The sequence below is a fragment of the Saccopteryx leptura genome, chromosome 9 (assembly GCF_036850995.1).
Source record: "Saccopteryx leptura isolate mSacLep1 chromosome 9, mSacLep1_pri_phased_curated, whole genome shotgun sequence".
NCBI lineage: Eukaryota > Metazoa > Chordata > Mammalia > Chiroptera > Emballonuridae > Saccopteryx > Saccopteryx leptura.
In genome coordinates, this window is record NC_089511.1 from 47,179,575 (window position 1) to 47,251,663 (window position 72,089).

At 40.4% G+C, this 72,089-nt stretch overlaps 1 protein-coding gene across 2 annotated transcripts; it reads right to left on the reverse strand.

Annotated features, from left to right (window-relative positions):
* Positions 1 to 13,941: 13,941 nt before the first annotated feature.
* On the reverse strand, positions 13,942 to 48,423 carry LOC136381131 (cytochrome P450 2B11-like). Of its 2 annotated transcripts, none has more exons than XM_066349481.1 (9): positions 48,223 to 48,423; positions 37,159 to 37,321; positions 36,863 to 37,012; positions 35,191 to 35,351; positions 34,523 to 34,699; positions 33,866 to 34,007; positions 18,584 to 18,771; positions 18,253 to 18,394; positions 13,942 to 15,078 (listed from the first exon to the last, which is right to left on the reverse strand). In XM_066349481.1, exons 1-9 carry the CDS (start codon positions 48,391 to 48,393, stop codon positions 15,047 to 15,049), a joined length of 1,326 nt encoding a protein of 441 aa, XP_066205578.1. In that variant the 5' UTR covers positions 48,394 to 48,423; the 3' UTR covers positions 13,942 to 15,046. The 2 variants fall into 2 exon arrangements, with proteins under 2 accessions (XP_066205578.1, XP_066205577.1); XM_066349480.1 differs by having other exon boundaries at positions 13,942 to 15,149.
* Between the last annotated feature and the right edge of the window lie 23,666 nt (positions 48,424 to 72,089).

A 72,089-nucleotide genomic window follows, 5' to 3' on the forward strand; every position in this document is an offset into this window, starting at 1 on the left:
CCCCCTCCCCCAAACTCCCTCATCCTTCCCTCTGGGATTTCCTGTCCTGTTATATGTATCTATGTGTTATGTATATATAATTTCACTAATCCCTTCACCTTCTCTGATCCCATCTCCTCATTCCTTTTCCCTCATCACAGCTTTCCCTCAGCTCACTGTGACCGTAACTCTGCCTCTATTCCATTCCTAAGTGCACTTTGTTCATTAAATTCCACATATAAGTGAGATCATATGGTATTTGTCTTTCTCTACCTGACTTATTTCACTTAGCATAATAATCTTCAGGTCCATCCATGTCATAGCCAAAGGTAAGATTTCCTTCTTTTTCACGGCGACATAGTATTCCATTGTGTATATGTACCACCACATTTTTTTCTATTTCTTTTTTTTCTTCTTTTTTCTTGTGTACCCTGACTGAGAATCAAACCCAGGACTTCAACACACCAGCCCTACGCTCTACCACTGAGCAAAACAGGCCAGGGCTTGATTCCTGTTGGTTTATTTTAATCTTATTTTTATTAATTTTAATGCAGTGACATTGATAAATCAGGGTACATATGTTCAGAGAAAACATCTCCAGATTATTTTGACATTTGATTATGCTGCATACCCCTCACCCAAAGTGAAATTGTATTCCGTTACCGTCTATCTGATTTTCTTTGTGCCCCTCCCCTCCCCCTACCTCCTCTCTCTCCTTCCTCCCCTCCCCCACCCCCCCATGCCCGTTACCATCACACTCTTGTTCATGTCTCTCAGTCTCATTTTTATGTCCCATCTATGTATGGGTTCATTTAGTTCTTACTTTTTTCTGATTTACTTATTTCACTCTGTATAATGTTATCAAGGTCCATCCATGTTATTGTAAATGATCCGATGTCATCATTTCTTATGGTTCAGTAGTATTCCATAGTATATATGTACCAAAGCTTTTTAATCCACTCGTTCTCTGACGGACACTTGAGCTGTTTCCAGATCTTCGCTATTGTGAACAATGCTGCCACAAACATGGGGGTGCATTTCTCCTTTTGGAGTTCTATGGTATTCTTGGGGTATATTCCTAAAAGTCAGATAGCTGGGTAAAAAGGCAGTTCAATTTTCAATTTTTTGAGGAATCTCCATACTGTTTTCCACAGAGGCTGCACCAGTCTGCATTCCCACCAGCAGTGCAGGAGGGTTCCTTTTTCTCCACATCCTTGCCAGCACTATTCTGTGTTGTTTTGTTGATGAGCGCCATTCTGACTGGTGTAAGGTGATATCTCATTGTGGTTTTAATTTGCATTTCTCTAATGATTAGTGATGTTGAGCATTTTTTCATATGCCTATTGGCCATCTGTATGTCCTTTTTGGAGAAGTGTCTATTAATTTATTTTTCCCCATTTTTGATTGGATTGTTTGTCTTTCTAGTGTTGAGATTTACAAGTTCTTTATAAATTTTGGTTATTAACCCCTTATCAGATGTATTGTCAAATATGTTCTCCCATTGTGTAGTTTGTCTTTTTATTCTGTTCTTATTGTCTTTAGCTGTGCAAAAGCTTTTTAATTTGGTATAGTCCTATTTGTTTATCCTGTCTTTTATTTTACTTTGTCGTGGAGATAAATCAGCAAATATATTGCTCCGAGAGATGTCGGCGAGTTTACTGCTTATGTTTTCTTCTAAGATGCTTATGGTTTCACAGCTTACATTTAAGTCTTTTATTCATTTTGAGTTTATTTTTGTGAATGGTGTAAGTTGGTGGTCTAGTTTCATTTTTTTTCAGGTAGCTGTCCAATTTTCCCAACACCATTTATTAAAGAGGCTGTCTTTACTCCATTGTATGCTCTTACCTCCTTTGTCAAATATCAGTTGTTCATAGAGCTGTAGGTTTATTTCTGGGTTCTCTGTTCTATTCCATTGATCTATATGCCTGCTCTTATGCCAGTACCAGGATATTATGAGTACAATGGCCTTGTAGTATAACTTGATATCAGGAAGTGTGATACCTCCCACTTTATTCTTTTTTTTTTAGATTGCTGAGGCTATTAGTGTTCTTTTTTGGTTCCATATACATTTTTGGAATATGTGATCTATATCTTTGAAGTATGTCATTGGTATTTTAATTGGTATTGCATTGAATTTATAGATTGCTTTGGGTAATATAGAAATTTTAATGATGTTTATTCTTCCTAACCATGAGCACGATATATGCTTCCACTTGTTTGTATCTTCCTTGATTTCTTTTATCAATGTTTTATAATTTTCCGAGTACAAGTCTTTAGTCTCCTTGGTTAAATTTACTTCTAGGTACTTTATTTTTTTGGTTGTAATAGTGAAGGGCATGGTTTCCTTAATTTCTCTTTCTGACTGTTTATTGTTGGCGTATAAAAATGCCTCTGATTTCTGAGTATTAATTTTATATCCTGCCACTTTGCTGAATTGATTTATCAGGTCCAGTAGTTTTTTGACTGAGACTTTAGGGTTTTCTATATACAATATCATATCATCTGCAAATAATGATAGTTTTACTTCTTCTTTTCCAACTTAAATGCCTTTTATTTCTTCTTCTTGTCTGATTTCTGTGGCTAGGACTTCCAGGACTATGTTGAATAAGAGTGGTGAAAGGGGGCACCCTTGCCTTGTTCCTGATCTTAAGGGGATTGCTTTTAAATTTTGCCCATTGAGTATGATGTTGGCTGTGGGTTTGTCATAGATGGCTTTTATCATGTTGAGGTATGTTCCCTGTATTCCCACTTTGCTGAGAGTTTTGATCATGAATGGGTACTGGATTTTATCAAATGCTTTTTCTGCATCTATTGAAATTATTATGTGGTTTTTCTCTTTCCTTTTGTTTATGTGATGAATCGCATTGATTGATTTGCGAATATTGTACCAGCCTTGCCTCCCAAGAATAAATCCCACTTGATCATGGTGTATGATTTTTTTCATATATTGTTGGATCCAGTTTGCTAATATTTTGTTGAGGATTTTAGCATCTATATTCATCAGGGATATTGGCTTATAATTTTCTTTCTTTGTGTTGTCTTTGCCTGGTTTTGGAATCAGAATTATGCTCGCTTCATAAAAGGAGCTTGGAAGTCTTCCTTCCTCTTGAATTTTTTGAAATAGCTTGAGAAGGATAGGAGTTAGTTCTTCATTGAATATCTGGTAGAATTCACTTGTGAAGCCATCTGGCCTAGGACTTTTCTTTGTTGGGAGTTTTTTGATAACTGTTTCTATCTCATTTATTGTGTTTGGTCTGTTTAGATATTCTGATTCTTCCAGATTGATTTTTTGAGGATTATATGTTTCAAGGAATTTGTCCATTTCATCTAGGTTGTCTAGTTTTTTGGCATACAGTTCTTCATAGTATATATTTTCTTACAATATTTTGTATTTCTGTTGTGTCAGTTGTTATTTCTCCACTCTCATTTCTAATTTTATTTATTTGAGTCCTCTCTCTTTTTTTCTTGATGAGTCTAGTTAAAGGTTCATTGATCTTGTTTACCTTTTCAAAGAACCAGATCCTAGTTTTGTTGATCCTCTGTATTGTTTTTTTAGCCTCTATGTCATTTATTTCTGCTCTGAGCTTTATTATTTCCTTCCTCTACTACATTTGGGTTTTACTTGCTGTTCTTTTTCTAGTTCTTTTAGATACAGGGTTAGGTTGTTTATTTGAGCTTTTTCTAGCTTCTTAAAGTGTGTCTGTAGTGCTCTGAACTTGCCTCTCAGTACTGCTTTTGCTGTGTCTCATAAATTTTGAGTTGTTGTATGCTCATTGTCATTTGTTTCTAGGAATTTTTTATTTCTTTTTTTATATCATTCTTAATCCATTCATTATTTAACAACTTGCTATTTAGTTTCCATGTGTTTGAGAATTTTTGAGCTTTTCTTTTGTGGTTTATTTCTAGTTTCATACCAATGTGATTAGAGAAAATGTTGATATGATTTCAATCTTCTTAAATTTGTTGAGACCACTTTTGTGCCCTAACATGTGGTCTATCCTAGAGAATATACTATGAGCTCTTGAAAAGAATGTATATTCTGCTGCTTTAGGGTGAAAGGTTCTGAAGATATTTATTACATCGAGTTGATCTAGTGTGTCCTTTAAATCTGCTGGGTTTTTGTTAATTTTCTTTCTTGAGGATTTATCTAGTGATGTTAGTGGGGTATTGAAATCCCCTACTATTATAGTATTGCTGTTGATCTTGCCCTTTATATCCATCAAAGTTTGTTTTATATATTTAGGTACTCCTATATTAGGTGCATAGATATTTATAATAGTTATATCTTCCTGTTGGATTACTCCCTTTATCATTATGCAGTGGCCTTCTTTTTTTTTTTTTTTTCTTTCATTTTTTCGAAGCTGGAAATGGTGAGGCAGTCAGACAGACTCCCGCATGCGCCCGACCAAGATCCACCTGGCATGCCCACCAGGAGGCGATGCTCTGCCCCTCTGGGGCGTTGCTCTGTTGCATCCAGAGCCATTCTAGTGCCGGAGGCAGAGGTCACAGAGCCATCCTCAGCACCCGGGCCATCTTTGCTCCAATGGAGCCTTGGCTGCGGGAGGGGAAGAGAGAGACAGAGAGGAAGGAGAGGGATAGGGGTGGAGAAGCAGATGGGTGCTTCTCCTGTGTGCCCTGGCTGGGAATTGAACCCAGGACTCCTGCACGCCAGGCCAACACTTTACCATGTAGTGGCCTTCTTTATCTCTTACTATATTCTTTGTTTTAAAGTCCATTTTTTCTGATATAAGTATTGTTACCCCAGCTTTTTTTAAATTTTCATTTGCATAAAATGTTTTTTTCCATCCTTTTACCTTCAATCTATGTGCATCTTTTGTTTTAAGGTGTGTCTCTTGTAGACAGCATATGTACGGGTCCTGTTTTCTTATCCATGCAGCTACCCTGTGTCTTTTGATTGGATTATTTAATCCATTTACATTTAAGGTTATTATTGATCTGTAGTTGTTTATTGCCATTTTATTCTTTAAAGCTGTATTCCTCTTTTGCTATATTCTTTTCCCACTTTGATCTGTTTACAACAGGCCCCTTATCATTTCCTGCAGCATTGGTTTGGTTGTAATGAATTCCTTGAGGTTTTTTTTGTCTGGGAAGCTTTTTATTTCTCCTTCAATTTTAAATGATAGCCTTGCTGGGTAAAGTAGTCTTGGTTGTAGGTTCTTGTTCTGCATTACTTTGAATATTTCTTGCCATTCCCTTCTGGCCTCAAGTGTTTCTGTTGAGAAGTCTGATGTCATCCTTATGGGGGCTCCTTTGTAGGTGATAGCCTTTTTTTCTCTAGCAGCTTTTAATATTTTCTCTTTATCACTTAGCTTTGATATTTTAATTATGGTGTGTCTTGGTGTAGGTTTCTTTGGGTTTCTCTTTAATGGAGTTCTCTGTGCTTCTTGAACTTGTGAGAGTTTCTCCTGCATTAATTTAGGGAAGTTTTCAACTATGATGTGTTTGAACAAAGTTTCTATCCATTGTTCTTTCTCTTCTTCTTCAGGAACCCCTATGATGTGGATGTTATTGGATATTTGTCTTCATGTTGTCACAGAGCTCTCTGTTTCCTCAGACTTTTTGAGTCTCTTTTCTTTTTTCTTTCTGCTTTCTTGCCTTCATTCCAGTTGTCCTCCAACTCACTGATTCGATCCTCAGCTCTCTCCATCCTGTTTTTAATTCCTTCCATTGTGGTCTTCATTTCTGATATTGTATTTGTCATCTCCAACTGATTCTTTTTTAATATTTCAATATTCTTTTTTATACTTGCTATTTCTTTATTTAGGTGTTCATAATGACCATTCATTGTTGTTCGAAGATCCCTAAGCACCCTTACCATCATTATTTTGAACTCCGCATCCGGAAGTTTGGTTATTTCCATATCACTCAGCTCATCTCCTGAAGGTTTCTCTTGTGGTTTCATTTGGATTGCACTACTTTGTCTTCTCATTATGTCTGTGTGTTTGGCTGTTTTGTTTGTAGAGCTGGTTGAGTCTAGGCTTGGTGTTGTCTGCCTCTAATTTTCAATTGTGTTATTTCTAGGTCTTCTTGGGTTGGCATCAGCTATTATTTGTAATCCACTTTCAGATTTGGGCCTCTTTGAAGTCTTGATTTGTTTGTTTTCTTAACAGGTGATAGTCTTGTTTACTGATCTCAGCAGGGGGCTTCCTTGAAACTGTATCCAGGAATGCGGTGGATGTAACCTGAGACTCTGAAGGCCTCTTCTACCAGTTAATCTCTCTGGGGGCAGGGTGTTTTCTCAGCTTCAGTAGGGGGAGGTGTATCTCAGATCTCCATGGAGACCTGAGTTACTGCCCCTCCTCCCCACTTCTTGTTTTCAGCTGTGTTTTGTTGTGCTGATTGAAACTGGAGAGATGTCTAGAGATCTGTGATCCACAGCAATTTAGTCTTTTGTTTTGTGGAAGGATCAGTCCCTCCCCCAGCTATGGCCGCCTCCAGCACTGGATGATTCAGCTTTTTAGGTCATCCCCTGCATTCCTCTGCACCTCACCATCTGTTCCTCTCTCTCCCCTTTCCTCTTGGAAGACAAGCCAGTCCTTTAAACAAACCTCGCTCCCTGGTCGCCAGGCAAGTGGCTGTGAGCAGTATTTTCTGCTCTTTTCCCTGGAGTGAGAGTCCCTCTGGGCTCTCAGTCTCACTCACACACACACACCCCTGTTCCTGTAAGCAGGGGAGATTCAGGTGCTCCCTACCAGGTTTGTTGTGGCTTCTTCTTTGCTCCTGAGGAGCCACTGAGCCATTTCACCCGCAGGTGTTGTAAAGTACCAAAGGCTACAGAATTAATATTAATATTTTAGGAGGCTTGGAGAACATTTTATTAATTTGGATTAAGGTGTACAGAGAAATTGTGAGAATAGTCTCTGTACTGTGCGATTGGCATAACCAGGATGGCCCTTGGCATTGTATTGTAAATGCAAGGGAAGGAAAACATGGATTCCCAGACATTCCACCACACCTGTGGGGAAAGGAGTGAATGGCTAGCCAGGTGCAGGAAGAGAAAAGCCAAAATAAACCTTTTCTTATAGCAATGAGTCATTTGCGGGCATTTGTCCCCACCAAAACTACCTCTCTTATGTAAATGCGTGTGTGACTCTGGACAGAGAGATAGCAGATAAACACTAGATAATATAGGAATGCCTTTAATATGTAAAGAGACATCTTTCTACCATTGTGTTGGCTTGTAAATTTTGTTTTCTCCAAAATGATGTATGGTTTGCAAATTGAACGTGGTCCTATCATGTTAAAGGACATATGACTATAACCAATAGCGGTAAGGGGCTCCTAATTGCAATTTTTGCTTCTGAACTTCCCACTTACAAAACTATAAAAACTAAGTAGAACAAAGGGCTGGCGCGCTCTCCCTCAGATTTCTGTCGGAGCTGCCGCCGCTTGGCCAAGCTAAACAATAAAGCTTTGGTGTGTAAACTACGGACCTTATTTCTGTCTTTTATGTTTTGGGTCCCTCCGAATTTGGCTTAACACTCCTTGGTTTTTGAGAACTGTTTTTGTAGTCCAGAGTTGGTTTTTCACACTGATTGCTCCTAAATTGATTTGTATTCCAGTTTGGTGGTGAGAGCTGGGAGTCTGTGTGTCTGCCTACTCCACTGCCATCTTCAGGTCCCTGAAATATTCTTATGGTGAAATGTTGTCCCCTGGAAATGACTAAGGACAATCCTCAACTATTTATCTTGCAAAGATTCTGTTTTTCTTCACTCATCTCATGTTAATCAATGCAAACTTTTCTTTTTACTTATTTTATTTTTTCTCTGTTCTAGGTTAAGAATGTAGCAAAAGGATCAGCTATGGGGACAAACTGCATGAATTCAAATTCAAGCCTTATCATTTACTAGATGTATGTCTTTGGGGAAGCAACTTAACCTCTCTGTGCTATAGTTTGTCATCTGGGGCAGTTTTTATATTATCTATGTAGGTGCACAATTAACATTAGAAATTTTTTTGTTGTTATTGTTATCTTCTCTATCCTTGGGCATCTTTGTTCTCTTGCTGGCCCTTGCAGCTATCATTAGGAGGACAATATGAAAGATATTTAATAAACTTGATTGGTTGCCTAACCAGGCAGTGGCGCAGTGGATAGAGCACCAGACTGGGATGCAGAGGACCCAGGTTCAAGAACCCGAGGTCACCAGCTTGAGTGTGGGCTCATCTGGTTTGAGCAAAGCTCACCAGCTTGGACCCAAGGTTGCTGGCTTGAGAAAGGGGTTACTCAGTCTGCTGTAGCCCCATGGTCAAGGCACATATGAGAAAGCAATCAATGAATAACTAAAGTGCCACAACAAAAAACTGATGATTGATGCTTCTCATCTCTCTGTTTCTGTCTGTCTGTCTCTATCTATCCCTCTCTCTGACTCTCACTCTGTCTCTGTAAAAATAATAATAATAATAAAGTACTCTTTAAAAAAAATAAAAATAAACTTGATTGGTTAGTCAGGCCAATCAGAAACATCAGTATGCACCCAATCAGAATTGACATGGGCCTGAAACCAATTAAAACAGTAATGGGTCTAAAATCAATCAGAACACAAAGAGGTCTTAGACCAATCAGAATGGGAGGGGGTAGTACGGTTCTTCCAGTCCCCTGCTGGGCCAGACATGGACTTTTTAATAGTTGCAACCTCTTTTTTTTTTTTAATTATAATTTTATTTTTTTAATGGAGCGACATCAATAAATCAGGTTACATATATTCAAAGATCAACAAGTCCAGGTTATCTTGTCTTTCAATTATGTTGCATACCCATCACCCAAAGTCAGATTGTCCTCTGTCACCTTCTATCTAGTTCTCTTTGTGCCCCTCCCCCTCCCCCTTTCCCTCTCCCTTTCCCCCCTCCCCCCGTAACCACCACACTCTTATCAATGTCTCTTAGTTTCACTTTTATGTCCCACCTACGTATGGAATAATGCAGTTCCTGGTTTTTTCTGATTTACTTATTTCACTTCGTATAATGTTATCAAGATCCCACCATTTTGCTGTAAATGATCCGATGTCATCATTTCTTATGGCTGAGTAGTATTGCATAGTGTATATGTGCCACATCTTCTTTATCCAGTCGTCTATTGACGGGCTTTTTGGTTGTTTCCATGTCCTGGCCACTGTGAACAATGCTGCAATGAACATGGGGCTGCATGTGTCTTTACGTATCAATGTTTCTGAGTTTTTGGGGTATATACCCAGTAGAGGGATTGCTGGGTCATAAGGTAGTTCTATTTTCAGTTTTTTGAGGAACAACCATACTTTCTTCCATAATGGTTGTACTACTTTACATTCCCACCAACAGTGGATGAGGGTTCCTTTTTCTCCACAGCCTCTCCAACATTTGCTATTATCTGTCTTGTTAATAATAGCTAATCTAACAGGTGTGAGGTGGTATCTCATTGCAGTTTTGATTTGCATTTCTCTAATAACTAAAGAAGATGAGCATCTTTTCATATATCTGTTGCAACCTCTTAACAGGCATTCCAAAAGAGAGCCAGGGGCAGATGAGGAAGGAATGAGGAGAAGGGCATTCCAATGGTTTTCTTATCAACCTTAGGGAAATAATACAACTTTGTACTCAACATACTAGCTCAATGTCGGTATGTGTCCATCACTCTCTTTCCTACTGACACCCAATCCAGTAGAGTCCTTCCCTTGTCCATGTGGAGTAAGAAGGAATCAATGAAGTCCTTTGGGGCACCAGGTCCAGCATTTCCCAGTGTCTCTCAATGAGCTCAGTGACAAAATCTTCCACTTCTTGAATCAGACTAGACAAGAGAATGTGGGTGCTAGAAAAGTATTTCAAGATGTTGGAGAGGAATTAAAGCATCTACAGGGAAGTCGAAAAGACCCAGAACCTACTCTAGTCTCTGGGATGGTGCTGTGGTGTTGAGGTTGTGTACTGCACACACAACAACATCTGAAGGGCACCATTCACCCCCCTGGACTTGGGGAATGTGCCTTCCAACTGAGCAGACCCAAGTGCATACAGTTAGACCCTCTCTGGTACCTGAACAACTGTACCCTACCCCAATCATTTCAACAGCTGGCAAGATTTCTTCTCTCACAGTCCACCCTTATAGAAGGCCTGATTGCTACCCCCAGGCTGACTAATCACCTCACCTGGCGGGGAGCAGGGCGTGAAGTGTGTGCACAGAAAATTGACCTCTCATGCCTTCTTGCTTTGCTGTTCAGGACAGAAAGCATCTGATCTCTTGCCAAGGTCAATCCACCTTGATTCCTGGCCATCATGCAATCTTCGGCATCAGCTGGTTATAGAAAGAGCTGATAATGGTGAAGGTTTCATTCAGTAAATTTAGCAGCTGCATGAATCCAGGATCTTGGTAATTAAAGTGCTCTCCAAAGAAGATGGAACTGCTGTGAGTTTTTTACTACAACTTTGATTTGATGATAAGCACTCATACATGCATCAGTGTAAACAGTAAAGATTTTTATATTTATATAAAAACAAACAAACGATGATGCTGGTGATGATGGAGTTAAAGAGGAAGGTGGGATCCAGATAGGCCCCTGGGGATGAGAGATTTGTCTTGAGGTGTTTGTTCCCTGTATTGTCCTTTTGGGTGGCTCAGGCCTGGCTAGTTCCCACTTAGCTTGTGTGATTGGCATTATTTTTTCTCTTGGCCATCCTACCTGTCATGGCCTTTACATTTCAGCTTTTTTTTTTTTTTTTCAGAGTGGAAGGGAAGACTTTCCTCTGTGATTCTTCCTCATTTTTTTCTGTTCTTCTCACTTTCTTGATACACCTGTGTCTGTCTCTGGTCTTGTCTCTGACTCCTTCTTGAAGACTCAGCCCTTTCTCCATGCTCTTTCTTTTCAGTGTCCCCAGTGTACCTTTTCCTTGGCCTCACTGACACTCTGTGTTTCCCCTGACTCCATTTTTACCTTTAACCTTCTGTTTCTAAGACTTCTTGCAGTCTCTGATCCTAGATCAAACTTTGTCACCATACTCAGTTTTTCTCTTTTGCTTTTTCTTTCTCATACCTTTCTGATTCTCCCTCTCTTCTTCTCAGTCTCTGTCTTCCTAAATCTCTTTCTCTTTTTCTTATCTCTAAACCTATACCTGAATCTGTTTCTGTGTCTGAGCCTCTTTCCATTGACCATGTTCTCTCCTCCCTCTCTGTCCCCATCACATCCACCCCTGTCTGTCGCTCCATCCCTTGACCTGGCTCAGGGCTCACCCTTAGATTTCCACAGCTCCTCCACCAGCCACTGAACCTCCTCCTGGATTCACTTAAAAAATTATTTATTGATTTTACTGAGAAAGGGGAGTAGGAACGAGAAGTATTAACTCATAGTTGCTTCATTCACTTTAGTTGTTCATTGCTTACTTGTCATATGTGCCTTGACCAGGCAAGCCCAGAGCTTTGAACTGGCAACCTCAGCATTCCAGGTTGATGCTTTATCCACTGTGCCACCATAGGCCATGCTGGATTCACTTCTTGATGCTTCACTTCCCCTTCCCAAAGTCCCTCACGGTGGCCAATGAGAATCCTATAAGGGTCTTCCAAGACTTTCTACTGGCTAAATCTGCTCCTAATTGGGAGGGGGGGCATAGAGGGAAGTTTGGAGGATGCATGGGATGTCCCTTTGTCCTTACCCCAATCCAACCTTGCCTTTAACTCACCAATTCTATGAAAGATAGGGGTCAAAAATAGCAATGAAGCCCTGGCTGGCTCAGTGGTAGAGCCTAGCATGTGGAAGTCCTGGGTTTAATTCCCAGTCAGGGCACACAGGAGAAGTGACCATCTGCTTGTCCACCCCTCACCCCCCCTCTCTATTTTCCTCTCTTTCTCTCTTGATCTTCTCGTCCTGCAGCCATGGCTCAAATGGTTCAAGTGAGTTGGCTCTGGGTGCTGAGGATGGCTCCATGCCTCACCTCACATGCCAAAATAGCTCAATTGCCAAGCAACAGAGCAGCAGCGTCAGATGGGCAGAGCATTGTCTGGTAGGAAGCTTGCTGGGTGAATCTTGGTGGGGTTGCACACAGGATTCTGTCTCACTGCCTCCCACCTCTCAGTAAAATACACAAACAAGCAAACAAAAAATCGAACAAAAACCAATAGCAATTTGGCCCAGGCCAAAGAAAGTCTTAGCCCAATCTACCAGGGTCTCCCTCAGTGCATCATAGCCACGCAGGGTGATGACAGGCCAGGACTCAGATGGACCATGAAGACATCACTGTATTTCTCCCACAGCCGTGGGAGCACGGTCAAGGTCTCACTCCCTGACTCAAGAGAAGAGTCTCCACACTCACACCTGCATCACACTTCCAGTGCAGCCTAAACCTCACTGGCTGCAGCCCCATCAGGAATAAGGCACACTTGCACTCCATGGCTCCCTTCCTCCTACTCAGCCCTCACCCCAAGTGTCCTCCTCTTGGCTTTTCCAAGAACCCTCCCAACTTCTATTTTAAGAATTACTGAGGCTCCCCACATTCCAGCTCTAGTTCCTCCCAAAGCAGAAGTACCACAGCTCGAAGTCTCTAGTCTGTCAGAACTTCTTCCTCCAGTCTCCCTTTCCCACATTCCTACTCATAGGAATTTCAGAAGCTTCTCTGTGGGCATATTGGCCAGATTGTGGCTGATAGAAGGCAACCTTCAAGCTGGCCTGAGAAGTCCCATCCTAAAATTGATCTCCAGCTGCCTTGCTGTCTGTGAGCTTTTTCTGTCCCATATCCTGCTTTCCATCCCCTTTCTTCTTCTCACCTCACCTCCTGGAAGGACTTGAGAAAGTACTTGTGGTCTGTTTACAAAATGTTCCCCAGGAAGGGCAGAGGTTGGGGTGCAGGAGGGAGGCAGCTCAGGGAGTTATGGTGGTCCCATATTAGCAAAAAGCCAATGAGGATGATGAGGAACAGGTCGGCCCAGAATGCCATGGTCCTTGCTGTGCCTGCCTTCTATCCTGCTGTTTCTCTTAAGAGGTATACTACCCTGTTGTTGTTGTTTTTTCCTTTTGTGGTTAAGGGGAGAGGGTACTATAGAAATTCAACTTGGCAGAACTTCTTGTAACTACAATGGAGGCAACCGGGGACCCAAAATTGGCTAAGTGCTGCAGAGGCAAGGAAGTCTAACATTATGATTGTGTTTCAAAGCCACCTTTGCATAGGCCCCTGGCTGGCCCAAGGTATCTTAGTAAGCAAAGCCTTTGAATAAAGAGCACCTTCCTCAAGACAGGGTAGTGTGCTACCTGGTAGGGCAGATGAAGGCTGGCTTTATGGTTTTTGCACTACAAGTGAGGCTCTCAGCCATTGTCAGAGGGTGGCATTCCATGAGGGATCGAGAATAGCTGGCAGGCCAAATTGGGGCATCTTGTGCCCACTGGGGATAGGGATTTATTTGAGGCACAAGAACACAGTGAGATTGGAGAACATGTGATCTGATGGAGGAAACCTAGCTTCATGTTGGTAGTTTGCAGGATTTAGCCATTCATTTATCCATCCATCCATCCATCCATCCATCCACCCAGCCATTCATCCCTTCATTCATTTCTCAGAAAATACTTTGAACACCTGTCATGCCACACAGTGTTCCTGTGCTAAGAGAACAGTGATGAGCATGACAACAAGTTTGCCTTCATTGAACTGTCATTGAGGTGAAGTAGAAGTATTCACCTTCTGAAAAGATTCCTAGTGACCTGACAATAAATGGATCACACATAAAGTGGCATGGATCACTACCTGACCCAGAGATGTCAGGCTTTGGATGCTTATTTGAGTCTCAGTGAACTTGAAGGAGAATATCGGGGAATCTAAGGCACGAGTTTATAATCAATGACACAGATGAGGGGGTTGTGGGCTGAGCAGGCCCATTTCAAATTGAAAAGAAAAGATGAGACTGTAGGAAGACAATGCATAGCACAATCATGATGAACCTCAAAAATATCATGCTAAGTGAAAGAACCACTCACAAAGAGCCACGTATTTCTTATATTATTGTATATTAGTTTCAGGCATACAGCATAGTGTTTATATATATGTAATTTATGAGGTGATTCCCCCTATAAGTCTACTACCCAAATGACACCACATATAGTTATTACAATATTATTAAGTATATTTCCTATGCTATACTTTACATCCTCCAGACTATTGTAACCACCAATTTGTACTTTTTAATCCCTTCACCATTTTTACCCAGTCCCCCAAGCCTCCTCCCCTCTGGTAACCATCAGTTTGTTCTCTATATCTATGAGTCTGTTTCTGTTTTGTTTCTTGTATATCAGTATATGAAATATGCAGAGAAGGCAAATCCAGAGACACGAAAGGCACTAAATTATACTCGTGAAAATGGTTGATTTTTTTTATTCTCTCTGATTCACCTTAATTTTAAAATATATGAGTAGGTGAGAGGAGCTTTGGTAAAGAGTTTGAATTCTAGAGCCAAAAGAGACTGAGTGTGAATCTTGCTTCTCCACTTACTAGCCACATGACCTCAGACAACTGATGCCATTGCCCAGCCTCTGTCTATTCATTTGTACAATGAACATGATTACTGTACTCACCATGTGGAGCTATTGAGAGTAGGATTCAAGCGAGATCGTGTATAAACAGATTATGGAGCACAAGGAGTTGTTAAATGGAGGATATGGTTGTTCTAAGGAAAGGAGAAGTCACTCAGGGTGAGCAGTGGCCTGGGAGGCAGAACTGCAGAGAGATCTTAAGCTGAGTTTGCCCTTTCAGCCTCCAATTTCTCTATATATACCCTTCTGGAATTCTATTAACAGAGGAAAGGAAAACATGTCCTTGAGTCTTTAGAAGAGCTGAAGCACAGTGGAAGAAGACAAGACTGCAGAAAGAACTTTCTTATAGAGGTGGCAACTAAGGAGAAAGAAGAATACTGGGTTGTAGCTGATGTCTCAGATGCAGAACATGGACAGAGTCAGGGGACACTCCCTGCAGAGGTGGGAATACTTCATGGCTCTGGAATCCTTTGATTTTCTTCCTTCAGCCTCCTCAGCGGGACAGGAAGCGGATTTGGTACATCGGGGGCAGCTTGACTAATCCACTCTCATGGGGTGTAAGGTCAATGTCTTCAGGGTCCACAGGACTGGCCACAGAGAAATTCTGGAGGATAGTGGTGAAGAAGAGGAATAATTCCACACGGGCGATGCCTTCGCCAAGACAAATGCGCTTTCCTGTAGGTACAGAGGATCACCAGTGTAGATCCAGAGGGGATGCACATTCTTTGCCCAAAACCCAGACATCTGTGTCCATTGCAACTGGTTTGCATAAGATTAGACTTACGCCAGTAATTCAGGGTGGACTTTTAGGGGGTTCCCAAACCCTGAAACCAGGTGCAAATCTAATGCATATTTTTTCAGGACAGACTTTGGAGCTTCTGTTAGGTTTCCAAAGGCTTGGTTGGCCTCACCTCCTGTTCGATGGGGGAGAGGGGAGGCACACACCTCCCCATGTGTAGATGTGTGCATATTTCTGACATTTGGAGAGTTATGAACTTAATAAAGTTAATACTTGTAAAATTTTTCAGAAGAGTATTCGGTCTATACTAATGATGCTGTAGGTATAGTTGGTACTTTGTGTTTTTCTTGGGTGTGTGTAGTGGAGATTGTGGTGTGTCTCTGGCACTGCGTGTGATTGTCTATCTCTCGGTTGTCTTTTTTATTTTTTTCTTTTAAAGAGAGTAAGAGAGAGAGAGAGAGATTGATCTGTTTCTGTATGCACCCTGACTAGGGATCAAACCAGCAACTTTTGTGTATCAGTAGCGGGATGATGCTCTAACCAACTGAACCATCCAACCAGGGCTGGATTGTTTCCTTTTCTCTACTTATTTACTTTAAATTAAAGCTGGCATTCAATATTATTTAAGTTAATTTTAGGCATACAGCATAGTGGTTAAATATATATATAGTTTATGAAATGACCCCCCTAGAAGTCTATTACCCATTTAACACTATACAAATCTATTACAATATTATTGACTACATTCCCCATGTTGTACTTTACATCTTCAAGACTATTTTGTAGCTACCAACTTGTACTTCCTACTCCTTTTGCCTTTTTTAGGTATCACCCAAGCCTCCTCCCCTCTGGCAACCATCAATTTGTTCTCTGTTTCTGTTTTGTTTCTTATTTCTGCTTTAAGGAAAAAAACCGATATTGTGCATAAATTTGTGAATGGGAGTTATGTACATGAGATGCATCTATGGCTTCCATCAGATTCTCAGAGGTGTAAGGCGCCCTGCCAACAGGTTATAAAACACTGGCTTAGAGAGAAATGAGGGCAAAGGAGCCAGAAAGTTCACGCAGAGACACCGAGAGTCTCCTCCATTACTTACTTGGTTCCTAATCTGCAGGCTGACCACCTTGGAAAGGCCATTTCAAAGATGGGGTTTCAAGCATTTCTTAAACTTTTCAATTCATTAGACATTGCACCTCTGTGGAGGTAACTGGGGAAGGGTTCACATTTTTGCCACACCCAGAAGTCAGGAGACAGGAGCTAGAAATCCTTGGGACAGGTCTCTGGCATGGTTCTTCCCCTGGAATTGGCTCTTTGGCTCATCTCATTTGAGAAGAGCTAGTTATCTCCCTCCCACTCTGTCCTCCTCATCCCTGGGGCTGTACTTTGGACACCCTTTGGTAGACATTTAATTGTAATACCTTTTTGACGAGGTTTGTCCTTCGTTCTGCTTGTGGCTTTTTTTTTTTTTTTTTTTTTTTTTTTTTTTTTTTTTTTTTTTGCCTGTCTTTTTTTCTTTTTCCTGAATATACCGCCTCATGGGTACTGTTTCTCTGACTTTCTTCTAAAATTTCTCTTCTTTTTTTCTGTTATTTTTAGTCTTGTTTGATTCCCTGTCTCCATTTGGATTGGATTGTGTCTGCAGCTCTCTCCCTTTTATTATTCATCTCCCTCTGCAGATCCCTTTTCTCTTTCTCACTGTTTCTTCCTCTCTACTCATGTCACTTTCTTTCTTTCCTCTATCTCTTATTCTGTTTTTCTCCCTTTCTTCCTCCTTTCCTCTCCCCTCCTCCTCCTTCTATTGTCTCTTATTTACTCTCTATTTCTGCCACTATCAGCCTTGTATCTTTCTTTCTCTATACATCTCTTTGTTCCACTCTGTTTCTCACTCACTCTATCCTTAGCGATCTGTTTCTGTTGTTATTTCTCTTCGTCTCTACCTCTCTCTCCAAATTTAGGACAACTATTGAAGGCAGGAATTGACCCTCACCACACTACTCACATGTCCCCCAACTCTCACTTCAGATGAAATGAGAGAGGAAGCCATGCACTGGGCAGAGCCAGGGGCCCTGGGTCACTGAAGTTGCTGATGGAACTCAAGACTAGACAACTTGATTCTGGGGTCTTTCTTTATCCCTGAAAATGAGAACTCTGGGCTTGGGTTTTCTCTGGATGGAGCCAAAAAAGTAGACAGAGACAAGTAGACAGAGACAAGTCAAAGCATGTCTTGACTCTCCTCAGCTCCTCAGTGCCAACAGAATAAATCTAAACTCCACTCAGCTTTCAAGGCCTTCCAGCTGAGCTCTTCACCCTTGTCTCCTCTTGTAACCCATAGCTCAGGATCTTGGGGTTCCTCTTGCTCCTTTCATGTGTCATGCTGTCTTCTCCTCCACACTTTACCCTTGCTGTTCCCTCTGCCTGGAACACTCCAGTGACTAATTGATACTCACCCATGAGACCTTAGCATAGAAGCCAATATTTCAGGTAAGCTTCTCTTCACTGACACAATTTTCTACTTCCAATTTTGTGCTCCCAAAGCCCTCTTCCAAGCAGTTATCACAATTATGATAATAATTACCTTATGAGCACTTACTCTGTACCATGCAGTCTATGCACATTGCAGGCACTAATTCCTATGATTAGATATAATTTTGTGGCCATATGCTGAATGTCCATCTTTCCTGCTAGAATGTTTATTTTCTGAGGCAGGATCTCTGTCTTTATGTGACTTGTCAGACACATTATCTTCAGCCCCCAGTGAAGCACTGGGCTCAGAGTAGTGCTCAACAGATTTCTTATATTGAGGTATAGAGAAGTTAATATAATTTCCCAAACTCCAACATACCAAAATGTGCCATTGGGTTGTGATCTCACTTCTTAAACCCCACCTAGGGCTGTAGTAAATATAGGATGGTATAATGAAAGTAAAGCAACTGGCATGTACTAACTACTCAGTAACCAAAAACCTGTCCTTGATGTCTTAAGGAGGGGAATACACCTATACTCTGGTGTCTGAGGAAGTGAGTACAGATCCAACTTACCTATGGAGAAGGGGATAAAAGCTTCATTTTTCTTCAGTGCCCCATTGGCATCCAGAAAATGGTCAGGATTAAAGATGTCTGGTGTGTCAAAGTAGCATGGGTCAAAGAGAGCAGAATGCAGGATGGGAAATATTTCAGTGCCCTGAGGGATAATCACAAGATCAAAAATTGCCGTTCCCTTCCCTACCCCATCCTTAAAATACAAGATGAAAGAAAAGGCTCTGGTGATAAAAACAAACAAACAACAAAAACAACCCAAGAGGTCAAGTTTGGAGATTAAGAATACCCAGGATCCCCCACAGGAAATATGTGGTCACACAGTTTATCTCACCTTTGGGATGATGTACCCTCGGAATTGAGTGTCTTTGGTGACTATGTGGGGCAATCCTATGGGGAGGAGATCTGAGAATCTCTGAATCTCATGGATGACAGCTTCAGTGTATGGCATTTTGGCTCGATCATCGAGACTTGGAAAGCGATGTGAGCCAATCACCTGATCAATCTCTTTTTGGATTTTCTCTGCACAGAAGAGTGGATGGAACCAGTGAGCCTCATTTGAAGGGGCATTTTATCAGGGACACTGCTTTCTATGGGCCAATGAGCCAGGAAAACCCAATAGTAAAATGTTATATCATTGACTTTCCTCAGAACAACCAGATTGGGTATGCAGAGAAGATAGAAGAAACAAGAATTCTCATTCTTTGAAATCTAATGAATGTTATAGATTCTTTCCCCACAGGCACAGATACATGCACAAGCACATGAGCACATGCATGTGCATGAAAACACACACACACACACATCACAGTTTTGCGTAAAATTTCAGATTGAGAACTTGAGGCTATGAGCCTGTCAAAATTCCTTCTGTAAGATGAATGGAAAAATAAATATTTACTATATTTGTGTTACAAATAAGGTACCGTGCTAGGTCCTCAGGAATATAACTGTGAAATAGATCAATAGATTAATCAATGAAGAAATCAATAAATAAATGAATATATAAATCCATTCATAAATAAAAAGACCGATGAATAGAAAAACATTATTGGATGAATCTATTTACTTATCAATCAATAGATGAGTTAATAAATCATTAATAAATGACTCAGACAAATAAATAAACCTAATTGACCAATAAATCACAAAATAAGTGGATAGTGATTGGATTTAAGGAAGGAATATGTGAAAAAATAAATCAAGTTCTTTATAAATTTTGGTTATTAACCCCTTATCAGACATACTGTCAAATATGTTCTCCCATTGTGTAGTTTGTCCTTTTATTCTGTTCTTATTGTCTTTGGCCATGCAAAAGCTTTTTAATTTGATATAGTCCCATTTGTCTATCCTGTCTTTTATTTCACTTGCCCGTGGAGATAAATCAGCAAATATATCGCTGCAGGAGATGTCAGAGAGCTTACTGCCTATCTTTTCTTCTAAGATGCTTATGGTTTCACGCCTTACATTTAAGTCTTTTATCCATTTTGAGTTTATTTTTGTGAATGGTGTAAGTTGGTGGTCTAGTTTCATTTTTTTGCAGGTTGTTGTCCAATTTTGCCAACACCATTTGTTGAAGAGGCTGTCTTTACTACATTGTATTTCCTTACCTCCTTTGTCAAATATCAATTGTCCATAGAGCTGTGGGTTTATTTATGGGTTCTAAGTGAAATAAGTAAATTTGAAAAAAAACTAAGAACTATATGAACCAATGCATAGATGGGACATAAAAATGAGACTTAGAGACATGGACAAGAATGTGATGGTAACAGGGCATGGGGTGGAGGGGTGGGAAAGGGGCGAGGAAGGAGAGGGAGGGAGTGGGGGGAGGGGAGGGGCACAAAAAAACCAGATAGAAGGTGATGGAGGACAATTTGACTTTGAGTGAGGGGTATGCAGCATAATCAAAGGTCAAAATAATCTGGAGATGTTTTCTCAGAACATATGTACCCTGATTTATCAATGTCACTGCATTAAAATTAATAAAAATAAGATTTAAAAAATCAGTGGAGAAATAGGTACCTAAAATAATAAATGAATGATGGTTTGGTGACAGATGAATAATTAAAATGAGTCAGTGAGTAAATTATTACATTAATAAATAAAGTGATAGGAGGGTTACATATAAAGTGAAAGACTGACTGATAGAAAGATTAAGTAATAAGACCTAGTTTATTGAAGGATAGGTGGATGCATAAATAAATGAATGAATGAGCCAATAAATTCATGAAAAACAGTTCATTCAATTAACCAGTGTTTCAAATGATCAATAGGTGAATCAATTAATCCAAGTAAAGAATGGAAATGTATGTTCTTGGGTGAATCAGAGAAAAAAGAATCTAAGTACACAGAACAACAAATAAAGCCCAGAGGAAGTAGAAGGAAGGAAATACTAAAAACCAGAGCAGAAATAAATGACGTAAAGGGTAAAAATGAATACAAAAGATCAATGAAATCAAGAGCTTATTCTTTGTGAACTCATAAAACTCAACAACAAACAAACAAACAATCCAATAAAAAAATGGGAAGAGGACATGAACAGACACTTCTCCCAGGAAGAAATACAAATGGCCAACAGATATATGAAAAGATGCTCAGCTTCATTAGTAATTAGTGAAATGCAGATCAAGACTACAATGAGATACCACCTCACCCCTGTTAGATTAGCTATTATCAACAAGACGGATAATAACAAATGTTGGAGAGGCTGTGGAGAAAAAGGAACCCTCATATACTGTTGGTGGGAATGTCAAGTAGTACAACCACTATGGAGGAAAGTATGGTGGTTCCTCAAAAAACTGCAAATAGAACTACCTTATGACCCAGCAATCCCTCTACTGGGTATATACCCCAAAACCTCAGAATCATTGATACGTAAAGACACATGTAGCCCCATGTTCATAGCAGCACTGTTCACAGTGGCCAAGACATGGAAACAACCAAAAAGCCCTTCAATAGAAGATTGGATAAAGAAGATGTGGCACATATACGCTATGGAATACTACTCAGCCATAAGAAATGATGACATTAGATCATTTATAGCAAAATGGTGGGATCTTGATAACATTATACGGAGTGAAATAAGTAAATCAGAAAAAAACAAGAACTACATGATTCCATACATTGGTGGAACATAAAAACAAGACTAAGAGACATGGACAAGAGTGTGGTGGTTACCAGGGGTGGGGGGAGGGAGGACGCAGGAGGGAGGGAGGGAGAGATTTAGGGGGAGGGGGAGGGGCACAGAGAAAACTAGACAGAGGGTGACAGAGGACAATCTGACTCTGGGCGAGGGGTATGCAACATAATTTAATGAGAAGATAACCTAGACATGTTTTCTTTGAATATATGTACCCTGAATTATTAATGTCATCCCATTAACATTAATAAAAATTTATTAAAAAAAAAAGAGCTTATTCTTTGAAAAGGTAAACAAGATTGATGAACCTTTAACTAGACTCATCAACAAAAAAAGATAGAGTACTTAAATAAATAAAATTAGAAATGAAAGGGAAGAAGTAACAACTGACATCACAGAAATACAAAGGATTTTAAGAAAATACTATGAAGAACTATATTCCAATAAATGGGACAACCTGGGTGAAATAGAAAAATTCCTAAAATCATACAATCTTCCAAACCTGAATCTGTAAGGATCAGAAAACCTGAGCAGACTGATTACAGCAAATGAAATTGAAACAGTTATCAAAAAACTCCCAGCAAACAGAAGTCCTGGACTGGATGGCTTCATAGGCAAATTTTACCCAACATTCAAAGAAGAACTAACACCAATCCTTCTCAAGCTATTCCAATGTACTTTTACTGGTCAATGGCACCCTGTTAAATTTAATTTTCTAAATAAAAATTTTAAATATATATATTAATATTTAAAAAATAAGTCTATTCCAAAAATATTCAAGAGGAGGGAAGACTTCTAAGTTCAATATCTGAGACAGCATTATTCTAATTCCAAAACTAGATAAAAACACTACAAAAAAGGAACACTATAAGCTAATATCCCTGATAAACATAGATGCTAAAATTTTCAACAAAATATTAGCAAACCAGATCCAGCAATACATTCAAAAGATAATACATACTGATCAAGTGAGATTTATTCTGGGGAAGCAAAGCTGGTACAATAATCACAAATCAAATGAAGGATAAAAGTTACATGATCCTATCAATAGATGCAGAGAAAACATTTGATAAAATCTAGTACCCAAACTTTCAGCAAAGTAGGACTACAGAATGATATCTCAACACAATGAAGACCATATATGACAAACTGACAGCCAACATCATACTCAATGAGCAGAATTTAAAAGCAATTCCCTTAATTTCAAGAGCAAGACAAGAATGTCCTCTTTCACAAATCCTATTCAACATAGCAGTGGAAGTCCAAGCCACAGCAATTAGACAAGAAGAAAAGACATCCAAATTGGAAAAGAATAAGTAAAACTGTCATTATTTGCTGATACATGATACTGTACATAGAAAACCCTAAAGTCTCAGTCCAAAAACTGCTAGACCTGATGAGTAAATATGCAAAGTGACAGGCTATAAAATAAATATTCAGAAATCAGTAACATTTTTATACACCAATAATAAATTGTCAGAAAGAGAAATTAAGGAAACAATCCCATTCACTATTGCAACAACAACAACAAAATAAATAAAGTATCTGTGGATAATATTAAGCAAGGAGGTAAAAGACTTATACTAGGAAAATTATAAAGAATTGAAAAAAGAAATTTAAGAAAATGCAAACAAGTGGAAGCATATACCTGTTCATGGGTAAGAAGAATTAATATCATTAAAATTTCCAAACTACCTAAAGCAATCTATAGATTCAATGCAATTCTTATTAAAATACCAATGGTATACTTCACAGATCTAAAACAAATATCTTAAAAATTTATCTGGAACCAAAAAACAAAACAAAACAAAAAAACCCAACATGAATAGCCTCAGCAATCTTGAAAATGGAAAATGAAGAATAAAGTGGGAGGTATCACACTTCTTAATATCAAGCTATACTACAAGGCCATTATCATCAAAACAGCCTGGTACTGGCATAAGAACAGGCATACAGATCAATGCAACAGAACAGAGAACTCAGAAATAAACCTACGTCTTTATGGTCAATTGATATTTGACAAAGGAGGCAAAAGTATACAATGGAGTAAAGACATTTTTTTTAATTAATGTATATGGGAGACTGCATGCTGACAAAGTCCTTGCAGTTTAAGGCTTAAGCTAAAGGCTAAGCTCTTCTCCACACCTCCATGTTGGCTGTGAAGCTTAATGTTTCTACTCATCCCATCCCCCCACCTCATTTGCTTGATCAAGTTGCTAGAGGCAATTTATATGCCCTTCCTCTTATTCTTTGTTCAACTGTTGATTTTAGTTATGCATGGTGGGGGATTCCTGTTTCACCTTAAGAGGGTTCCTGCTTATGCCTCAGATATGTGACTTTGTGTCAGAGACTTCCTTGTTTGCGTACAGCTCTGCACTATATAATAAAGAAAACTGGGGGTTTTGCTCTGCTCTGGCTTGCCATCAGCTTACAGAGGCCTTCCAATCCCATCTTCTTTTCTCTGAGTTTATTTCTTCATTCCACACCATTCTCACTCAGGACCTGGACATTTACTAGCCTTGCTTGTTCACGGCAGGTGGCACTGAACAGGGACTTGGGTATGAGAAGACTAAACTGAAGGCAGGTGACAAAATTCCCCAAGTGTGCACAGTAAGTAGAGAAAGTTTTCAGGGAAAGTATAGTCAGGAGTAATAAATTATGGAACCATTAGGGTCAAAAGTAACGGACCCTTCTATACAAATGTTTTCATTTGAGAAGGAGCCATTGCCTGAGGGGTGTCAGAGGGAGTTCTTTGTGGATGTGAGAGGAAGATGGGGGGACTAGATGCCTCCGAGTCTGGGGATGACTCAAGAGATGGGGGTGTTGTGTCTGTGGCCGCCTTAACCTTGGCATCTCCACCACCCTCTGCTTCTTCTTACACTTGTCCCTCTGCTCCTCCTTTCCCTTATCAGGTTGCTCCCAGAAAGCACAGGCATGTCCATATCTTTGTCTCAGACCCTTGGAGATCCCTGCTCCAACAAGTTTTAGATCAGACTCAAGATATAGGGAATTAGGCCTGACCTGTGGTGGCGCAGTGGATAAAGCATCGACCTGGAAATGCTGAGGTCACCAGTTCAAAACCCTGGGCTTGCCTGGTCAAGGCACATATGGGAGTTGATGCTTCCAGCTCCTCCCCCCCTTCTCTCTCTCTGTCTTTCCTCTCTCTGTCTCTCTCTCTCTCCTCTCTAAAAATGAATAAATAAAATAAAATTTAAAAAAAAAGATATAGGGAATTACATCAGAATATGCACTGATATTGGGCCTTCATACATGAAGGTTTGGCTATTGCCACAGCGCTTCAGGGGAGGCCTCCAGGATAATGCTTTGATAAACGGCAGAATGGACAAAGGAAGGGAGGCCAGAAAAATGCTTCTGCCAGTGGATCTTGTTTCCAATGTAGAGGTTTAGGACATTTTGCTAGAAATTGCCCTACTCTCTCCAGATATCAGTCTCAGCCTCCCCCTTAGGGGCAGCCAGCTCCTAAAGCTCCTGACCTCTGCCCATGCTGCAGGAGAGGGAAACATCGGGTGAATGAATGTAAATCTAAGTATACTGCCAAAGAGCAAGTGATTCAGGGAAATGGACAATGAGGCCCTCCCCAGCCCTGGCAAACAGTAGGGGCAATGTTGATATTTCCTCAGCAAATTCTGATTCCAGCAGGCCAAACATCACCCAATTATCCCAAGCAATGGCAGGCAGTGCAGCACTGGACCTCAGTCCCATCTCCCAATTTGCATTAACTCCAGGGATGGTCCCTCAAGATGGTCCTTCAAGGGGACCATTGTGGCAAGCCTCAGGTCCTATTGAATGGATTTAGCTGTTACTCCTAGGAAGTCTTATCTCCATATTTTGATTTTGTCACATCCTTGCTTATTAAGTCATCTATTAAGTAGATGACTATTACAGCTTATAGGTTTTGAACCTCAACTCATTGTTGTTCCTTTTTCAAAAAACCAACAACAATGGCTCTGGGAAACTTCCAGGAAATAGCAAGTTGCTCTTGCAAATTTTACAGGTTAAATTGATTCTTACTATTCAGCTGACAAGGTAGTTCAATTTTCATTGGTTATTACATTTGTTTTTCCTAAAAACAATTGTTAATGAGCCCATTCCTGAAGCACCTACTGTCTTTACTGATGAGTCCAGCTCAGGAATAGCAGGGTTAGTAATTAATGGATAAGCCTATACTGAAACAGTCACCTTAAAACTAGCTCAAAGGGTAGAATTACATGCCATTATCATGGTTTTCCAGCATCTGCCACATATGGCACTCAACGTGGGCGGTGAGGCTGCCCCTGGTTCTCTCTGGCTGCTTGGTCTGCTACTCAGCTAAAACAGAGGTAGGGGAGGAGTCTTGGCATGGTCAACCTGGACCGCTAGTTGCAGCGACAGTGAAATTTGAAAAGGTTTAGGAAAGTTACAGCTTTCCCTGTTATTGTCTGATTTTCTTTAATGTTTTAGTTACAATCCTCTGAACTATCATTTTGTTTCTTTCTTATTCTTTCCCTTGAAATTAGGCAGGGAACCCCTGAAGGATCTAATTGTAAATTTTCCCAAGCAGCTGCTGAGAGTGTATTTATTCAAGGAGATTCTGCTAGTTCCATCCTCCAGTGCCCCTGTCAGAAAACACCCTGACTAAGATCAGGCAGGCATCTTTCTAGTCTGGTTGCTCACTGAAATTCCAGGTTTTTCTTTGGTTTGTCTTATTCTAGTTTCTGTTTAGTATTTGTCTGACATTGTCCAAAATGTGACTCTTTTAAGGCCTGGATTAAGTTCTTACATACAAAAATTGGAAATGCCAGCTCTAATTTTGAACTAAATAAAATAGTTTCATCCCTGCGTTTTTGCTTTAAAATTGAAATATGTAAGGAACGCTCATTTAAATTTAAATAGAATGGAATTTGGATCCTAAAGACTTGCTAATTTAGTTTGTGTTATGTGAGGTCTTTTCATGCTGATTGCTGTGCTCTATGTTTTTTGTTTTCAGAGTTGGAGGCCAAGTAGCAACTCTGATATTAGAATTAATCAGATTTATGTGTCATATTTGTGTTTCTGTACTGTAAAGTTTCTTGTTTGTATATAAAACTATACTCATGTCTGTGAAACAAAGGAATTGAGCAAAATTAGGCAGGTCCCTGATGAGCCATTTTAGTAATTTGTCTCATGGCTGCTTCAGGCAGTTGGGAGAATAGTATGAAAATGCTAATTCTGCTTGTCAGGTCACACCTTGCAAAAGGGTACCCAAAGAAATTGCAGACTTGGCTCCTCTAATGTTGCCTATTGGATTCAAAAGATAGGTCAGGAATGCCCTGAAATAGAGTTAACGATACAAGAGCATAAGTTCAGAGGACTCTTAGACACAAGAGCTGATATATCTGTTATTGCTGAGCAATATTGGCCTTCTTCCTGGCCCACTCATGAAGCAGTCATTGAGCTGCAAGGCATAGGGCAAAGTAAATCCCCCCAACAAAGTTCTAGTTTTTTTAAGTGGGAAGATAAGAAAGGTCATACTGGACTTTTTCAGCATTATGTGCTCCCTGGATTGCCTGTTAATCTATAGGGAAGAGATGTTTTGAAAGGTATGGGAGTGTTACTTGGCAGTTCTAATAAGTTAGTCAATGACAATGCTCCTGTATATGTAGGAAAAGTATTTACTCTGTTTGTCAGATGTTTGAAATCACCCTGAGGACAGGTATTTTTTTACAATCCTCAGGGCCAACGCATTGTAGAGCCTGCCCATCAAACGTTTAAAGGTCAATTAAAAAATAAAGAGAAAGTTGGAAGGAGAGACTCACCCTATAAAAACAATTGTGTAAGGCTTATTTTACTTTTAAATTTTTTGAACATTTCCTCCTTAGGACTTACTACATCTAAGAGGCATTTCTATCAGCTGAGCAATGGCCTAAGCCTCTCATTTTATACCAGGATATATTAACTGGCCCTAAGTGGGATAATTCAATAAAATTACTAACTTGGGGGTGAGAGTATGTTCCAATTTTGTCATCAACAGGTCCTCTTTAAATACCAACAAGAAGCAAGAAACCTGAAGCCTCATCATGGATTGACATCAGCCCCTAGAAAGTAACCTGGTTCCAGAGATTCAGAATGCCCATTAGGCTTAAGGCAAATGCTTAATGTGCTGGAAGCAGTAGACATGGGACTTGGAAACCAGCTACAGAGTGTGAGAATGCAACAGCAGTTCCAGTGCACTGTGGACTTTTCCAGGATGTGTGTGACTCCTGCTCTTTGTGACAGTTCTCAATGGGGCTGAAGTGGGGTTGGGTTACATCTGCAGAGAATGTGGAATGGTAATGGTGTCAACATGGACTTAGTGAACATATTAAGGACATTCAAAACAGCAAAGAGAGGTGGCAAGATGGCGATGGAGTAGGCGGACGTACCAACTTCCACCTCCCAGAACCAAAGTGGATTATAATTTAATTTTAAGAACAATCATCTTTAAAAACCAACTTTAGACTAAACTAAGAGGACTCTTTAACCAAGGATCACTGAAGAAGCCACACTGAGACTGATAGGAAAAGTGGAAACACGGAGAGGGCTGCCCAGCTCCCGAGAGAGAGCAGCAGCTTGGAGGGACTCATGTGGCAGGAAGTGAGTTTAGCAGAGAGGGGAGGGTCCTGGGCCCCAGGAACAAAGCCCCAACCTGCAGCCTCAGAACCTAGAAGAGATGTATGGACAATATTTAGCTGCAAAACAAGCCAGGATACTGTTTGCAAGAAAGAGACAGATTTCTCAGACCCAGGATTCCTCTTAAAGGGACTATGCAGAAAACCTCCTTCACAACCACTCACTGAGGGCTCCGGGAGACAGGGAGAGAGAAAGAACCAGAGTAGCAGGAGAGAGTGTAATCTAGGAGGCACAGGGAGAAACACTTTGAGGGACAGCCACTCTAACCCGTGGGCTGAGTCACTCCCCATATCTAAAGTGAATATACTTCCTGGAAAGCAATACCTGGGAAGCAGGTCATTAGACAAAAAGAAGCTCTCCTGCTGCACTCAGAGCAGAGTCGCTTAGAAGCAGGGAGCCACCAGGGATACAGTATTGAGCGCTAAGGTTTGAGCTGCATCACCCCCACACACACTGCTGAATGCTCACAGGAGGGCGTGTGGTGGCAGCGATGTCCCATTGGCAGGAGCAGAAGCTGGGACCTGCCATGACTGAGGCCCAGCACAAGCGCAGTCCTGCCTGGCAGGGGCGGAGGCTTAGGGCGGCCACAGCAGTGGAGGGGAGCATGAAAGTTGTCTGACCCGTGGCTGCAAGTTGGATGAGCAAGAGCGGTCCTGCCTGAAGTCCCGCCTGCAGGGGCAAGGCGAGAGCCAGGGAACTGGCTGAGACCTGTGGCTGAGCTCAGGAGTGCAGCCCTGTCTGCAGGGCTGAGGCCTGCGGCACCGGAGCATGAGTGCAGTCCCACATGTGAGGGCGGGGCGAAGGCCAAGGCTGGCCAAGGCTGGTAGCCTGGACACAGTAAAGCAGTCCAGTCTGCAGGGGTGGGGCAGAGGTAGGGTGCGGGCCAGAGCTCGCAGCCCAAACATGTGAACACAGTCCCACCCGCAGGGCGGAACAAAGGCCAGCAGTGGCCAGGGCTTGCAGCCCAGGCACACAAGCACAGTTCTGCCCTCAGGGGAGGTGTGGAGGCTGGACTGGCCAAGGCTTGCAGCCTAAACACGCGGACACAGTCCCACCCACAGAGGCAAGGTGGAAAACACAGTGACCGCCACAGCAGGCCAGTGTCAGCAATGCCTGTGCCCAAACGCCTAAGGTGGTGGCAGAGGGGGTGGTGGGCCTGCAGACAGACTCCACCTAGAGAATACAGAGGCTACACACATCAAAATCCTGTGGCCACACCCTTCTTATACACAGACAAAATGGGAATGCAAAGAAATGCAACCCAAATGAACCAAGAGAACCAGAAAAAGACTTGAATGAGTTGGAAATAACCAAATTACCAGATGCAGAGTTTAAAATAATGATTGCTAGGATGCTCAAAGATCTTAGAGCAAAAATGGATGGACATAATGAGTACCTAAATAAAGTGATAGCAAATATAAAAAAGGACAATTAAAATAATAAAAGAGAATCAGTCAAAAATGGCAAATACAATATCAGAAATAAAGATCACACTGGAAGGAATTAAAAGCAGGATGGATGAAGCTGAGGATCAAATCAGCGAGTTAGAGGACAAAATAAACAAAAGTACAGCAGCAGAGCAGCAAAGAAAGAAAGAGGCTCAAAAAGTCTGAGGAAACTCTAAGAGAGCTCTGTGACAACATGAAGAGAAATAACATCTGGATCATAGGGGTTCCTGAAGGAGAAGAGAAAGAACAAGAGATAGAAAATCTGATTGAAGAAATCATAGCTGAAAACTTCCCTAAATTCATGAAGGAAAAAGTAACACAAGTTCAAGAAGCACAGAGAATTCCATTAAGGATGAACACAGAAAGGCCAACACCAAGACACATCATAATTAAAATACAAAAATTAAGAGATAAAGAAAGAATACTAAAAGCTATAAGAGAAAAACAGTCTATTACCTACAGAGGAGCCTCCATAAGGATGCCATCTGACTTCTCAACAGAAACATTAGAGGCCAGAAAAGAATGGCAAAAAAATATTCAAAGTAATGCAAATCAAGAGCCTACAACCAAGACTTCTCTATCCAGCAAGGCTATCATTTAAAATTGAAAAAGAAATAAAAAGCCTCTGAGACCAAAAAAAAAAAAAAAAAACCTCAAGAAATTCATTACAACCAAACCAGTGCTACAAGAAATGTTAAGGGGCCTGTTTTAAACAGAATAAAGGGGGGAAGAATATAGTAAAAGAGGAATGTAGATTAAAAGCATAAAATGGCAATAAACAACTACATATCAATAATAACCTTAAATGTAAATGGATTAAATGATCCAATCAAAAGACATAGGGTAGCTGCATGGATAAGAAAACAGGACCCATACATATGCTCTCTACAAGAGACACACCTCAAAACAAAAGATACACATAGACTGAAGGTAAAAGGTTGGAAAAAAATATTTCATGCAAATGGAAATGAAAAAAAGCTGAGGTAGCAATACTTATATCTGACAAAATAGACTTTAAAACAAAGGCTATAGTAAGGGATAAAGAAAGTCACTGCATAATGATAAAGGGAGCAATCCAACAGAAAGATATAACCATTATAAATAACTATGCACCTAATATAGGAGCACCTAAATATGTAAAGCAGATTTTGATGGACATAAAGGGCAAGATCAACAGCAATACTATAATAGTAGGGGATTTTAATACTCCACTAACATCACTGCATAAATCCTCAAGAAAGAAAATTAACAAAAAACAGACTTAAAGGACACACTAGATCAACTGAATTTAATAGATATCTTCAGAACCATTCACTCTAAAGTAGCAGAATATGCATTCCTTTCAAGTGCTCATGGTAAATTCTCTAAGATAGACCACATGCTAGGACACAAAACGAGTGTCAAAAATTTAAGAAGCTTGAAATCATATCAAGAATCTTTGCAGATCACAATGGCATGAAACTAGAAATCAACTACAATAGAAAAACTAAAAAACACTCAAACACTTGGAAACTAAATAGCATGTTATTAAATAATGAATGGATTAACAATGAGTCCAAGGAAGAAATTAAAATTTTTCTTGAAACAAATGAAAACGAACATACAACTCAAAATTTATAGGACACAACTAAAGCAGTCCTGAGAAGGAAGTTCATAGCACTACAGGAATACATTAAAAAGCTTGAAAAAGCTCAAGTAAACAATTTAACCCTGCATCTAAAAGAACTAGAAAAAGAACAGCAAGTAAAACCCAGAGGAAGTAGAAGGAAGGAAATAATAAAATTCAGAGTGGAAATAAATGATATAGAGGCTTAAAATACAATACAGAAGATCAGTGATACCAAGAGCTGGTTCTTTGAAAAGGCAAACAAAATTGATGAACCTTTAACCAGACTCACCAAGAAATAAAGAGAGGAGTCAAATAAATAAAATTAGAAATGAGAGAGGAGAAGTAACAACTGACACAGCAGAAATACAAAGAATGGTTAAGAAAATACTATGAATAATTATATGCCATAAAATTAGACAACCTAGACAAAATGGACAAATTCCTCGAAACATATTCTCTTTCAAAAATCAGTATAGAAGAATCAGAAAACCTAAAAGGCCTATTTCATCAAATGAGATTAAAACAGGATGTGAGGGTGATCTGGCTATGACATATGTCACCCCATTGATTGCCAGGGTTGATTCGGCTGATCTGGCTGGCTAGGCGGGTATCCCCTTCCTCCCTCACCACTCCATGTGCATCCCTCCCGAAGCTGCGCGCTCGGTCAAAGAGGACAACCCTCCCTGCTAGAGGAGAAGACCGTTCTTCGGTCAAGGGTATATGAGTAGCTGCGCTCCCGTGCTAGAACCTCCAAACAAGTCTCAAGCTCCAAAGCTATTTATAAATTCAATGCAATTCTTATTAAAATACCAATGATATACTTCAAAGATATAGAACAAATATTTCAAAAATTTATATGGAACCAAAAAAGAACACGAATAGCCTCAGCAATCTTGAAAAAAGAAAAAGAATAAAATGGGGGTATCATACTTCCTGATATCAAGTTATACTACAAAGCCATCGTACTCAAAACAGCTTGGTACTGGCATAAGAACAGGCATACAGATCAATGGAAAAGAACAGAGAACCCAGAAATAAACCCACACCTATGTGGACAATTGATATTTGACAAAAAAGGTAAGAGCATACAATGGAGTAAAGACAGTCTCTTTAACAAATGGTGTTGGGAGAATTGGAGAGGTACTTGCAGAAAAATGAAACTGGATCACCAACTTACACCGTTCACAAAAGTAAACTCAAAATGGATAAAAGACTTAAATGTAAGTCGTGAAGCCATAAACATCTTGGAAGAAAACATAGGCAGTAAACTCTCCAATACCTCTTGTAGCAATATTTTTGCTGATTTATCTCCATGGGCAAGTGAAATAAAGGACAGAATGAACAAATGGGACTATATAAAATTAAAAAGCTTTTGCACAGCAAAAGACACCATTAACAAAACAAAAAGACAACCCACACAATGGGAGAATATATTTGCCAGTATGTCTGATAAAGGGTTAATAACCAAAATTTATAAAGAACTTGAAAAACTCAACACCAGGAAGATAAACAATCCAATCAAAAAACGTGCAAAAGAAATGAATATACACTTCCCCAAAGAGGACATACAGATGGCCAATAGGCATATGAAAAATGTTCAACATCACTAATCATTAGAGAAATGCAAATTAAAACCACAATGAGATACCACCTCACACCTGTCAGAATGGCACTTAGTAACAAAACAACACATAATAAGTGCTGGAAAGGTTGTGGAGAAAAGGGAACCTTCCTGCACTGCTGGTGGGAATGCAGACTTGTGCAGCTACTATGGAAAACAGTATGGAGATTTCTCAAAAAATTAAAAATGGAACTGCCCTTTGACCCAGCTATTCCACTTTTAGGAATATATCCTAAGAATACCAAATCACTGATTCAAAAGAAGAAATGCACCCCCATGTTTATGGCAGCATTGTTTACAATAGGCAAGATCTGGAAACAGCCCAAGTGTTCATCAGTGGACGAGTGGATTAAAAAGCAGTGATACATATACACAATGGAATACTACATGGCCGTGAGGAAGAAGGAAATCTTACCTTTTGCAATGGCATTGATGGACCTGGACATTATTATGCTAAGTGTAATAAGCCAGGCAGAGAAAAACAAATACTATATAATTAAACTTATATGTGGAATCTAATGAACACCATAAACTGAAGAACAAAACAGAAACAGTGGCAGGGTCACAGAGAACAGATAGCTTCAGAAGGAAGGGAGAAGAGAGGACAAGATCAAAGAAGATGAAGGAATTAGCGAAATTATATATATATAACTCATAAATACAGACAACAGGGTAGCAATTCCCAGAGAGAAAGGGGGGATTGAGATAGGGAGTAGGGGGCACCAAGGAGCTGAAATGGGAATGGAAAGAGACTTTGCATGGGGCATGGGGGGCACACGCAGGGGGTAGAGTTTGTTATATTGAGTGGAACACTTGAAACTCTGTCAACATAACAAATTAAAAATAAAAATTTCAAATATCGAAGTACTATACACAGATCTATTAATGAATAGAAATGCAGGCAGATGAATGAATGGGTGGGTAGATGGATAAATAAATCTTTAAGTGATGAGTGAAAGCAGGATGGATTAACAGATCTTTCGTTCATCCATCCAGCAACAGAGTTGGCTTAGTTGGCAGCTCATTCAAACTTGTAGTGTTCCTGACTTAAGAGGAGAACACTGCCTCTAATTTATGCAGGACCCCTACTCTACTTCTGCAGCCAAAAAGGGATCAGAGGATGACCCTCAATTGGCTGTCCCCACCCCACTCACCTACAATGTGGGGGTATTTGAGCATGAGCAGGAATCCGTAGCGGAGAGTGGTGCTGGTGGTCTCCGTGCCAGCAAAGAAGAGAGAGAGCACAGTATTGATGAGGTTCTGCTGGTGAAACTCGCTGTTTGGGTCAGACTTCTCCTGTTTCCAGAGGGGCAGGGTTCACATCAGGGAAGGCTAGAACCTTGCTGCACGCATGTATGGGGGTCCATCCACCTGTTTCTGGGTCTCTTGCATCATCTGGTTCATACAACTTTTCTCTGTTCTCTGTGTGTCCACCCATATATCTCAATCTCTGTTGTTCTGTCTCTCTTCACTCTGGCTCTATCTCAAACCATGTCTTCATCTCTTTGATGTGATTGTCTCTTTCTCTCCGAAACTCTTTCTGCCTGTGTGGGTCTTTTCACCTGTCACCATAGTTTTGTTCCTTGTCCTGTATTTCTCCTCTCTTTCCCTCCCTCCCTCCCTCTCTGTCTTCTCCCTAGATTCTCTTTCTTTCATCTCCCCTACTTTCCCTTCCACATCTCCTCTCTTTTTCCTAAATCTCCCTTCTGCATCCTCTGTTCTTCCATCCCCTCACACCCTCCCTTCTTCTCACTGCCTTCCCATCTTTTCCTCCCTCCCCTCCCCTTTCATTCCCCTCTCCCAAACCCCACTTTGTTCATGCGGAGCAGGTAGGTATCAATGAGGTCCCGGGGGGCACTACAATCCAGGGTCTCTCTGTGATTCTCCACATTGCGGCCAATGAAGTCTTTGATTTCCTGCAGGTTTCTGTAGACTTGTCTGTGTGTGCCAGGAAAGTACTTTAAGATGTCAGAGAAGAGCTGAAACACCTGTGAGAGACAAGGGGCTGTGAGGTCCTCCTGGGGCTGAGGCAGAGGGACACAGGAAGGGACAGCCCTCCAGGGCCCTAATACCTCTGATAGAGGGAAATCTCTGTCACCCTCTTCTCTCTCTCTCTCTCTCTCTCTCTCTCTCTCTCACACACACACACACACACACACACACACACACACATACACACATTGTTTTCAACTGTCTATCAAGATCTCTGTATTTCTACACTTTTTTTCTTGTTTTCTTTCTTCTTTATTTCCTCTCCTCTCTCTCCCTCTAGTGCTCTGACTTTCTGCCCCTTCTGTCACTCCTCTTTCTTTCTCTTAGTCACTCAGTCCCTACCTCACAATTCCTCTCTCCCTCCAGGTACCAGTAATGCTGTCTCTCCTTGTTGTCCCTGGCCCTCTTCCAACCCTAAGCTGCATTTCCGCAGCCACAAAACACATCACTCCTTTCCCCTTCCCTGGATGTCCACCCTCTCCATGACCTGGCTGGAGAATGAGCTGATGAGTGCAAAAGACTGGTAGAACAGGTCCAGAAGCTTCAGGAACTCAGGGTCTCTGTAGGCAAAGCGTTTTCCAAAGACAATGGAGCAGATGATGTTGGCAGTAATGGAGTGAAAGATAAGGGTGGGATCCTGGAGGGCTCCTGGGAGGAAGAGGAAGAGGAAGAGGCAGGTCAGGTGACAAAGACTCAAATGTATGGACTGCTGCCCCATCTCTGTGCAACTGTCCTCCATGGCTCACTAATGATAAGAAAATAAGAATGATAACAGCTACCTGTCACTAGCTTGTAGGATGTGCCAGGCCCGAGTCTAAGTATTTTCCATATTATTTTATTTAATTCTCACTTCAACCCTGTGAGGAAGGTATAGGTCTGTTATTATCCACATTTCATATATGAGCAATCAGAAAGGTTAAGCAACTTGCCCAGGGTTACCCAGCAACTCATCACTAAGGCCAAGATTCAGACCCAGGTAGCCCAGCTGCAGACAGTGTGTGGTTGGTCCCCTCTAAGGCCCCAGCTCTAACTGGGGGAGCAGGTACCACTAAGTCCCAGGAGCAGAGGCAGTGCAGTGCAGGAGTTCAATCAGTTGCATGTACAAATGTAAAAGTTCTGCTCTCCCTGCCCCTTCCCTGCTTTCCCTTTTCTTCTTTTGTTCCCCTCTAGGGTTCTCTGGTCTTCGGGACTGTTCTGCAGTTAACTGATGACTCCATCTGGCAGGCTAGTGCTGTTGGAGGGAGGGTGGGCTGTGAGACCAGGAAAATCAGGTCATCAGATCAGGTGTAGCCTCTCTGTGAGTCTCACTTGTTCCTCTCTTGTTCCTATGCAGACCCTTTCCTGAGCCTGTCTGTCTTTCTAATTTTCTCTGCCTTTGTTTCTTTCTGTCTCACCAACTTTCTTCCACTCTCTGTCCCTGTGTGTCTCTCTCTTTGTCTCGGTCTCTCCATTTCTGTCTCTTTCCCTTTCTCTGTCCCTCTGTCTGTGTCAGTCTGTTTTCTCCTGTCTTCCTCTTACTTGCCCTCTTTTCCTCTGTTATTCCTCATGTCTCAGCCTGCCTGTCCCTCCCAACCTCTATGTTTATATCTCACAATCTCTTGAGAAAGAACCCTGTTACCTTTATGTCTCATAAACACCAGTTTTATGGAGAATCTGAATACAACTGAAAGTGCTTCTCTGACAACCCATCCAACTTCCAAGAGCTGAAACTCCACTGGTCTCACTGCAAATTTGTCAGCAATTCACCCAAGGAAAGGAAAACAGTTCTTCGCTTTCCGGATGTCTGCAGTTTTTCCTTTCCTCTCTTTGCTTTCCTTTATATAAGTCCTATTTTTGCCTTTGATAGATACAATTAATCCATGAATCAGTTTCCTTGAACACAAGTAAAGAGTGTGTTAATATCTAAGTTTATGTCTTTGAGTGCTTTTCCACACTAATCACTCCGTATCTCTTCTGGTTCCCTGTGTTCCTTTCCTACCCATCTCTGTGTCTCCATGACCCTCTCCATTTTCTTGTCCTTCTGCCCGATGGTCTCTCTGGTTCTGTCTTTCTCTATCTCTACCTCTCTTTCTTTGCCCACGTATACCCCTGTCTTTCTCTTGCTGTGCACCCTGCTCCTCTCTGTTTCACTTTCCTTTCTTCCCATTTCCCGGGCTCACCCTGTGATTTCCTCAACTCCTCCACCAGACACTGAGCCTCCTCTTGAATCCGCTCCTCCACACTCCGCTTGCCCATCCCGAAGTCCCTCATGGTGGCCAGAGAGAATCGCCGAAGGGCCTTCCAACGTTTCCCATTGGCAAAAATCACACCTGGATATAAGCAGGCATGGGTTACAGAAGAATTTGGAAAGAGATTCTGGGTCCCTCTCCACCCCTTCTTCTTCCTTACCAGATTCACCTTCCTCAATCCCCATCCTCCAGCCCCCGTCCCCTCATGGTACCTTTCAGGTCCTTACCATATCCTTGAAAGACTTGGTCAACAATGGCAACTTTCCCTCGACCAGAAAAGGCCTCTGCTTGGTCCACCAGGGCCTCCCTAATGGCTTCTGTCCCACATAGCATGATCACAGGCCTTGGCCCCAGGTACACCGTGAAGACATCCCCATATTTGTCTCGGAGCTGCCAAGCATACCCACATCCATCATTGCTATTAGTCAGTATGCATTTCCATGTCCATACCAATTGTTAAGCCATTAAAACACATGTATATTAGTTATTAGCTGCCACCCTAAGATGTTCCATTGAGACTGCCTTTTCCCTTCCCAGGACCCAGCAACTAAAGGATTAACTCATGACATAATCAGGGTCTACATGATTGATTAGTGCCCCAAGCAGTATAGATAGTTAAACATCTCTAAATCACCCCTGCCTAGAAACTTAAGTCTGGCCAGATACCCCTGGCATCACAACTAAAGACTCATCTTTTTGTGATCTAACTTTAACTTGCTATCTGCCTCCTGACAGTTTCCCTAGAGAACTTCCCTGAACAACCCATTTGATAGACATTAAGGGAAAGTGATGGCCTCCTGGGGCTGATCATGAGTTCAGAAAAATCATGACATCAGTATAACCACTTTGGAAACTGCTCAGTGGTATTTACTGCAGCTGAAAATTCGCATGCATTCTCTGTGACTTATCAACTTCACTTAAGATACATATCAAAAAAAGTATATTTGTGTTCACTAAAATAAAGGACAAGGAGATTCACTGAAACCTTATTAATAAAATGCTCATCACCATCAGTGTAAATTGTATAGTGATTGTTCATACTTTGAAATACTACACAGAAATGAAAAAGAATGAACCACTGCTATACCCAACAACATGAATGAAACTTACAGGTGTAATGCTGAGTGAAAGTCTCCTGACAAAGTGGTGGGACAGTGGATAGAGCATTGCACTGGTATGCAGAGGACCTGGGTTTGAAATAGTGAGGTCACTGGTTTGAGGCAGGCTCATCTGGCTTAAGCACGGGCTCACCAGCTTGAGCGCAGGGTTGCTGGGTTGAGCATGGTATCACAGACATCACTCATGGTCACTGGCTTGAGCCCAAAGGCCACTGGCTTGAAGTCCAAGGTCACTGGCTTGAACCCAAGGTCCCTGGCTTAAGCAAAGGGTCATTTGCTCTTCTGTAGCCCTCCCCACCCCTGGTCAAGGCACATATGGAAAAGCAATCAATGAACAACAAAGGTACTCAAAGAAGACTTGATGCTTCTCATCTCTCTCCTTTCCTGTCTGTCTGTCCCCCCTCTTTGTCTCTCACTGTGTGTCTCTGTCACACAAAAAAGTAACTAGACACAAAAGAGTCCATACATGACAATTCTATTTATATAAAACTGAAAAATAAATAACATGAAGTTATGGTGTCAGGACAGTAGGAGGGTAGTGACTGGAAGGGGATGTGAGTGGGGTATCTTGGGATGGGCCATGTCATTACTTATATTATAGCAATTGTGTGAGTATGTTTGGGAAAATTTGCTGAGCTGAAAATTTATGATCTGTGTACTTCTTAGGGTGATGTTAACCTTCAGTAAGAAGTTGACTGACAATCATAAAAAGGTTAAGTTTTTATGATTTTTTTATGAAAAATCTCTCACGCTGATCTCTGCAATGCACCTTCATTAGTCTCTGTAATCCCATTCTTGTGTTCTCTACAATCATTTCAACACCTATTACACCGCACCCTGTAGCCAGAGGAATTTTATTTAAATGTAAATTAATGTCATTGACCTGCTCCAAATCCTCCAGTGCTACCACCTTGTTGAGAATAAAACCTGAAGTTTCCACCATGGTCCACATGGCCTACAAAATATGTCCTGATCACTCTTCTTCTCCACCCACTGGCCCCTTTGCTCACTCAGATCTTGCCTCCAGGTTGTACCCCAATTACTCTGAACTTGTTCATGCTTCAAGATTTTTGCCCCAATACCTGCCTCTCTCTAACACTTTCCTCCTGCATTTTTTGAGGGTCTGTCCAGAAACAAATCAGAATTGGGCCTTTCCTTCACCACTCAATCTAAAGTAGTTCCCACCACTTTCTAAACAAACACCCTGCCTTATTTTAATCATAGCTCTTATCTACCTAACATTTCCTTATTTCTTTATTTTTTTTTTTTTATTTTGTATGCCCTGTCCAATGTCACACCTAGAATATTCCCCATCACAGAGAAGGTGCCAATAACTTTTATTAAATAAGTGAATAAATGAATGCATGGATCAAAGCAGCTTTCATTTAATTGATATTTACTATACATCAGGTTCTATGCAATATCCATCTCATCCTCACAATGGTTTTATGAGGGACACATTTTTATTGTCACCATTTCATTTTACTGAGGAGGAAACTGAGATTTGATGAGTAACAGCTGAATCTGGAACACAAACCCATGCTTGACTTCAGAAGGATTTGGGCACACATAGGGGAATGGAGGAGGAGCAGTGCCAGCTTCCCCAGCCTGTCTAGCACGACGTCCACTAGCCCATGCTCTCTCCTTTTCTTTCTCTCTCCTCTCTCTCTCTTTCTCTCAATATCTCTCTATCTCTCTCTCCAAAGATGCAATAAAAATGGAAAATCATAGATGCCTACAGGATCTTAGGACAGTCCATGTAGGGATCTGAAACTGAAAATTTTTATGCAAAGATGTTTGTGGATACTGGGATGGAGCCTAAAACTTTAATCAGATTCTCAAAATATTTAGTGATTCCAAAATTTCAGTCTATGAGGACACTGGAAATTAAGAGGCCTTCATGCTGGATCCCAACTTCCCCTCTGGATTTCCAGCTGTGTGGCTGTGGACAAGTGCCTTCCCTAAGCTAAGCCTCACTGTCCCTACCTATGAGATGGGATATAGCACCTCACCTAGCCTCCATGTTTGTTGTAACCAAGACCTGATAAGTTTCCATGACAATATACCATGTAAATCCTGGTTATAAAATTCTGAATGAAGAAAATAATTTCAGCCTGACCAGGTGGTGGCACAGTGGATAGAGCATCGACCTGGGATGCCGGGGACCCAGGTTCGAGACCCCAAGGTTGCCAGCTTGAGCGCGGGCTCATCTGGTTTGAGCAAAGCTCACCAGCTTGGACCTAAGGTTGCTGGCTCAAGCAAGGGGTTGCTCGGTCTGCTGTAGCCCCACGGTCAAGGCACATATGAGAAAGCAATCAATGAACAACTAAGGTGTTGCAATGCACAACGAGAAACTAATGATTGATGCTTCTCATCTCTCTGTTCCTGTCTGTCTGTCCCTGTCTATCCCTCTCTCTGACTCTCTCTCTGTCTCTGTAAAAAAAAAAAAAAAAAAAAAAGAAAATAATTTCAGGAAGTTGTAGGAAAGCATGGTACCCTGTGAAACACTGAAGAACTAAATCACACACTGGGGGCCTCCACACGCATGATAAAAACTGTCTCTGTAAAAAGCAAAGGCTATGGCTGGGTTGCTCAATAGAAAAAGTGTCAATCCAAGTAGATTCCAAGATGGCAGAAGAGTAGGCAGATGCACAGACTGCCACCTCCTAGGACCAAACTGGATTACAAATTAATTTAAGAACAATCATCATGAAAAACCAACTTTGGACTAAAAGAACAGGACTCAAAAACCAAGGATCACAGAAGAAACTGCACTGAGCCTGGTAGGAAGTATGGGGATGCAGTGGGGGCTCCCCCACTCCCAGGAGCGAGGGGAGGCTGAGGGTCCAGTAGGTTTCTCATTGTGAGGAGAGAGACCCTGAGAGGTGGGGTACTCAGTCCCAGGACCGAAGCCCCAGCCTAGAAACCTAGAGACTGGAGAAGACAGCCTGACAGCACTGAGTGGGGGGAAGAGCATGATTTCTGTCTGTGGAAAATAGCTGGTGAAGAAGTTGCAGCCTCAAAGGGCCAGTGCAGAAAATATCACTTACAGCCACTTGCCTGGGCTCCGGGGGTGGTGGGGAGGGCTGAGAGAACTGGTCTTGCACTAGGAGAGTGGGGAGATTGAGGCATGGGACACAAACGATAACAGGAAGAAGCATACCTGAGCTGAGTCATTCTTCAGTGCCAAGGTGGCCATAGCTGGGGGGGGGGGTCGCTCCCTCCATCCAGCACAAGCCTAGAGTAGAGCCAGGTGACCCACCTCCAAAAAGCTCTCCAGTTCCAATCAGCATGAAAGGCCATTTGGAAAGGAGGAAGTAAAGGGGAGAGGCAGTGACTCAGGTTTCTGGGGAGACCTGAGCTACACCTTCCTCTCCTGATACAGAGAATGTGCCCCACCACTGGAGAGTAACTGGGCAGACCACACCTTCTGTTTCCCAGAGGTCACACCCAATGCATTCCTGGATACATTTTCAACTGGAGCCAAAGAACAAGATGTGCCCACCACCACCACCACCACCCGCCCTCCCATCCTAAACACAGAAGCTCCCTGCTGGGCTCAGCTACAAACAGCAGGGAAGTGGCTCTACTAGTTAAGGAGAATTAAAATCTGAGCAACCAGCAGAAGCAGAGGGATAAAGACCTGGACCAGAAGCCGCATTCCATATACTAAACACAGACCCACAATGCTAACAAGCTTGCAAACCACACACAGAAAAAATGGGAAGACAGAGGAATGTAACCCATATGAATCAACAAGAGAGATCTCCAAGAAAAGAACTAAATGAGATGAAAGTAACCAAATTACTGAATGCAGAGTTTAAAATAATGATTGCTAGGATGCTTAAGGATCTCAGAGCTATAATGGATGGACTTAATGTGCACCTAAATAAAAAAAAAATTGCAAGCATGAAAAAGGACACTGAAATCATAAAAAAGAATTAATCAGAAATGACAGTTACAATATCAGAAATGAAGACTACACTAGAAGGAATCAAAAGCAGGCTAGATGAAGCAGAGGATGGAATCAGTGAATTATAGGACAAGAAAAATAAAAATATAGAAAGAGAGCAGCAAAAAGAAAAGATGCTCAAAAAGTTTGAGAAAAATATAAGAGAACTCTGTGACAATATGAAGATAAATAACATCTGGATCATAGAAGTTCCTGAAGGAGAAGAGAAAGAACAAGGAATAGAGAACCTGTCTGAAGAAATCATAACTGAAAACTTACATAGCTGAAGGAAAAAGTCACACAAGTTCAAAAAGCCCAGAGAGTTCCATTAAAGATGAACGCAGAAAGGCCAACACCAAGACACATCATAATTAAAATACAAAAATTAAGAGATAAAGAAAGAATACTAAAAGCTGTAAGAGAAAAGTAGTCTATCACCTACAGAGGAGCCCCCATAAGGATGACATCTGACTTCTCAACAGAAACATTAGAGGCTAGAAAAGAATGGCAAAAAATATTCAAAGTAATGCAAAACAAGAACCTACAACCAAGACTTCTTTATCCAGCAAGATTATCATTTAAAATAGAAGGAGAAATAAAAAGCTTCCCAGACAAAAAAAACAAACTCAAGGAATTCATTACAACCAAACCAGTACTGTAGGAAATGTTAAGGGGCTTGCTGTAAAAAGAGTAAAGGAAAAATATTTGAGAAAAAGAGGATTATACATTTAAAGAATAAAATGACAAAAAACAACTACATATCAAAAATAACCTTAAATGTAAATGGATTAAATGCTCCAATCAAAAGACATAGCATAGGCCCTGGCCGGTTGGCTCAGTGGTAGAGTGTCGGCCTGGTGTGCGGAAGTCCCGGGTTCGGTTCCTGGCCAGGGCACACAGGAGAAGCTCCCATCTGCTTCTCCATCCTTCCCCCTCTCCTTCCTCTCTGTCTCTCTCTCAGCAGAGGCTCCATTGGAGCAAAAGATGGCCTGGGTGCTGGGGATGGCTACATGGCCTCTGCCCCAGGCACTAGAGTGGCTCTGGTCACGACAGGGCAATGCCCCGGATGGGCAGAGCATCATCCCCTGGTGGGCATGCCGGGTGGATCCCGGTCAGGTGCATGCAGGAGTCTGTCTGACTGCCTCCCTGTTTCTAGCTTCAGAAAAAATACAAAAAAAAAAAAAAAAAGACACAGCGTAGCTGCATGGATAAGAAAACAGGCCCTGTACATATGCTGTCTACAGGAGACCCACCACAAAACAAAAGATACACATAGACTGAGAGTAAATAGATGAAAAAAAATATTTCACACAAATGGAAAGGCAAAAAAGCTGGGGTAGCAACATTAGTATCTGACAAAATAAACTTTAAAACAAAGGCTATAGTAAGAGATAAAGAAGGTCACTACATAATGATAAAAGGAGCATTACAACAGGAAGATATAACTATTATAAATATATATGCACCTAATACAGGAGCATATAAATATCTAAAACAGATTTTGATGGACATAAAGGATGAGATCAATGGCAATAGTATAATAATAGAAGATTTTAATACCCCACTAACATCAATGGATAGAACCTCCAAAGAGAAAATTAACAAAGAAACAGTAGCCTTAAATGACACAGTAGATCAACTGGATTTAATAGATATCTTCAGAACATTTCACCCCAAAGCAGCAGAATATACATTCTTTTCAAGTAATCACAGTGCATTCTCTAGGACAGACCACATGTTAGGACACAAAACAAGTCTTAATAAATTTAAGAAGATTAAAATAATATCAAGCACATTCCTGATCACAACAGCATGAAACTAGATATCCACTACAATAGAAAAACTGAAAAATGTTCAAACACTTGGAGACTAAATAGCATGCTATTAAGTAATGAATGGGTTAATAATGAGATCAAGAAAGAAATTAAAAACTTCCTTGAAACAAATGAACATAAAAGAACTCAAAATTTATGGGACACAGCAAAAGCAGTCCTAAGAGGGAAGTTCATAGCAATACAGGCATACCTTAAAAAGCAAGAAAAAGCTCAAATTAACAACTTAACCCTGCACCTAAAAGAACTAGAAAAAGAACAACAAATAAAGCCCAGAGGAAGTAGAAGAAAGGAAATAATAAAGATCAGAGCAGAAAAAAATGACATAGAGGCTAAAAAAAAAAAATACAGAACATCAATGAAACCAAGAGCTGGTTCTTTTAAAAGGTAAACAAAATTGATGAAACTTTAACCAGACTCAAGAAGAAAAAAAGAGAGAGAGCTTAAATAAATAAAATTTAAAATGAGATTGGAGAAGTAACAACTGACACAGCAGAAATTCAAAGGATTGTAAGAAAATACTATGAAGAACTGTATGCCTAAAAATGGGATAACCTAGATGAAATGGACAAATTCCTTGAAAAATATAATCATTCAAAAATCAATCTTGAAGAATCAGAAAACCCAAACAAACTATTACACCAAAAGAGATTGAAGGAGTTATCACAAAACTCCCAACAAACAAAACTCCTGGGCCTGATATTTTCACAGGTGAATTTTACCAAATATTCAAAGAACTCCTATCCTTCTCAAGCTATTTCAAAAAAATTCAAGAGGAGGAAAAACTTCCAAACTCCTTTTATGAGGTGAACATAATCCTCATTCCAAAACCAGGCAAAGATACTACAAAAAAAGAAAACTATAGGCCAATATTCCTGATGAACTTAGATGCTAAAATTCTCAACAAAATATTAGCAAACTGGATCTAGCAATACACAAAAAAAAATCATACATCATGATCAGGTGGGATTTATTCTAGGGAAACAAGGCCAGTACAATATTCTCAAATCAATCAACTTGATTCATCACATAAATAAAAGAAAAGAGAAAAATCACATGATAATATCAATAGATGCAGAAAAAGCATTTGATAAAATCCAGCACCCATTTATGATCAAAACTCTAAGCACAGTGGGAATACAGGGAACATACCTTAACATGATAAAGGCCATCTATGACAAACCCACAGCCAACATCATATTCAATAGGCAAAAATTAAAAGCAGTCCCCTTAAGAACTGTAACAAGGCAGGGATGCCTTCTTACACCACTCTTATTCAACATAGTTCTGGAAGTCCTAGCTACAGCAATCAGACAAGAAGGAAAAATAAAAGGCCTCCAAATTGAAAAAGAAGAAGTAAAATTTTCATTATTTGCTGATGACATGATACTGTTCATAAAAAACTCTAAAGTCTCAGTCAAAAAACTACTGGAACTGATAAATGAACTCAACAAGGTGGCAGGATATAAAATCAATATTCAGAAATCAGTAGCATTTTTATACACCAACAATGAACTATCAGAAAAAGAAATTAAGAAAACAATCCCCTTCACTATTGCAATAAAAAAATTAAGTATCTATGACTAAATTTAACCAAGGAGGTTAAAGACTTGTACTCGGAAAATTATAAAACATTGATAAAAGAAATCAAGAAAGATACAAACAAGTTGAAGTATATACTGTGTTCATGGATAGGAAGAATAAATATCATTAAAATGTCTATACTACCCAAAGCAATATATAAATCCAATGCAATTCCTATTAAAATACCATTGTCATACTTCAAAGATATAGAACAAATATTCCAAAAATTTATATGGAACCAAAAAAGAACAGGAATAGCCTCAGCAATCTTGAAAAATAAGAATAAAGTTGGGGGTATCATACTTCCTGATATCAAGTTATACTACAAGGCCATTGTACTCAAAACAGCTTGGTACTGACATAAGAACAGGCATACAGATCAATGGAACAGAACAGAGAATCCAGAAATAAACCCACACTTTTATGGTCAATTGATATTTGACAAAGGGGGTAAGAGCATACAATGGAGTAAAGACAGTCTCTTTAATAAATAGTGCTGAGAAAATTGGACAGATACATGCAAAACAATGAAACTAGAACACCAACTTAAACCATTTACAAAAATAAACTCAAAATAAATAAAAGACTTGAATGTAAGTCATGAAACTATGATCATCTTGGAAGAAAACATAGGCAGTAAGCCTTCCAATATCTCTCACTGCAATATATTTTCTTATTTAACTCCATGGGCAAGTAAAATAAATGACGGGATGAAAAAATGGGACTATATTAAACTAAAAAGCTTTTGCATAGCAAAAAGCAACATGAACGAAATAAAAAGACAACCCACACAATGGGAGGACATATTCACCAACACATCCTATAACCAAAGTCTACAAGGAACTTGTAAAACTCAACACCAGGAAAGTAAAGAATCCAATCAAAAATTGGGCAGAAGAACTGAATAGACACTTCTCCAAAGAGGACATACAAATGGCCAATGGGCATATGAAAAAATATCCATCACTAATAATTAGAGAAACGCAAATTAAAACCACAATGAGATACTACCTCACACCTGTCAGAGTGGCGTTTATTAACAAAACAACACATAATAAGTGCTGGCGAAGGTGTGGAGAAAAGGGAACCCTCCTGCACTTCTGGTGGGAATGCAGACTGGTGCAGCTACTGTGGAAAACAATGTGGAGATGCCTCAAAAAATTAAAAATTAAACTGCCTTTTGACCCAGCTACCCCACTTCTAGGAATATATTCTAAGAATAACAAATCACTGATTCAAAAGAAGAAATGCACCCCCATGTTTATTGCAGCATTGTTTACAATAGCCAAGTTCTGGAAACAGCCCAAGTGTCCATCAGTGGACAAGTGGATTAAAAAGCTTTGGTACATTTACACAATAGAATACTATGCAGCTGTGAAAAAGATGGAAATCTTACCCTTTGAGACAACATGAATGGACCTGGAGTCTATTATGCTAAGCGAAATAAGCCAGGCAGAGAAAGAAAAATATCATATGACCTCACTCATATGAGGAATCTAATGAACAATGTGAACTGAGGAACGGAAGAGAGGCAGAAAATGGGTCAAAGAGTCCAGAGGGAAAGAGGCAGATGGAAAGGGGATGAAAGGAAGAGATGTAAGAAAAGTAAGACATTAGTGAAAGTATATACACATACTAGAGAGATACAGGGCAGGATAGTAAATCATGGAGGGAAAAGGGGAAGGTGGGGGGGAGGGGGCAAAGGGGGTATCAAGGAGAAAACAGGGGGGGGAAGGAGAGAGATATAGTCAGGGGTACACTTGTAACTATGTAAACACAACAAATTAAAATCAATAAAAAAATAAAAGGAAGAACAACCTTAAAATCTTATTTAAAAAATCAAAAGAAAAAGTGTCAATCCATCATACCCAAGGTTGCTGGTTCAACTCTCAGTTAGGACACATACAAGAAGCAATCAATGAATGCACAACTAAATAAAACAACTAAGGGAAACAACAAATTGATACTTCTCCCTCTTTTCCTCTTTCTCTCTCCTTCCTTCTCTCTCCCTTTCTCTCTCTCCCTCTTTCTCAAATAATGAATGGAAAAGTTTAAAAATAAAAGTAAATAAATAAAAGTAATGACAAGCCAAAAATTCAGAAGTGTACTCACTATGCTGGGGAGGAAAGCGTGGAGATGGGACCAAAAAGCAAGAGTTAACTGGAAGTTATTGTCATTGTTACAGTTCTCCCATTGAGAAGTGGGTTCATGGTGTAGATTATATTATTAATAAACAAATAGACAGTCAAACATAAAATAAGGCCTGAAAAGCCATGTTACAGAGAGCCTAGTAAACACTCCACTAGTAGTGTCATGTATTATGTATAGTGCATTAATGTTCATTATTGGTAAGCACCCTTAGCTGGCCTCCTGCTCTCCCTCCCTCCTCCCATTGTCCTGGCATTGGCATGAACCAGCCTTACCTTTCTTTTGTTGACAGAAGAGAAACCTATTTGACTGATGCCCCTGCCCTCTTTTCTGTCTGCCCTAAAAGTGTGCAGGTACCCAGGGACTTGACAGAAGGTGGCAGAAGATGTGGATTTCTATACCCATGGCCCATACCCAGACACCTCTTCATGCCCACTTGCCCAATCCAGAGAGAGAGCCCACACACTTCCTACTGAGCAAGATGTCTGAGCCTATCTGACCACCATTTACCATTGCTTCACCTGCATGCCTCTTACTCACCAATCTTCACACACCCCACCCCTGAGCCTGGAAGGAGGCCTTCCTTACTCCTTCTGGTGAGTGACCCCCAAGTACAAAGACAGTTTCACCCTCAGACCTTGTCCCCCTGCCTCTCACCCTCAGGAAGGATTTGAGTAGACCTCTTCTGTCCAACTGCAGAAAGTTCCCTAAAAAGGGCAGAGGATGGGGGCCTGGTGGAAGGTGGCCGTGTGCCTTTGGGTAGTCCCTGGCCAGGAGAATCAAGAGTCCTGTGAGGAGAGCAAGGAGGAGGAGGACACTGAGCTCCATGGTCTCAGTGTGGTTGCCTTCCAGCCTGTTGCAGCCTCAACTTGGGCCTTTTATCCTGAGCCTGCCGCCCCACCCAGTTATGTAACTTTATCCATTCCCCGCCTTTCCTCTGTCAATGTCCAGGAAGGTGAGCTTGGAACAGAGGTTCATGGGGGCCATACTTCTTGCCCAGTATACTGCTCCCTCCCACCCTAGCACTTCCTCCCCAGATGATGGCAGAGATACTGTGGTAGTTACCAATATCAACACGAGTGCTTGAGAGCAAACATGTGTTCTTATTTTTGTGGGTATGGGTGAGCATGCACTGTCTACTTGTTGTGGCCTGGTTTGTGGTTTATGCTTGCATGTTTGCCCATGTCTGCTTGCATTGTATGTGTGCTTGTCTGATTTTTATATGTGAAGGGGTGTTTGTATTTCTGTGGATTTGCTGGTGTGTTTCTGTGCATGAGGCTCATATGCTTATGTATATATTATTGCATGTGTGCAGGCTTATTTTGCATGGTGGTGGTGGTGTGTGTGTCCTTGTGCGTGAGTCTGTGTGTGCTTTTGTGTTCATGCATCTCCCTGTCCATGTGTTTTTAGGGCCTTCAAGGTGCTCAGTGTCTGTCTTCAGACCCCATTCCTTTACCCTCCTTTCTGTGACAGCCACAGATGGGGGTAATGGGAGATACAGAAGGAGGTGGAGAGACAGAACTGGTGAGAGAGACTAAGAGATGGAGGGGTTCTGGTGGAGAAAGACAGAGACCTGGCAGGGGGGACAAGGTGGTTCTGACTGCTCTGGCCAGTGCTGGGCAGTTCTCTCTGTGTCTGGTTCTGTCTTTACTGTATAGGATGTTTCTCTGATCCTCTCTGATAATCTGAGTGCATGCGTCTATTTCTTGTTATTCTCTCTGTCTCAGAGTCTGTTTCTGCCTTTGGACTGTGAGCTCCAGAAGTTCAGAAGCTGGGCCTAGTTTGATTGATGTCCATTGGGCTGGTGTCTGTCTCTGTCATTGCTCTGAGACTCTGGCAGGCTCGGTTCCTATTGCTAGATAAGGGAATGAGTGTATCCATGTTCATCTGTTGTGGTCTGGACCTGGCATTCCACCTCTCTCTGTGTCTTTCCTATCAAAGGGAATGGGAGGAGATGGGCCAGCATCTTTCCTGCAATGCAAACTCCTAGCTGGGCCCAAGACTTTGATCCTGAAGTGAAATCATATACTTCTGACCCAGGGGGAAGGGACAGACGATCCTGATCTCTTGAATTGAGGGTGGAATCTGCATTTTTCTAACCTTGGAGAGGTGTCACCGTGGACTTTCCTGACCTCATATCCTAGCACTACTGTGTTGTGTGATCTGGTTTCAAATTTAGGTCTTCATTCCAGCCCCAGACACCACAGATGGAGAGGCATGAAATGCTTTACACAAAGTAACTCACTGAAATCTACCTTTTGAAGTAGGTAATGTTGTCATCCTCACTTTGTAGATGGAGAGAGTGAAGCACAGAGAAGTTTAGTGTTTAACCCAATGTCACACAGGGGGTTAAAGCTTCATTGTCCAATATGGTAGCTGCTTGTTGCATGTGGCTATTAAGTACTTCTTTATTTTGTGGTGCATTTCATCTGTATTTTTGTTTAATGTTTATAACAATTTGGGGAAAATTGTAGACCTCCCTATTTCAAAGATGAAAAAACTGAGGCCCAGGGTGACAGCCACTTGCCATAACTTACATTTGGCAGAGTTAGCTTTTAAATCCAGACATTAAACACTCCGGGGTATAGGTTTGAAGCCTCTAGACCTGGAATTGTTTAACTAGTGTGCAGGTACCCCTACCTCTAGCATTTAGGGGGCCCATGAACTTGGATGAAAAACAAAATTGCATCCTTCTCACTAATCTTATATGAAAGTTAACCTTTCCTTCAGTTATGAAGGGAAATCACAGGAACAATAGTAATCAACTTTGTCACCAATGGAAACCACAGATAATTTCAAAACCTGATACAGCTGTAGCTCTCGAAATAGCATCTAGACTCATCAGCACTCTATACAATCACACCACTGTCTAATTCTAGAACTTTTCATCTCCCCAATAGAAAATCCTTTGTCCGTTTAGCAGTCAATCCCCACTCTCCCTTCCCCAGTTCCTGCAACCACCCCCTCTACTTACTGTGCCTGTGGATTTGCCTACTCCGGATATTTCCTATCAATGGAATCATATAATACATGACCTTTTATGTCTGGTTTCTTTCATGAACTTAATTTTACAGTTTTCCAGGGAAAATAGGGCATTATAACATGTAAATGGACAAAAGAGGATTTATAGTAAAACTTTAGGTGCACAAAATAATTTTTAGAAAAAAAAGTCAGCACTTATTGAACACATATTATGTGCCAGGGTCCATCTAAATGCTTTACATATATTAACTGACTGAAATCTCACAGCATCCCTGAGGATTGATGTGTGGATGAGCATAATTAATCTCATTTTAAAAAATGAGGAAAGACAAGCACTGAGACATTAAATAACCCACCAGTTAGTCATCATACAGACTGTGCTGGGGTTTGAACCTAGGTCCTCTGGCTCCATTCCCTGGGCACTTAACCACTGAATGGAGATACATCTGGTGGGAAACTTGGATGTGAAGAGCCTTAGAGCCCTGCTCTCCACCCCACACTCCACCTGGCCTCACTGTTTTCCTGGTTGGTCTTCCTGGTAATGGCCATCTCCAGGTGCCCTCTAAAGGTGGTTGCCTGCTCTACCAGAGCTTCATGAAGCATCTCCTAACTGCACAGCACAACCACTGGAGTCGGGCCCAGGTGCACCATGAACAGGTGAGCTGTGAACAGGTGCAATGTGAACACTAGCCCATACTGAGCCCTCATCTGTAGCCTTGAGTCCCAAGGGGCTTCCATGTGTCTGTCTGCCCATCCTGTCAAGCAGTCATCTCTGTGGCTGGCCCCTTTGGGTCCTGATTGCACTGTCTTTCCCTCTGCTCTCTGTGTCTCTGGGCATTTTTACCTATTTGTGTTTGTTCTGTGTTTCTGACCCTGCGTATCTCCATGTTCATTTGTCCATGTCTCCCAGTTCGTTCCTCTAACCCTCTACATGGGCCTCTGCCTCGTCATCTCCCCACTTCTGTGTTTCTGTTTCTTTTGATCTCTTGGTCTTGGGCCTTCATTATCTCAATCAGCTCCTCAATACCACCATCAGCCTTTCATTATCCCTCTCATTCCCTCACCAGCTACCTCAGCCCCTCCCTATACCCTTAACACCCCCATCATTAACTTATTTCTCACTATCCCCCTCAACCCCTCACTGTCCCACTCAACCCTTCACTTTCCCTCTAAGCACCTCATTATTCCTCTGCCTTTCACCAGCTTCTTTAGCCCTCAGTATCCTCTTCACCCCTCACTATCACCGCAGCCCCTCATTAGTTTCCTCAGCCCCTCACTATACTCCTCACCTCTCACTTACTCCCTCAACATCCACTCCTGTTCTTTGCTGTCTCAGTGTGCCTTCATTTTCCTTTGTGTCTATGTCTATATTTCTGTTCTTCAGTCTCTGGGCTTCATATTTCTTTGGTCATCTCGGATCCTCTCTTTGACCTGCCTGCCTTTTTGCCTCACCCTTACAGTCACAGCCTCAGGTATCACAATTTCCAACATAATGCCTCCTACCCTGATAATAAAACTTACCATACTCCAGTGTAGTGATCAAATCACTTCACACTCATTACACAAGAGACCTGACCGAGCAAAATGGATGTTTGAGGGAAATAACCAGGAAGCACAAACCAGGGTATGATGCCTGAATATTACCTTCTCATTTTGTAAATTACTATATTTATCTCTGTTTCATTGTCATCTTTCCCTTACACTAGAATAGTTGCTCTGTGACACCCTAGGTATGTACCTGTCTTATTCACTGCTGTATCCCCAATGCCTAGAATAGAGCCTGCCACACACTAGGTGCCCAACAAATGTTTGTTGAATTAATTAATTAATGTTTGCTTGCTGTGTTCCTCACTAGCTCACCATCACCTTGGCTTCAGTTTCTCTGTCTTGCTGTCTTGGTAATATCAAGAATCCCTCTTTCTAGACATGTCTTTCTTAGCCTTGGTCTCAGTCTCTGTGTCTCTCTGTGTGGTCACTCTGCATTCATTCACTGAGCACTTACTATGTGCCAAGCCCTTTTATTTTGGGTCTCATTTCCACTCTCACAATGACTCTATAGGGCAGGTATCCATATTTTCCAGATAAGAAAATCTGAGTAGCAAAGAGGGGCAGAAACTTGCTCAAGTGTCTTTGGCATAACAAATAAATGGAGAAGATGAGGCTTGAGACTGAGTGTCTGATTCTAAAAATTAGTGCTTTATTCTGACAAATGAGTACTTCCCAGAATGTGCTCCCTCAGAGCCACAGACCTGGGAGATAATAATGGGTCTTTCAAAAATAAAAGTTGTCAAATAGTCTGGGATCTTCTGTAAACTACCCTCCCCTTTTAGTGAGTTATTTACAGAGCACATTAGCAATTTTTTTTAAATAAAGATTTTATTTGATGATTTTAGAGAGAGGAGAGAGAGAGAGAGAGAGAGAGAGAAAGTAGGAGAGAAGAGGGAAGCATGAACTCCTAGGTAGTAGTTGCTTCTTGTACGTGCCTTGACCGGGCAAGCCTAGAGTTTTGAACCAGTGATTTCAGCATTTCAGGCCGACATTTTATCCACTGTGCCACCACAGGTCAGACACCTTAGCATTTTAAATGCCCCCAAGAAGTCCTGCAGAAAATAAACCAGTTTGTCTTTGTTTAACCCAGTCTCTTGGTTGCCTATTTATTTATAGAACCCTTTTCCCCAGAACTGACTGTCCTCTTCTACCTTGCTCCCACTCTCTTGTTCTTTCTGCCTCCCATTCTCTGCTATCTCTGTCTGTGCTTCTTCCTCTTTCTCAGAAAGTCAGCATATCAAAGTGGTTGAAACAGCTGGCTCTGGAATAGACTGTCTGGGTTTGACCTAATTTGACCTCTAGACTGTTGTGTTACCTTGGGCAAGATCTCAACCTCTCTATGCTTCACTTTCCCTATCTATAAAGTGGGATGACAACAATACCTACCTCAAAGGGTCAGGATTAAGTGACTTACTCTGTGTAAAGCACTTTACACTTCTTCATCAGTGATTGCTAGGGCTGGAATGAGGACCAAACTGGGTGCCAGGTCACAAAGCACACCAGAAGCTGGAATCTATGAAAAAATAAAATAAAATAAAATATTGCCATTTGTGACAATGTGGATATAAGTAGAGGGTATTATGCTAAGTGAAATAAGCCAGACAGATAAAGATGAATAATTTACAACTTCACTCATATGAGGAATCTAAGAAAACAAACAAACAAACCAAAAAAAAAAAATATATATATATATATATATTAAAACAGAAATAGACTCATAGGCACAGAGGATAAACTGATGATTGCTAGAGGGGAGAAAGGTGGGAAGATGGGTGAAAGAGCAGAAGGGGAAAAGAAGCACAAGCTATTAATTGTAAAATAATTGTTGATCAGGGCACATGCTCATGGTGCTGGGCATGCACTATCAATGTCCAGGACATGAGCTCCCAGCATGAGCATCTCTCCTCAGGGAGGCAGGCACACAGGCTAATGCCTGTTGTCCCTGGTTTTTCCTCTCTTCAGAGGCACCAAAGGCTCCACAGAGTGTAGCTGTGACCTCCCTGCCCTACTGAGACCTTGCAGAAACTTGTAAGAACAACTTTAGCTAGAATATTGGGCAATGATTGTCTTTAAAAACCTTGAACCAAAAAGAATGTTCAAAAGCAGTACCTCCTAGTTGCTCTTGGAGAAAAGTCTTTTCTGAACCAGCTGACTCTTAGATGAGTATATAAGAATTAATCTGGATAGTGTAGGAATAATGGCAGTGTGAAAGATACTCTTGATCTGTCACCTAGAGATTTCAACAAATTAAACAGCTATAATGCAGCAAAGGAGCACCAGCTCGGCTTGTAGAATTGTCTGAAAAGATCCACACAACCAGTTGACTAAAGATGGGAAAGATGGAGAATGGGAGAGGAAGATAAGAAGCACTCACAGTGGAGTTCCAGAGAGGAGAGAGGCCTGGGCTGTAAGTTTTCATCTGCCAGGGTTTTGGAGAGGGAAGAAACTAAGAGTGACTGGGTCTTCTTATGCCAGGAAGAGTGGAGAGATGGGGGGCAGTTTGAGAAGTACTGAACCAAAACCATGGTAGAGCACAGGGTTTGCTTGGTCTGCTAGCAGCTCACACTCGGCAGACAGACAAAGAAGTGCAAAGTGCAGCCCCTCAGCTTCCCAGATTGTGACTTCCTCCCTTCATAGGGTGTGAAGTGTGGCAGAGACATACTCTACAGCTGATTCTACAGGGCCACTCTTTTCCCTAAAGAGTGGAGAATATCTGTGTTTGGTAACTTGAGACATGAGGAAGAGTACCCTGAGACCTGGAATCATCATTGCTAAAGAACGTGATGGCAAACCTATGACAACATGTCAGCACTGACACACGTAGCCATTTTCGATGACATGCAGCCACATATTAGAGAAGTATGGGGCCACATGCCGAGAAGGACATTTCATCCTCAGCTCCTGCACGGTCAGGTGCAGTAGCCGAGGATAAAACATTTGCTGTAGTATAGACACACTGTGCCAGAGGTCTGTAGGCCAAAACAACAGAACTTCTAGTTCTGGGCACAGAGCATCTAGTTCTGGGACTTCTGGTTAGGCTGTTTTTCTCGAAGTGACACACCACCTGAGTTATGCTTGGTTTTTTTTTTGGTGAATTTTTTTTTTGTATTTTTCTGAAGCTGGAAACGGGGAGAGACAGTCAGACAGACTCCCACATGCGCCCGACTGGGATCCACCCAGTACGCCCACCAGGGGCGACGCTCTGCCCACCAAGGGGCGATGCTCTGCCCCTCCAGGGCATCACTCTGCCATGACCAGAGCCACTCTAGCACCTGGGGCAGAGGCCAAGGAGCCATCCCCAGGCCATCTTTGCTCCAATGGAGCCTTGGCTGCGGGAGGGGAAGAGAGAGACAGAGAGGAAGGAGGGGGAGTGGAGAAGCAAATGGGCGCTTCTCCTATGTGCCCTAGCCAGGAATCGAACCCGGGTCCCCCGCATGCCAGGCTGACGCTCTACTGCTGAGCCAACAGGACAGGGCCTTTTTTGGTGAATTTTAACACACCAAGCTCAAAAGACTGTCCATCACTGGCTAACGATGTGAAGCCTTCGAAACTGGCCCCATCCATCATTACAATGGAAAAACTGCCTATATCATCATAACAGCAATATCTCAGCAGAGGTCAGCCTGGGAATTTCACAAAACTAAAACTTGTAATATAGTGCTACCTACTGAGAAAACTTGGAAATACAATGACACCCCCATTTCATTTTTCTTATTTTCTTTTGATTTATATATTTATATTTATTTCTTTTTCTGTGTGGTGATGTGTGTTTTTGTGGGGGGTTTTGTCCTTATAGTTTTGGGGGTTTTGTTTTTTTGTTTTGTGGTTTTTCTCATTAATTTTTTTATTCTATTTTTTAAAGCTTTGTCATTTCTTGTTTGATTTCATAACAATACCACTCTTAAGTGCCATCAAGGCAGAAAAAAACTAATACCATAGCTACCCAGAAAAAGAACCACAGTCAGAAATAAAATGAAACAAATCTCTACAAAGTAATCTCAATCACATGAAAACCATGGAGTTAAATGATAGAGAATTCAAAATTGAAGTTCTGAAAAACTCAATGACCTGTGAGAAAACACTGATAGACAATTTAATGAACTCAGAAAACAAATTAATGAGCAAAAGGAGTACTTCACCAAGGAGATTGAAACTTTCAAAACAGAGATGAATAACTCAATACATGAATTAAAAAATGAGCTAACAAGTTTAGCCAATAGAACAGGCCAGACAGAGGAGAGAATAAATGGCATTGAAGGTAGGCAACTAGAGATAATATAGAGGGAAAAAGACACAGACTTTAGAATTTTTAAAAAATGAGAGACCTCTACAAAAATTGTCTGACTATATAAGAAAGAGCAATATAAGAATAATGGTTATAGAAGGAAAAAAAAGAAGAGAGAAAGAAGGAAATAGAGAGCCAATTAAAATAAGTAATTAATAAGAATTTTCTAAGCTTATAGAAAAAGGAGCTACTATTTACCTTAACCCTAACAGACCTTCTCCAAGGCACATTGTAAAAAAACTGTCAAAAATCAATGACAAAGAAAGAATCCTCAAGAAAACATAACATCTAAAGGAAGGCCTATTAGGTTATCATCAGATTTCTAAACAGAAACTCTTTACAGAGACAGAGAGAGAGTCAGAGAGAGGAATAGACAGGGACAGACAGACAGGAACAGAGAGAGATGAGAAGCATCAATCATTAGCTTTTTGTTGTGACACCTTAATTGTTCATTGATTGCTTTCTCATATGTGCCTTGACCGTGGGCCTTCAGCAGACTGAGTAACCCCTTGCTTGAGCCAGTGACCTTGGGTCCAAGCTGGTGAGCTTTTGCTCAAACCAGATGAGTCTGCACTCAAGCTGGCGACCTCAAGGTCCCAAACCTGGGTCTTCTGCATCCCAGTCCAATGCTCTATCCATTGCACCACCACCTGGTCAGGCTCAACAGAAACTCTTTAAGCCAGAAGAGAGTGGACCCAAACATTCAAAGTACTGCAAGGGAAAAACTACCAGCCAAGAATAGCATACCCAAAATAGTTATCTTTCAAATATGAAGAAGAAATAAAAACTCTTCCAGACATATGAAAACTAAAGGAATTTATCACCAGAAAATCCCCATTGCAGGAACTACTCAAGGTGGATATTTTACCAGATACAAAAGACAAAACAAATAAAAACTACAAGTAGACCTGTGGTGGCACAGTGGATAAAGCGTTGACCTGGAAATGCTGAGGTCGCCGGTTTGAAACCCTGGGCTTGCCTGGTCAAGGAACATATGGGAGTTGATGCTTCCAGCTCCTCCCCCCCTTCTGTCTCTCCTCTGTCTCTCCCTCTCCTCTCTAAAATGAATTTTAAAAAAAAACTACAAGTAAAAGCTCCAACCAGTTTACAATAAAAGGAAGAATCTGTGACAACAATAACATAAAAAGGGAGAGGCCTGAGGTCGCCAGCTTGAGTGTAGGCTCATCTGCTTTGAGCAAGGCTCACCAACTTGAGCCCAAGGTCTCTGGCTTGAGCAAGGGGTCACTTGGCCTGCTGTAGACCCCCTCCTGTCAATGCTTCTTGTCTCTCTCCCTTTCGGTTTATCTGTACCTATCTGTCCCACTCTCTGTCCCTCCCTGTCTCTGTCACTAAATAAATAGATAAATAGACATGCACTCACAAAAGGGAGAGGATAGAGATCTACAGTAGCAAAGCTAGATGGAGTGCAGAAGCACTCATAAGACAAAGGACTGTTGTATATATAAAAACATTTTTCTTAATAGCCTAATGAAAACTACCCATGAAAAAAATTATACTGAAAAAGATAGATTAAAAGAAGAAGAAATACATGGATGGACTTTGATAACATTATACTGAGTGAAATAAAGTAAATCAGAAAAAACTAAGAACTATATGATTCCATACATAGGTGGGACATAAAAATGATACTCAGAGACATGGACAAGAGTGAGGGGGCTATGGGGTGGGGGGGGAGAGGGAGGGGTTGGGGGAGGGGAGGGGCACAAAGAAAACCAGTTAAAAGGTGATGGAAGACAATTGGACTTTGGGTGATGGGAATGCAGCATAATCAAATGTCAAAATAACCTAGAGATGTTTTCTCTGAACATATGCACCCTTATTTATCAATGTCACCCCATTAAAATTAATTTTAATAAAAGAAGAAGTAAGGAAAAGAACTATTGAATATCACCAAACAAAGCAAAAACAGAAACATAAAAGAGAAAAATCAAATGAGACACGGAGCTACCAGAATACAAAACATAAAATAACTATAGGAAATCCTCAAGTGTCAATAATTACCCTAAATGTAAATATATTGAACTCACCAATAAAGAAGTAAAGATTAGCAGGTTGGTTCAAAGAGCAAAACCCAACCATACACTGCCTTTAGGAGACACATCAAAGATGCAAGGACCAAAGTACACTGAAACTGAAAGGTTGGAAAATGATTCTCTAAGCAAATAATACCCAAGGAAAAACAGATGTAGTCATACTAATACATGACAATATACTGACTTCAAGACAACAAAAGTAACAAGAGACAAAAATGGACATTTCATAATGATAAAGGGGACACTATATCAGGAAGATACAATGCTTCTTAATATATATGTACCAAGTCAGAGAGCACCAAAATGTATAAGACATCTACTAACAGAACAGCAACAAAAAAGAAAAAGACGAGCACAATCATAGTTGGAGATCAATGAGAGCTCTAGATAGATCATTAAAACAGGAAATCAATAAGAAAAATATTGGCCTGAAATGATGCACTAGACCAAATAAACTTAATAGACATCACATAACATTTTGTTTACACTAAGCATATTCTCTGACCATAAGGCTTTGAAATTAGAATTCAACTGCAAAAAGGAAGTAAACAAATCCACAGAAATGTGGAAATTATACAATGCTTCAAAAAGATGACTGTGTCAAAGAAGAAGTAATACACAGCTAAAAAGATAAAGACAAACAAGAGTGACAATGCAACAAAACTTCAGGGATGCAGCGAAAGCAGTAATAAGAGAAAAGTTTACATCATTACAGGCTTATATCAAGAAACAAGAGAGTTTGCAAGTAAACAACCTAACATTACATCTTCATGAACTAGAAAAAGAAGAACAAAGGCAACTCAAAGTCAGCAGAATAAAGAAAATAATAAAAATGAGAGCAGAACTAAATGAAATAGAGAAAAAAACTATAGAAAAAATTAATACAATAAAGAGCTGGTTCTTTGAAAAGATCAATAAAATTGACAAACCCCTGACTACACTCACTAAGGAAAAAAGTGAAAGGATTCAAACAAAATCCTAAATAAAAGAGGAGAAAATACCATAGACATCATAGATATACAAATGATCATACTAGAATACTATGAAATATTATATCACACCAAATTCAACAATCTAGAAGAAATGGATAAGTTCCTAGAATCTTTCTAGACTGAGTCATGAAGAAGTGGAAAACCTAAATAGACCTCTAAGCAGGGAAGAAATAGAAAGAACATCAAAAACCATCCCCACGCCTGACCAGGTAGTGGTGCAGTGGATAGAACGTTGGACTGGAATGCAGAGGACCCAGGTTTGAGACCCGAAGGTCGCCAACTTGAGCGCAGGCTCATCTGGTTTAAGCAAAGCTCACCAGCTTAGACCCAAGGTCGCTGACTTGAGCAAGGGGTTACTCAGTCTGCTGAAGGCCCACGGTCAAGGCACATATGAGAAAGCAATCAATGAACAACTAAGATGTCGCAACAAAAAACTAATGATTGATGCTTCTCATCTCTCTTCATTCCTGTCTGTCCCTATCTATCCCTCTCTCTGACTCTCTCTCTCTCTCTGTAAAAAATAAAAAAAAAAATTTTTAAAACCATCCCCAAAATAAAAGTCCAGAACCAGATGGCTACACTAGTGAATTTTCTCAAACATTCAAAGACTTGGTACCTATCCTTCTCAAAATCGTCCTAAAAATAGAAGAAGTAATAATATCCCCTAACACATTTTATGAAGCAAACATAACCCTGATACCAAAACCTAACAAAGATAAACACATAAAAAGAAAACTACAGACCAATATCTTTAATGAACACAGATGCAAAAATTCTAAATAAAATACTAGTAAATTCAAAACAACAATACATTTAAAAAAAATAATACAGTGGTACCTTGAGATACGAGCAGACCAACATACAAATATTTAAAATAGGAGCTGCAACTCAGTCCGTATTTTTATTCGAGATCTGAGCAAAATTCTGAGATATGAGTCATAATTTGGGAAGCTGCCGCTAGTTGGTGCATTGGTGCATGGGTCCAGTATTGGCAGCACAACACCAGCATCTTGTTCTTTCTCATGTGTTATCCACAGAAACAAGTCTAATCTCATGCGCTGTACTCGTTCTTGCATCATTTTTGCATTTTTTACTAACTTTTTTGTGTGCTATCGTGGGGCCAAAGAAAGTGAGTTTAAAAGACAGTGGTGAGAAGAAGAAGAGAATGATGTTGATAGAAGTAAAGCAAGAAATAATAGAAAAACGTGAGCATGGTATATGAGTAATTGAACTGGCAAGGCTGTATGACCACAATACATCTACAATTTGTACCATCCTTAAACAAAAGGATGCCATCAAAAGCACAAATCCAGTGAAAGGAACTACAATTCTGTCCCAATTAAGGACAAATATCCATGAAGAAATGGAGAAGCTTCTGCTGGTGTGGGTGAAAGAGAAAGAGCTGGCAGGAGATACAGTGATGGTAATATACAAAAGGGTACATATTAATTTTTTTTTGTATTTTTCTGAAGCTGGAAACAGGGAGAGACAGTCAGACAGACTCCCGCATGTGCCCGACCGGGATCCACCCAGCACTCCCACCAGGGGGCGACGCTCTGCCCACCAGGGGGCGATGCTCTGCCCCCCTCCGGGGCGTCGCTCTGTTGCGACCAGAGCCACTCTAGCGCCTGGGGCAGAGGCCAAGGAGCCATCCCCAGCGCCCAGGCCATCTTTGCTCCAATGGAGCCTTGCTGCCAGAGGGGAAGAGAGAGACAGAGAGGAAGGAGAGGGGGAGGGGTGGAGAAGCAGATGGGCACTTCTCCTGTGTGCCCTGGCCGGGAATCAAACCCGGGACTTCTGCACGCCAGGCCGACGCTCTACCACTGAGCCAACCAGCCAGGGCCAAAGGGTACGTATTATTTATGGTGACTTGAAGAAGAAAGAACCACCAACCTAAAAAGAGGCAGCTGAAGATACGTTTAAGGCAAGTCACGCTGGTTTGAAAATTTCAAGAGAGATCTGGAATCCACTTGGTAGTGAGGCATGGTGAAGCTGTGAGTGCTGACGTTAAGGCAACTGAGGAGTACATTGCACGTTTTGCTGTGCTTATGGCAAAGGAAGGCTACATCCCCCAAAAAGTGTTCAAATGTGACGAAACAGGATTATTTTGGAAAAAATGCCCCAGAGGACTTTCATCACCACAGAGGAGAAGAAGCTCCAGGCCATAAACCCATGAAGGACCGTCTGACCCTTGCATTGTGTGCAAATGCTAGCAGTGACTGTGAAGTAAAGCCACTGCTAGTGTATTATTCCAAAAATCCTCGAGCCTTTAAGACTCACAAGATTCTTCAAGAAAAACTGCAGGTTATGTGGCACGCCAATGCTAGGGCATGGGTTACGTGGCAGTTTTTTATTGAATGGGTAAATCTCGTCTTTTGTCCTGCAGTGAAGAAATATCTTCAAGAAAATAAACTCCCAATGAAAGTATTACAAATCCTTGATAATGCTCCAGCCCACCCAACTGGTCTTGAAGATGACATTCTCAATGAGTTCAAATTCATGAAAGTCCTCTACCTCCCACCCAACACGACTTCAATCTTGCAACCTATGGATCAGCAGGTCATTTCTAACTTTAAAAAGCTTTACACAAAGCACTTGTTCTGCCGCTGCTTTGAGGTGACTGAGAATACAAATCTAACCCTTCGAGAGTTTTGGAAAGATCACTACAACATTGTGATATGTTTACACATTATTGACTTGACATGGCAAGAGGTTACAAGAAGAACCTTAAACTCAGCATGGAAAAAGTTATGGCCTGATGTTGTTGCAGACAGTACCTTCGAAAGATTCGAACCAGAGACTGAGACTGAGGTAGAAGCATTGGAGGAGATTGTGTCCCTCAGAAAGTCAATGGGTTTAGAGGTAGATGAGGGTGACATAAACAAGCTTGTCAAAGAACATGAAGAGGAACTCTCAACTGAGGAGTTGAAAGAGCTATAGATGATGCAACATACGGAGCTTTTGCAAGAGATTTGTAGTGAGGAGGAGGTAGAGTTAGAGAAAGTGATTTCTACAAATGAAATTAAAGACATGCTGGCAATGTGGGAGAAGCTTTCAACTTTCATTGAAAAGAAACACCCAGAAAAAGTTTCAACTAGTCGTGCTTCAGCACTTTTTAATGACACTTGTTTGTCACACTTCGGTAACATTTTAAAAGGCAGGCAAAAGCAAACCTCTTTGGATAGATTTTTATTCAAAAGTCCTGCAAGTGAAAGTGCCAAAAGTGCAGCCAAAAAGGCAAAAACAGGTGATGATTAAATAAAAAATACATAATGTTAAGCTTAGGTTAAGCTTAAAGTTAAGAAAGCGCATTTTTTACAATTAAGTTTTTGTGAATCTCGGAAGATGGCAGCGGAATAGGCAGATGCACAGACTCCCAGCTCACACCACCAAACTGGATTACAAATTAATTTAGGAACAAACAGCATGAAAAACCAACTCTGGACTACAAGAACAGCTCTCAAAAACCAAGGAGCAAAGAAGAAGCCACACTGAGCCTGGAGGGAGTACCAAGGAGCGGTGAGTCTCCCCTCCTTACAGGAATGAAGGAGGTGTGAGGTTGAGAACCCAGAAGGGCTCTCATTCCAAGAAAAAGAGTAGAAAATATCACTCACAGCCACTTGCCTGGGGACCTGGGAACGAGGTGTGTTAAAAGGGCTGGCATGTCTTTCAAAAAAAAAAAAGGAGAGAGAGAGAGACAGACAATGAGGGGCAGAGGAATGCAGGGGATGACCTGAAAAGCTGATTCATCCAGTGCGGGAGGTAGCCATAGCTGGGGGAGGGGTTGATCCTTCCACACAATACAAGTCTAAAGTAGTTCCAGTTAACCCATCTCCAGACATCTCTCCAGCTCCAATCAGTGCAACAAGACACAGCTGAAAACAAAAAGTGGGGAGGAGGGGTAGTAATTCAGGTCTCCATGGAGATCTAAGATACACCTCCCTGTACTGGAGCTGAGAAAACACCCCACTCCCTGAGAGAGTAACTGGCAGATCAGGCCTTCAGAGTCTCAGGTTACACCCACTGCATTCCTGGATACAGTTTCAAATAAGGCCCCTGCTGAGATTAGTAACAAGACTACCATCAAGATAACTGAGAAGAAAACAAACAAATCAAAACTTCAAAGCGGCTCTATTAGAAAAGTCAAACCCAACAGTGGATTACAAACAACAGCTGATATCAACCCAAGAAGACCTAGAAATAACACAACTGAAAATTAGAGGCAGACAACACCAAACCTAGACTCAACCAGCCCTACAAACAACAAATCCAAACACACAGGCATAATGAGCAGACAGAGAAGTGCAATCCACATGAAACCACAAGAGAAATCTCCAGAAAAGGAACTGAGTGATATAGAAATAACCAAACTACCAGATGCAGAGTTTAAAATAATGATTGTTAGGATGCTTAGGAATCTTAAAACAACAATGGATGGTTATTAAGAACACCTAAATAAAGAGATAGAAAGTATAAAAAAGGACATTGAAATATTAAAAAAGAAACAGTCGGAGGTGACAAATACAATATCAGAAATGAAGAACACAATGAAAGGAATAAAAAGCAGATAGATGAAGCTGAGGATCGAATCAACGAGTTGGAGGACAAGATGAACGAAGGCATGGAAGCAGAGCAGAAAAAAGAAAAGAGACTCAAAAAGTCTGAGGAAACTCTAAGAGAGCTCTGTGACAACATGAAAAGAAATAACATCAGCATCATAGGGGTTCCTGAATAAGAAGAGAAAAAACAAGGGATAGAAACTTTATTCAATCAAATCATAGCTGAAAACTTCCCTAAATTGATTCAAGGAAGGGTCTCACAAGTTCAAGAAGCACAGAGAACTCCATTAAAGAGAAACCCAAAGAAACCTATACCAAGACACATCACAATTAAAATACCAAAGCTAAGTGATAAAGAGAAAATATTAAAAGCTGCTAGAGAAAAAAAGACTATCACCTACAAAGGATCCCCAATTAGGATGACATCCAACTTCTCAACAGAAACACTTGAGGCCAGAAGGGAATGGCAAGAAATATTCAAAGTAATGCAGAACAAGAACCTACAACCAAGACTACTTTACCCAGCAAGGCTATCATTTAAAATTGAAGGAGAAATAAAAAGCTTCCCAGACAAAAAAAAAAAGAACTCAAGGAATTCATTACAACCAAACCAATGCTGCAGGAAATATTAAGGGACCTGTTGTAGACAGATCAAAGTGAGAAAAGAATGTAGCAAAAGAGAAATACAGCTTTAAAGAATAAAATGGCAATAAACAACTATATATCAATAATAACCTTAAATGAAAATGGATTAAATGCTCCAATCAGAAGACATAGGGTAGCTGCTTGGATAAGAAAGCAGGACCCGTACATATGCTGTCTACAAGAGACACACCTTAAAACAAAAGATGCACATAGACTGAAGGTAAAAGGATGCAAAAAAATATTTCATGCAAATAGAAATGAAAAAAAAGCGGGAGTAACAATACTTATATCAGACAAAATGGACTTTAAAACCAAGTATAGTAAGAGATAAAGAATGTCAGTACATAATGATAAAGGGAGCAATCCAGCAGGAAGATATAACCATCATAAATATCTATGCACCTAATATAGGAGCACCTAAATATATAAAGCAGACTTCTATGGATATATAAAGGGCGAGATCAACAGCAATACTATAATAATAGGAGATTTCAATACCCCACTAACATCACTAGAGAGATCCTCAAGAAATAAAATTAACAAAAAAACAGCAGACGTAAAGGACACACTAGATCAACTCGACTTAATAAATATCTTTAGAACGTTTCACCCTAAGGCAGCAGAATATACATTCTTTTCAAGTACTCATGATACATTCTCTAGGATGACCACATGTTAGGACACAAAAGCAGTCTCAACAAATTTAAGAAGATTGAAATCATATCAGGCATTTTCTCTGATCACAATGGCATGAAACTAGAAATCAACCACAACAGAAAAACTGAAAAATACTCAAACACATGGAAACTGAATAGCATGTTATTAAATAACGAATGGGTTAACAATGAAATCAAAGAAGAAATTTAAAAATTCCTAAAAACAAATGATAATGAACATACAACAACTCAAAATTTATGGGTCACAGCAAAAGCAGTATTGAGAGGGAAGTTCATAGCACTACAGGCATTCCTTAAGAAGCTTGAAAAAGCTCAGATAAACAACCTAACCCTTCATCTAAAAGAACTAGAAAAAGAACAGCTAGTAAGGCCCAGAGGTAGTAAAAGGAAGGAAATAATAAAGATCAGAGAGGAAATAAATAACATAGAGGCTGAAGAAACAATACAGAGGATCAATAAAACCAAGAGCTGGTTCTTTGAAAGGATAAACAAGATCAATGAGCCTTTAACGAGACTCACCAAGAAAAGAAGAGAGGACTCAAATAAATAAAATTAGAAACGAGAGTGAAGAAATAACAACTGACACAACAGAAATACAAAATATTGTAAGAAAATGCTATGAAGAACTGTATGCCAAAAAATTAAACAACCTAGGTGAAATGGACAAATTCCTTGAAATATATATAATCTTTCAAAAATTAATCTGGAAGAATCAGAAAACCTAAACAGACCATTTACAACAAAAGAGATCAAAATGGTTATCAAAAAAACTCCCAAAAAATAAAAGCCCTGGGCCCAATGGCTTCATTGGTAAATCCTACCAAGTATTCAAAGAAGAACTAACTCCTATTCTTCTCAAGCTACTTCAAAAAATTCAAGAGGAAGGAACACTTCCAAGTTCCTTTTATGAGGCGAGCATAATTCTGATTCCAAAACCAGGCAAAGACAACACAAAGAAAGAAAATTATAGGCCAATATCCATGATGAATCTAGATGCTAAAATCCGCAACAAAATATTAGCAAACCGAATCCAGCAATACATGAAAAAAATCATTCATCATGATCAAGTGGAATTTATTCTGAGGAAGCAAGGACAGTAGAACGTTCATAAATCAATTAATGTGATTCACGACATAAAACAAAGGAGAAAAACCACATGATAATTTCAATAGATGCAGAAAAAGCATTTGATAAAATCCAGCATGCGGCCCTGGCCGGTTGGCTCAGTGGTAGAACGTCGGCCTGGCGTGCAGAAGTCCCGGGTTCAATTCCCAGCCAGGGCACACAGGAGAAGTGCCCATCTGCTTCTCCACCCCTCCCCCTCTCCTTCCTCTCTGTCTCTCTCTTCCCCTCCCGCAGCGAGGCTCCATTGGAGCAAAGATGGCCCGGGCGCTGGGGATGGCTCCTTGGCCTCTGCCCTAGGCGCTAGAGTGGCTCTGGTCGCAACAGAGTGACGCCCCGGAGGGGCAGAGCATCGCCCCCTGGTGGACGTGCCAGGTGGATCCCGGTTGGGCACATGCAGGAGTCTGTCTGACTGCCTCCCCTTTTCTAACTTCAGAAAAAAACAAAAAACAAAAAAAATGAAATTAGACCACCAACTTACACCATTCACAAAAATAAACTCAAAATGGATAAAGAACTTAAATGTAAATTGTGAAACCATAAGCATCTTAGAAGAAAACATAGGCAGTAAGCTCACAGACATCTATCGCAGCAATATATTTGCTGATTTATCTCCACAGGCAAATGAAATAAAAGACAAGATAAACAAATGGGACTATACCAAACTAAAAAGTTTTGCACAGCTAAAGACAATAAGAACAGAATAAAAAGACAAACCATACAATGGGAGAACATATTTGACAATACATCTGATAAGGGGTTAATAACCAAAATTTATAAAGAACTTGTAAATCTCACCAGAAAGACAAACAATCCAGTCAAAAAATGGACACAAGAAATGAATAGACAATTCTCCAGAGATAACATACAGATGGCCAACAGACAGATAAAAAAATGTTCAACATCACTAATCATTAGAGAAATGCAAATTAAAACCACAATGAGATACCACCTCACATCAGTCAGAATGGCGCTCATTAACAAAACAACACACAATAGACACTGGCGACGATGTGGAGAAAGGGGAACCTTCCTGCACTGCTGGTGGGAATGCAGACTGGTGCAATCACTGTGGAAAACAGTATGGAGATTCCTCAAAAAATGGAACTGCCCTTTGACCCAGCCATCCCACTTATAGGAATATATCCCAAGGACACCATATCACTGACCGAAAAAAAGAAATGCACCCCATGTTTATGGCATCATTGTTGACAATAGCGAAGATCTGGAAATAGCCCAAGTGTCCATCAGTGGACGAGTGGATTAAAAATCAGTGGTACATATATACAATGGAATACTATGGGGCTATGAAAAAGAAGGAAATATTACCTTTTGCAACAATATGGAGGGACCTGGAAACTATTATGTTGAGTGAAATAAGCCAGACAGAGAAAGAAAAATATCATATGACCTCACTCATTTGAGGAATCCAAGGAATAATGAGAACTGAGGAACGGAATTGAGACAGAGGAGGGATCAAAGGGACCAGAGGAAAAGAGGACAGAGGGAAAGGGGATGATAGGATGAGATAAACCTGAAGGGAAGGGGGAAGGGCGCTGTAGGGAGGGGGGCAAGAGAGATGTTGAGGGGAATATGGGGGAGGGGGATGCATTCGAGGTGACCCTAGAATCTATGTAAACACAATTAATTAAATAAAAAAAAGTTTTTGTGGTTTCATTTTAAGTAAAGAAAGTGCAGTTTTAGTTTTGTTTAAAGTAAAGAAAATGCAGTTTTAGTTTACATTTAGTGTTAAGAAAGTACAGTTTTAGTTTATTTGTCTACAGTGCCTGCATCCCTTTCTCCCTCCCTCCTTCTCCACGATTCACCTCTGTTAGCTGCACTTGTCTGTCTCCAAAGTAATAACACAGTACTAAATAACACTTTTTTCTTTTATTTCATATATTTTGTTATGCATTGGTAAAGTATACATGTATATTTCTTAATTAAAAACATGTCTTTTTTATAATTTAGGATAGTTGGGATGTTTCACAGGGCTGCAATGAATTAAATCTATTTCAGTTATTTTAAATGGGAGAAATCTGTTTGATATATCAGTTGACTGACTTATGAGCTCAGTTATAGAACAAATCAAACTCGTACCTCAAGGTACCACTGTATATCATGACCAAGTGAGATTCATTCCAGAAGCACAAGGATGGTTCAACATACATAAATCAATCAATGTAACATACCACAACAACAAAAAAAAAAGACAAAAATTATATGATCCTATCAATAGATGTAGAAAAGGCATTCAATAAGATACAACATCCATTTGTGTTTAAAACATTCAATAAAATGGGTATAGAAAGAAAGTACCTCAACATAATAAAGGCTATATATGACAAACCATCAACCAATGTCATACTAAATGGTGAAAAACTAAAAGCTTTTCCTCTAAAATCAGGAACAAGACAAGACTGCTCACTCTCTCTATGCTTATTCAACATAGTACTGGAAGTCTTAGCCAGAGCAATCAGGAAAGAGAAAGAAATAAAAGGCATTCATATCAGGAAAGAAGAAGAAAAGGTAACACTTTTTGCTGATGACATGATCCTGTATATAAAAAACCCCAAAGACTCCACCAAAAAACTATTAGAAACAATAGAACAATACAATAAAGTCGCAGGATACAAAATCAATATATAATAGTTTACTGCTTTCCTATATAACGACTTCAGAAAATGAACTTGCCTGACCAGGTGGTGGTGCAGTGGATGGAGCATCACACTGGGATGTGGAGGACCTGGGTCCGAGATACCAAGGTCGCCAGCTTGAGTACGGGCTCATCTGGTTTGAGCAGGGTTCACAAGTTTGATCCCAAGGTCGCTGGTTCAAGCAAGGGGTCACTCGGTCTGCTGTAGCCGCCCCCCCCCATCAAAGCACATATGAGAAATCAATCGATGAACAACTAAGGAGCCACAACAAAGAATTGATGTTCCTCATCTCTCTCCCTTCCTTGTCTGTCTTTCTGTCCCTATCTATACTTCTCTCTGACTCTCTCTGTCTCTGCCACAAAAAAAAAAGAACTTAAAAAAACAATTACTTTTACAATTGCAACAAAATATAATTAAAATAGGTAGGGATAAACTTAACAAAGTATTTGAAGGACCTATATACTGAAAACTATAAAGCATTCAAAAGGAATTGAAAAAGACACAAACAAATGAAAATATATTCCATGTTTAGGGATCAGAAGAATCAACATAGTTAAAAAGGCCACGATACCCAATACCATATACAAATTGAATGCAATTCCTATCAAAATTGCAATGTCATTTTTTAAAGAGATACAACAAAAAATCACAAGGTTTATATGGAAACATAAAAAGCCCTAAATAGCCAAAGCAATCCTGAGAGAGAAAAAAAAATGAAGCTAGATGTATCACACTACCTGACTTCAAATTATACAATAGAGCCATGATAATCAAAACAGCATGGTATTGGCAGAAAAACAGAAATACAGACCAATGGAATAGAATTGAGAGCCCAGAAATAAATCCACAGATATACAGACAACTAATATTTGACAAAGGAGCCAAAAACACAGTGGAGAAAAGAAAGCCTCTTCAATAAATGGTGCTAGGAAAATTGGAAAGCCACATACAAAAGAATGAAGCTTGACTACAGTTTGTCCCCTTGCACAAAAATTAATTCAAAATTGATCAAAGGCCTAAATATAAGATCTGAAATAATAAATTACATAGAAAAATACCTAGGAAATAAATTTATGGACCTTAGTCATAGAAAATATTTTATGAATTTGACCTGAAAGGCAAAACAAGTAAAGGCAAAAATAAATGAATGAGATTATATTAAACTAAAAAGCTTCTGCACAGCAAAAGAAACCAACGACAAAACAAAAAGGCAGCCAACCAAATGGGAAACAATATTTAGAAACAAGAGTTCTCATTAAAGGTTAATATATAATACAAAATATATAAAGAACACCCAAATTTCAGCAAGAAGCAAGCAAACTATCCAATTTAACAATGAGAGGACCTGAACAGACACACGCTTCTCTCAAGAAGACATACAAATGGCCAACAGATATATGAAAATATGCTCATTTTTACTAGCTATTAGAGAAATGCAAATTACAACTATAATGAGATACCACCTCACATTTGTTAGATTGGCTATTACCAAGACATGTCATACATGTTAGATATCCTGTAGAGAAAAAGAAACCCTCATATAAGTTGGTACAGCCATTATGGAAGAAAGTATGGTGGTTCTTCAAAAAATTAAGAATAGAACTACCATATGACCCAGCAATGCCTCTACTCTGTATCTACCCAAAAAACTTGAAAACATTGGTACACATAGACACACACACACCCAATGTTCATTGCAATATTACTCACGGTGGCCAAGACATGAAAACAACCAAAGTGTCCCTCGATAGAGGATTGGATAAAGAAGATGTGGTACATATATACAATAGAATACTACTCATTCATAAGAATTGATGACATATTGCCATTTATGACCACATGGATGGACCTTGAGAACATTATACTGGCCTGACCTGTGGTGGTGCAGTGGATTAAGTGTCGACCTGGAATGCTGAGGCTGCTGTTTCAAAACCCTGGGCTTGCCTGGTCAAGCTTCCTGCTCCTCCCCCTCCTCTTTCTCTCTCTCTCTCTCTCTCTCTCTCTCTCCCCACTCTAAAATAAATAAATAAAATCTTTTAAAAAATTAAAAAAGAGAACATAGTACTAAGTGAAATAAATAAATAAGAAAAAGCTAAGAACTATATGATTTCACAATAGATGGGATATAAAACTGAGACTCCTGGACATAGATAAAAGTTAAGTGGTCACCTGGGGGAGGAGGGAGTGAAAATAAAGAGAGACAACGGAAAATTATTTGATTTGGGGTGATGGGTATACAACACAATCAACAGTTCAAATGCTATAGAGATGTTTACTTGAAACCTATGTACTCATTGATTAATGTCACCTGTTATATTTAATTTTCTAATAAATAATAATAATAAATAAAAAAAGATAAAATATTGCCATTTGTGACAACATGGATGGATCTTGAGCATATCATGCTAAGTGAAATAAGACAAACAGGGAAGAACAAAAACTATATGATATCACTCATATGTGGAATATAAAACAATAAAGGAACCAATGAACAAACAAAACAAAATAAAAACAAACTCATAAATACTGACAACAGACTAAAAGATACCAAGAAAACTGGTGATGGGCAATAGTGAAATAGGTAAAGGGGTCAATTCAGGGTTAGAAATTAGACTTTCGGTGGTGAGCATGCTTTAGTGTGTACAGATGTTAAATTATAATGTTGTACACCTGAAACTTATGTAATGTTATTAATGTTATCTCAATTACAAAAACCAGTTTTCTACAAAAAGGCCCATATAGCTTCACTAGTGGAATTCGTCAAACATTTAAGAAAGAAACATTACCTATTCTACACAAACTTCCAGAAAATAAAAGAGTTAATACTTCCCAACTCATACTATGAGGCAGTATTACCCTAATATTAAAACCAAACAAAGGCATGACAAAAGAAAAAGAAAAGAAAACTGCAGACAAATATTTTTGTGAACATTACAATTCTAAATAAAATTTCAGTCAACCAAATCCAACCATATATGAAAAGGATAGTGCAGTATGGGATAA

What these genes read in the sequence shown, in the direction of transcription:
- LOC136381131 (XM_066349480.1), bottom strand. Translation starts at nt 48,393, where the DNA reads ATGGAGCTCAGTGTCCTCCTCCTCCTTGCTCTCCTCACAGGACTCTTG. An exon ending in TCAGCTCATTCTCCAGCCAG is followed by an intron (nt 34,700 to 35,190) that starts GTCATGGAGAGG and finishes TGTCTCTCACAG; the next exon opens with GTGTTTCAGCTCTTCTCTGA. An exon ending in GAGGGTACATCATCCCAAAG is followed by an intron (nt 18,395 to 18,583) that starts GTGAGATAAACT and finishes ATTATCCCTCAG; the next exon opens with GGCACTGAAATATTTCCCAT.